Here is a 72,089-nt window from a genome sequence, read left to right as displayed (position 1 = left end):
TTGGAGAGAGAGAGAGAAAGAGAGAGAGAGAGAGAGAGAGAGAGAGAGAGAGAGAGAGAGAGAGAGAGAGAGAGAGAGAGAGAGAGAGAGAGAGAGAGAGAGAGAGAGAGAGAGAGAGAGCATGATAACAAAATCAAATAATTACGTTATCCTTGCCCAAGATACACAACTCATTTCTCCAGCTGTTTCGTTTCTCGTGACGTTCTCTTCCCAAGAGTTACTCCCAAAACCTCATGAAATATGTCTTGAGCGACTTTGCCCCAGGGAAGAGGAGGTTAAATAATTCCCGGTATTAATAACAAATCCTAAAGGTTCATATGATATCCTCACAACGCTATCTAAGGCCACCTCAACACACCTTAAATTGTTCTATAAAATGAAGAAAACATTGTTTTTTTCTTGCTACATCAACACACACTTCTATAATATATATATATATATATATATATATATATATATATATATATATATATATATATACATATTTTTTTAAATAATTTAAAATGACAATCCAAGTACAAGGAAAGAGAACCCAGGTGAACTTTTGATGTTTAAAAATATTTTTTTGCTTAGGGAAAACAAAAAAAAATCGTTTCATCTAAACAAGTAAAACAAAATGCAAGAGAATTTTAAATACGATAGAAATGTCATGCTTAAGTTCACGAAAATAAACGACTTTCATGTTCTACGAAAACCTCAGAGAAAATTGCAGTGTATTTTCGATCATCATTTTTTTAAGTTTATGACAAACTCTGATCTATCTAAAGTTCATAAATATAGAACTGAAAAATGTGCGTCGTACAAAGCTGACGAGGAGAGTAAAAAGTGAGGCCTGCAGAGTCCTGCAAGGAAGACCTTGACGAACTGCATGAGAGGCCAGGTAACGAAAATGGGACGTGGAGAAAGGAGACAAAGTAAACTAAACCCAAAGGGTAAGGGTAACTGCAGAAATTTGAAAGAGAAAACTTGGGAATAGATTTAATACCAAAACATTAACACCGAAAGCGCACATAAACAGCATAACTCCAGCAGTATTCGAGAAGCTGGAGACATAAGAACAGCATTTAACAGTCTAAACAGGGACAAACTGAATCGCATGATCAGATCCACATCCCACCAGTTCAAAAATTATATGCATTACCGACGCGGAACCGCGCTTTATAAAATAAGAAGAGATAATTGAAAGTTAATAGGCTTGCAACTAGGCCTAATCTACGAAGCCACACTAAGAATAATCTAACCATCCTAAAACCTAGCAGAACCAGAGAGGTTATGATCAATACGTACAAAATATTAAGAGGAATAGACAGAGTGGACAGGGACAGCCTTATTCAATTGAGAGGAAATATGACAAAAGAACATGGATCGAAGTTGAAAACTCTAAAGTCAAGAGACATGAGGAAATACTCGTACGCTGAGCAGGTGGTAAACAAGAGGAAAGTATTCGGAGTTGAAGAAGCAATCTTCATTCGTAAACACTTACAGGTACTCACTGATAACTAAGCCCACAAGAACCCACTAATGTATACGATGGCTTTAAACATGCAGGCGCATGCAACAGACAAGGCTGCAGAGGGGGGGGGGTAGAAATAGCCTAAGCTACTCTATCCCTTTGAGATGTATCTTTTTTCTTGTCTTAACATACTTGAACTTGAACTCGTCACAGAATAAGAAACATCTAATTCTTTAGAAAATCTTATAAATTTTAAAACTGAATGTTTTACTAATTTACTTCTTCATTTACAACACATTTTTCCCCCTCTTCTGCCTTTCTGCATTATTCTCAGCTTCCACAAGTCTTCTTTTTCTATTCCTCTCCCTTTCCCCCCCCCCCCCACTCTTCATCCATCTTTACTCTCGTTCCTTTTTTCATTCCTACCTTCCCCGTTTGTCATTCTCTTCTTTCTTCTTACCTCACTCCCTTTCTCCATATATCCCTCTTCTTCCCTCCCTTTCTCTCCCTCCTTTCCTCCATCGCTTATTTCTCACTCCTAACTGTAAACCAGTAAGAAAGTAATACTGCAAGAGCGGAATGAATATCATATGTACTCCCTTGATCTCCAAATGACAACCTGGCAGAGCAAACTCAATTATGAATGGAAAAAATCCGATTTGAAAGAATATCTTACTAGTAAATTGCAGGTCAGATATTAAATGCGTTTCATCATTGACATCTAAGCTGTGATTCGTGCAAAGCTTCATGCATAGAGAAGCGCCGCCTATCTGGAGAATGTTGTTTTCAAGTTTGAAGCAAGCTGGTGGTGGCGTTCGTCTTGCGTACGCCAACTCCGGAGAGTGATGGCGCCTGTGTGGAGGAAGAAAACGGGCTCCGTAGGACCCATACTTAGCCAAAACAGGCACACAGCTGAGGGCAGGATTAAGGGATTGTTCCCTGAGGGGCTGGACGCCGGTGGCTAAGTATTGGCGGGTGACAGAGTGCCAAAGTAGCTCCGACAGTAATCTTTTAAAAACATCACTTGAAACAATTGCCACTCTCCGCGCTCTGTAACAAGTCCAGAGGCCGATCTTTTTATTTTTTAATGCCGCTGGTTGGTTTCGGCATTGGAAAAAAAGTGTCTAGATTTAAAAATTCTTGTGTCATATTTTTGACATTATGCATAGTCAACGCAGTCTGTTCAGAACCAATAGGCGCTGGGATTGATTCCCGCATAAGACACGCACGTTTGGGCACGTTTCCTTACTCCTGATGCCTTCTGTTGACCTAGTAATATATATGTATATATATAGGTACCGGAGAATTCTACAATTCTGAATATAAAACAACAACATCGTCATTCTTGCTCACATTTACAGCCCCGATCCTGTGCCAAGTAAGTTCACTACGGGCTCACCATAGCCCGTGCTACTTGAAACTTTTTGTTATGAGTAGCTGTAAATCTAAAGCAACAAACAGACAATTCTTGTGGATCGTATCCTAGGAAAGGTCAGTCGTTAGGCCTAGGAGGGACTTCGATTATCCGTGACATCTGGAAACCGTGAAAATAACTTTAGAGAAAAAAAGAGGCCTATAACTGATATAAGGACTAAATCATTCATGTACATATATACATATTTAATGAACTGTGCATAGGTATAGTTCTTTACTCGTATAAGCTCCTCCCAAGCTAACTCTACCTAGCATTATATCCCTTCCTCTCTTCTCGGTCACGACCAGGTCACACCTTCCTCTCTTCTCGGTCACGACCAGGTCACACCTTCCTCTCTTCTCGGTCACGACCAGGTCACACCTTCCTCTCTTCTAGGTTACGGCCAGGTCACACCTTCCTCTCTTCTAGGTCACGGCCAGGTCACACCTTCCTCTCTTCTCGGTCACGACCAGGTCACACCTTCCTCTCTTCTAGGTTACGGCCAGGTCACACCTTCCTCTCTTCTCGGTCACGACCAGGTCACACCTTCCTATCTTCTCGGTCACGACCAGGTCAATCGTTCTTTCCTCTCCTCTCGACCAAGTATAGTTAACGAGTTCCGAAGCGCTACAAGGTCGTCCATATTACGATTGAGAACGACCTCGTAAAATGTTAAGTAAATACGGACCATAAGCCGCCATGAATGATGTACGAAGTGCTGATCTCGCAAGTGGTCACGTAAGTGCTTCGTGAATCCTGACTTAGAGGCCCGATCCCTCGACTGGCAACTCCGTAAAAAATGCAACATTAGTACCAGGCCTCCGCTAGCCTAATGTATTCTGTTAGTACCAGGCTTCCACTTGCTCAATGTATCTTGCTAGAACCAGGCAGGCATTATACTCTGATGTACAAGGCCCCATCTGGAACAATAGCCTACTGATGCTAAGTTCCAGCTGGAACTACATCCTGTTGGTAGTTCCAGCTGTATTTGTACAGCTGAAATCAATTTTTTTAATAGAATCAACTTTTTTAATCAACAGATTAAAAACTTCAAGTTTAATTTAAATATAACTAACAACGTGGGTGCATATTAAGGCAAAAACTTGATTATATCTGGTCGGATTTTTTAAACTTAAAAAAAAAAAAAAAAAAAAAAAAACGGCCCGGCCGAGCTACCCCGCCAACCCTAGGTATAAAAGGTATATAAATGTTAGTATGAATTTCACATCCGCGTTAAATACACACAATACACAGCAACATCATACAAATATAAGATTGTGTAACATTTTTTTCCCCGGGAAGGAAGTGTTATTTTCTAACTGCTTATGTTTCCCAAGTATAAAAAAAATACTATTATTCCCTTCAAACTTTCCTTTTACCTTTGTTTAAGACAGCTTAGGAAAGAAGTCTTGAGGGTATGAAACAATATTCCATTCACCTGGGCACAAGGAGACTCGAACCATGGACCCCGCGCGTGTGTGTGTGTGTGTGTGGCCAAAACTTATTTCCACAGAAGTGTGAATGAACATTTTTTATGAAATAATGTGTCACATTGTTTCAACAAATTCAAAGCAAAGTTTGAAGGAAATAATATGAGTTTGTTTATACTTTAGAGGCGTAAGCAATCAGAAAATAACATTACCCAGGAACAAAAACTATGCCACACTATGTAATCCTGCCAGACATTTATGCATGCACAACAAAACATTCTATTGTAAGCACAGGGACTATAGTTAGGCAATATGTAAGACCATTTTCCGCAGAGTCGTCTTGGTGGTGGTGGTAGTAGTAGGAATATAGTAACAGTATACAGTAGTAGTAAATATTTTAAGGTGAGTAGTAGCAGTGTGACTTCCATAGGAGTGGGGTTATGTAACCAGAATAAAACCAGAATAAACTATGAAAATAATCTGTCTCAATGACCAGACCATCGAGAACAGTCACTCGCTCACTCCCACCCCAATATACCGACGTCCTTCCGTGGCTGGAGCCAGGTCAGTGTTCAATACCCGGAGTGAGAAAGTACACCTGAGCGACGTCACCGCCTCGCACGGCAAGTGACCTATGTATTCCCGCTTAAACCCATTACTGACATGGCCTCTAAAGAACCCCACGCTAATTATGACCTAAAACGAATTAAGATAAAGCCAAACATGAACATGCTTCATGAAATATCCAAAAGCAAGAACGCGGGCAGGTTTTGAGCAACAATGAGGAAGCCTCATAATACGGCGCGCCACTGAAACCGTCGATGGCGGTGTTTGCCTTGGGGTGATAATTTTCTCAAGGGCTCGTATTATGTTCGTTGATCTTTTTTTGGTACCTGTTACGCCACTGCGGCTCCTGTTTACTCTTCTGGATTTACAAGTGGCCATTACTTCCTAAGTGTCCCCTCGCAGGCGATGTGCATATTACTTGCCGCATTTCATTGGCGGTGTGCAAGATTTCGAGCGTGACTCACTCTTTTTAGGGTACAAGAGAGGTAAAACAAACGTTAGGGTTACTTCACGGGGTATTTTACCAATGTTCCGCAAGACTGCCTATTGTTACGCTCTCGGGGAGAAACTGACGAGGAAACACAGGTGTAAACTATGCAATAACCCTGAGTTTGATAACGCGTCGAGTTATTTATGTCCTGTTGATATGTAATGATGATAAAAGAACACAAAAAAGGGTATTCAAAAGCAACACTAACATTATTCTTCATTAATGCCTGCAACACAGCAAAAACACCTATTGCATGAATAGTATATTATTCATACTAGGCTACAAATCTTACGTAGCCTCTTATAACTTCACGCACGTACCCCAAGACACGAATACCGTTACAACTCCTCGGTTACCTGGACCTCAAGAATTAACTTTGGCTGATAAAAAATGTACAATATTTCACAAAGATATTAAGTCGAGGGCTCCCGAGTTCGACTCCCGGACGACAGGACAGATATAGTTGGACACGTTTCTTTTCACCTCGTGTCTCTGTTCACCTAGCAGTAAATAGGTACCCGGGAGTTTGACAACTGTTGTGGGGTTGCATCCTTCGGAGGGTCAGTAGCCTGGGGGTGGCAGTAACTGCGGGGTCAGTAGCAGGGAGGTCAGCAGCTGCGGGGTCAGTAGCAGGGAGGTCAGCAGCTGCGGGGTCAGTAGCAAGGGGGGGGGTCAGTAACAGGGGGAGGAGTCAGCAGCTGGGAGTTCAGGAGCTGGGGGAGTCAGTAGCGTGATCCCTCATCCAATATTGGCTTTACCGTGACTGGTTGAGTGTGGTGCACATCTATCACTACAGGGTCACACTGGTCCCCAGAACCAGTCTTTTTGACCTGAACGAAAAAATAAATTGCATTCCACTATTATGTACCTGTAACCCCAGTAGTTAGTTCAGTAGGCTCAAACCCGATTGTTTTAGAATTTGAACTGGTACGACCTCAGCTGTTCACTTAGCAGTAAATAGGTAACGCGGAGGTAGGTGTTACATCTTGGGGAAGTTCAGTCGTTTGCCTTAGCAAGACTTCTTAAAACCTAATAGGCTTCCTGTCTCAGAAGTGTCGTTACTAGAATAAACCCAGTAACGAAAATCATACAATCCAAAAAATACACCAATTAAACTGATATTGCACCATTATTATAGAAATGAATTTACAAAAAAAAAATGAGACATCCTCGATTTGTCTTTTTAAACGCAACTTCATAGTTGCTTATGATACAAATTCGGTTAAAATAATATAAAATAAAAAAATAAAATAAAATAAAATGTTTATTTAGGTAAGGTACATACATACAATAAATTTTTACAAAGATTGGTTGACTTCTAGGTAGAGCTAGTACATACAATGCCTAAAGCCACTATTACGCAAAGCGTTTCGGGCATTAATTTAACGCATTAGCATATTTTCATAATTGTTATGAATTCCAAATGAGCAGTAACATTGCAAATAAAAAATGTGTACTCACCTAGTTGTACTTGTGGGGGTTGAGCTTAGGCTCATTGGTCCCGCCTCTCAACATCAATCTACAGGTATATAGGTTTCTGAGGCTATTAGGCTCTTTCAAAGGGATTGTGTATATGTAGACCTACCCTTGCGCTTTATAGAACTTTAACATCTTATAAATTATTCAAACATTAAAACCATTAGTCACTAAGTTCTAGTTAAATCTAGAAATTAGATATTGCCCTTAAACGACACGAAACAAAAACCTTCATAAATTTGACAAAGTGGCTTTCAAGATATCATAGTTAGCCATATGCATTTTAATATTAAATCATAGAAAATAAGAGTTTCACGGGGACACCTGTATAAAATTTTCACTATTACTGTGTTTTTTTTATAACAATATTTATTTTGGGAAAAGTACATGCATACAAAATGGTATACAATAAGAATGTTGGATTTCTAGGTACAGTAAGTGCATGCTAAACCTAAAGCCACTAATACACACTATTCTTTTTCTTTTTAATTGGGACCAGGAAGTTAGGTTGGTGGAACCAAATATGGTTTGGACTGACGAGCTGGTAAATTGCTAATAAATGATCAACACACGGGATGACATATAACATCTAGGAAATAATAATTCAACAATTGGACATGGCTACGTCCTTGACTCCTGGGTTCGGTAACAGGGCGGGACTGGAGTGGTTGGGCACATAATCTTTCACCTAGTAGTAAATAAGCAACCCGTCATAAGGTTTCCCAACGTCATGAAACTGTCGTACTAAAGTGCCCTCTCCTAACCTACAAAAGGACCTACTGCAGAAAACGGGACAGTATATCATTTTCACGAGCCGCTACCATTTTTTTAGTACGACGAATTTTGGCCTTAGGTAAAGTATGTGTCAAAATGCGACGCTCTATTATGAAGACGGGTTGCCAAGAGTTAGGCAACTGTTGTGAGGTTACATCCTGAGCAGGGTCAGTAGTTCGACCTTGTGGGGAGACGTCGATACAAACCTTTACTGGTCACTCGAACTTTGGCAGACACAGTAACTTGATCGTAAGAAAATACAACTTGGGAATGAGTGATGTGTATAACAGTAAAGCAGGACTACAGCATGGAAAGCTGTATATTGTGTAACATTAAGAAATTGCTGTCACAAATATATTGCTTGTTGACTAACTCTCAGCTTTCTAACAGGAGTCCGCAGTCGTCTGTTCCTGTACCTACATGAGTTATAAAAAACAAAAACTGGGAATCTGAACTAAATAATACACATGGCATAAATTCCTTAACTAACATCTTCCTCGTCAAACCTTCAAGCCTCTACAACACACACCGTCCTCTTCTCCCACCAAGCAAGTAACTTCCAAAAGATTAAACAACCCCTGGCTCTCAAATGGCATACGTAAAGTAATTAACAAGAAACACGAATATGAAAAGACATAAATTGGCCTAGCTACAATAGAATTAGCTAAAAGATACTCATCAACGCTTACAGTATAATAAGAGCTAAACTATCATCAATTGTGTTAACCTTGCTAGAAATATCCCAGAGACCCATCCACATGTCACTACCTATCTATCTATAGTTAGGTAGTGACATGTTATCGACAGCTATCCTAACTCTACTCCTTTTACCAATCAGCCTGACAGGCATCATATCCACAATTCACTCACTTAAAACCAAAGCTGGGAACATTTGTGAAATACCAACTATGATATACAAAATGTCGTTCATTTCCTTGCATCAGCCATTGCTCTACTATTCAACAAATCATGAATGTTAAACTTTTCCCTGATATCTTTAATAAAGCAAGAGTAACACCAGTTCATAAAAGGTGGTGATACAGCTGACAAACAATTACAGATCAATATCAAACCTACTGATATTATAAAAAATATCTGAACATAAATATTTACAAATCCCTTTACTCCTAAATTGCCAAATTAAACATAATAAGTCCTAGCCAATTTGGCTTCTGATCCCAAAGGAGTACCAATGATTCTATTATTCAACCCATCCTCCTGTTTAGATAGTAATTTTTGTAACTATGTGCACCATAGTACAAACATTGACGTACTAACGAATTAATAGAATCTTGTATTATTCACTTTATAGTCCGAAAAAATAAAGCTAAAAAACTAACTTCAATATTTTTAGGCCTAGTATAGCACATATATGTACTATATTAGGCCTCATATAGCGTGTATTAGTCCTAGCAAGGCTAGGTAAATGAACAAATTGTGTAGTGTAAGACTAGGTTAGTTTGCCTTAGCAACAAATTTAAAATCTTTTCCGGTCTGTCTAAATTCAATATGTCAGATTTCTACCGTCTAATTGCGTTGAACGTCGTTGAACTATATATAAATTATCGTCATCATTCACTATAAATACTTACCAAAACAGGAGGATGAGCTGTATTGCTAGTTTACTTGATATAATCTACACAGCTCTTGACAAAAATGAGTTCCAAATTGGCCTCTTCATTAACCTGAGAAAAGCCCTTAATACTGTAAATTATAGCCAAAAATGTATCTAAAAACTGTTGGTATACTCTCAAACATTACGGGCTCACCATAGCCCGTGCTACTTGGAACTTTTTGTTCTAGGTAGCAAATCTTTAACAACAACAACTCTCAAACATCAGGTATTGTTCCCACTCTGCTCTTCTTACACTATCCTAGTCACTAATCTATCCCCATCTTACGTACAGTAACTGTGCATAGGGTTCAACCACTGCAAACTACCTCAAGCTCATCATCACCCAACAAAAATCTGCTATCAGAACTATAACAAATTCTGTCTTCAGACAACACACAGCCCCTCTGTTTAAACGCTTCAACATGCTAAACATACACTCCACACATTCTCTTGTGCTATCTACATTTACAAAATCATATTCCTAGATTCTAATTCATATAAATGAACTGATAACTTATACATCATGTAATTATAATAATTACGTCTTGTGGTATTATTATGGCATTTCTTTTGCAAATTAATGTATTAATATTTTTATAAACAACAAGTTAGAAATCTACAATCACTTATGTAAAATGTTTCTTTTATTTAAGAGTGCTTTAAAGCCTTGGTCGAAGGCAAACAATGACGTCGTCTGCAACGTTAATAAGCAATTTACTTTCTTTAGACAATTGGATGATAAATTTCCATTAAGTAAAATGCGTACTATAACAAGAAAAATATGATTAAAGTTAATTACTAGCGAACAGGCAAATACTGGCGGCTTACTAGCGCCATGGACCACTGTGTAGGTATTAATGTTAACTAACAATTCATCAATTTAGTTTTAAAAAAATATATATTTTTCTATAAAATTCTAGAAATGCAATTCTTTACCGAGTAATCCAATAACTTCAACAAAGGCTTCTAGACTGTAAACCTGCAGTTGTTGTTACTAATGTCATAATAAATGAATACAGTACATGTAAGGTGTTTACTGAAATTGCGAAAACCACTGCAACACTCTTCACTGCCGAGAATGACACCATTGGTTAATGCATTAAAATAAGGCTTATATTTCCATCCTATTCTCAGCCAGTGAACTATTATGCTACCAGTATAGTAGCTCTCCTCTTAAGGCTTATATTTCCATCCTATTCTCAGCCAGTGAACTATTATGCTGCCAGTATAGTAGCTCTCTCTCTTACATAATGGGCTCAGGGACTGAACCCCACAATTCATTTAGCTAAGCAAGCTCATCAAGATTGTAACTTGCTTAGCATAAATGAATTGTGGGGTTCAGTCCCTGAGCCCATTATGTGCCTCTGTAACCCTTTCCACTACCGCTCACAAGATGGGTATGGGGTGCATAATAAATGAACTAAACTAACTCTTAAGACTATCAACACACTTATCCACTCCAATGAGCCTAGTATGCGTCAACGTCAACGCCAGCATTAGGCTATATAAACTCAAATATATCAACAAATGAGCAAGCAGTATCCTCTCCCGCGATAACAGCTTGACGATTAAATGCAACCTCAGAATACTGAAAAGAATTACTGGACAAAAAATTGTACCACTTACGGGCTATTCATGCCCGTGCCACCTCTTGGGTGGCTTAATCTTTATCAATCAATCAATCAACAAATTAGGCAACTGCTCAGTTACCTGTGTCAAGGGGGCACCATTAATCAATCAACAAATTAGGCAACTGCTCAGTTACCTGTGTCAAGGGGGCATCATCAATCAATCAACAAATTAGGCAACTGCTCAGTTACCTGTGTCAAGGGGGCACCATTAATCAATCAACAAATTAGGCAACTGCTCAGTTACCTGTGTCAAGGGGGCACCATCAATCAATCAACAAATTAGGCAACTGCTCAGTTACTTGTGTCAAGGGGGCACCATCAATCAATCAATCAACAAATTAGGCAACTGCTCAGTTACCTGTGTCAAGAGGGCACCATCAATCAATCAACAAATTAGGCAACTGCTCAGTTACCTGTGTCAAGGGGGCATCATCAATCAATCAACAAATTAGGCAACTGCTCAGTTACCTGTGTCAAGGGGGCACTCCTCATGGCGGCCGCCGCGTCGACCCCGCCCGCCGGGCGCGCCGCTCCACCCTCCTCTTCCTCCTTCCTCTCTTCCTCTTCAGCCTCGCAAACTAAACAGTCCGCTTCCTGAACCATTAGTAAATGGTTTCAGCTTATTCAAGACCGCAACACATTAAAAAGATACTTTGATTTTTGTCTAGACGCGAGGACGCGTCCGACATTTCGCGCTCGTACCTAAAAAATGGCGCCACTTGGCCGTCTGGCGACCTAAGTTAACACTGCCGGATTATTTCAAAATTCCAACGCTTGATCATTAGTTTAAATTTGATCATTTAATTCGATTTTTAAGCTTCAAATAAAATGTTAAGCATTTTCCAAGTTAAAACTTGACCTGGAAAAATGTTATTGTGATTTCCTTGTATTTGAGGCTATATTGTTAAGAGACGACTTTGTCCTATAAAGTTAACGTATTCAAGGGTTAGTAAATAAAATATTACAATAACAGAACAGTGACAGAACCAGTTCGGACGTTATCATACAACTGATAACAATCGAACAGTTCGTCTGTTCGAATAACACCTCTGTAATGCTTCACCTATGTACAGCAAACGCAAATAAATGCCAACAGAACCTAAACACCTAACCTAACCTAATTTAGACTCAACTATACACCAAATTATAATACAGTACATAATAATGTTAATTTAATATGAGCAAATACCGACTTTGAATACACAGTACAGTACGTTAAAATTTATGAATGCGTGTTTGAAATCGCCGCAGCCTGGGCGCGGCTGCCGGATGAGATTAGCCTAAAGACAGGTTGCTGCAATATACCTCCTCGTTCGAACATTCCTTCCACGCGACCTCTATTCGAATCGCACTTCTTCTATAGCCTGCTTTACCTTACACAGACAATCCACATAAACAAATACCAAATGCCCGTTAACTACAGTCGCCAAACCCCTGTTTATGAATACAAAACGGTTTACACACGACTCATAACTAATGATGTTCAAATATTTACCGACGAGTGCTTTGTAGATGACCTCTGTTCGAACCGCAACTCTGTAAATGCTTCACCCAAATATACTTCAAAAACAAATAATCGCCAACAGAACCTAAACATTTAACTTAACCTAACCTACACCTAACGATACATAGAAATTTAATATATAATAACATTAACATATATATGAGAAACAAACCAGTTATTAATGCACAGCATGTAAAAATTAATGAATGCGTCTGGTGCGGGTGACGGCCGCCGCTCCAACTAGCCTGATCTGAGTACGGGTTGAACACACAGTTGTGTACCTAGCTTATTAATATTACAAAATACATATAACTGAACATGGAAATTACAGATATTGAACGAATTTCCAGTGCTAAATTTATACAACTATGCCACCTTGCCCTGTAAAAAAAAAATCCTTATTTTATATTCTAACGAAACGGCTATAATTTATAATGATTAATTTGCAGCCACCACAAATTATTAAGCGACCCCACTGCATGTGTGGGGTAGTAATGCTCCCTATTCATAAATCTATAAATTTATGTTGGATCTATAAATCCAACATTATGTTTGTAACTCATCTATGTATGTACTTTTACCTGAATAAACATTTTAATTTGAATTATTACGCAGGCATAGAGAGAACAACGCTTGATCCTGGAAGATAACACTGGAGATAAGATAAAATATAAACGAGTAAAGACTTGAACTTAGACCGAGCCATAATTTATCATCTTAAATATTCCTAATCAGTAAATTTTAATCACTTCAAGGTCCTGTTTTAGCTGGTTACAGTGCAAATTTACGGTGAACATTCTTGCAATAAGTAACCGACCTACTCCACCTCCAATGTGCAAAAATAATAATTTAACATTACATGTTCTTACACTTGCTTATTTACTAATAAGCTACTTAGGATGATGACTGGTCGATTCGCACATAACCATTTCGAATAACGTCGGTTCGGTACACAAAAAGCCAGTTCGTTCGCTATATTTTTTTTAATGTACGAACCCTTTCGTATATATATATATAATATATATATATATATATATATATATATATATATATATATATATATATATATATATATATATATATATATATATATATATATATATATATATGCGTTGGCTTGTGTTCGCTGCTGTTCTCGTCTTCCAAGACAATAAAATGATAAAAAACGACGCAATGGAAATTGATAATAAGTTAAAAATATGAATAAATAGGTGGAACATGATCATATAATTAGCGCATGTCTTCAAATAACATTTAAATTAGGGTCTTTTAATTTTTGCTTATACAATTTAATGAATAAAAAGTTTTCCTGCCTTAACATATTTTATTATGATAATCACTTCAACATGTCTACATTAAAATCAGCGTGTAATATAATGAAGGCTGACTTGTACTTAGCGTACAGTTTGTACTACTTTATTTGTTAGTTTAGTTCATTTATTATGCACCTCATACCCATCCTGTGGAAAGTGGAAAGGGTTACAGAGGCACATAATGGGCTCAGGAACTGAACCCCAAAATTCATTTAGCTAAGCAAGTTACAGTTTTGATAAGCTAGTTACAAAATTCAGTACACATCTTCACATCAACAATGGACTCAAAACCGACCACAAGTACAGTTTCTAAATTAAGCTACTGACATATGTGGAGAGCTAGTGTCACAATTGATATGTTTATCCCGCCCACCGCCCCCCCCCCTCCTCCCTTCCAATGGGTAGCGGTGGATAGGTTTCAATCACTCATTTACTACCTACAGTTAGCAAACCGGAGATATTTTGCTAAAATTTCTGGTAACACATCATTTTGAATTAAATATTTACACATCTCTTGAACATTCAATTATTGAGCATTGAACGTTAATTCTTGAACATTGAATATTAATTCTTGGACATTGAATATTAATTCTTGGACATTGAATATTAATTCTTGGACATTGAACGTAATTCTTGAACATTAATTCTTGAACATTGAACATTAATTCTTGAACATTGAACATTAATTCTTGAACATTGAACATTAATTCTTGAACATTGAACATTAATTCTTGAACATTGAACATTAATTCTTGAACATTGAACATTGATTCTTAAACACTAATTCTTGAACATTGAACATTAATTCTTGAACATTGAACGTAAATTCTTGAACATTGAACATTAATTCCTGAACATAGAACATTAATTCTTGAGCATTGAACATTAATTCTTGAACATTGAATATTAATTCTTGGACATTGAACATTAATTCTTGAACACTGAACGTAAATTCTTGAACATTAAACAATATTGAACATAAAACATTAATTCTTGAACATTGAACATTCATTATTGAACATTGAACATTAATTCTTAATCTTGAACATTTAATTTGTTATAGAATTGTATCTGAATTCATGTATCTTTTCGCACTCCATCATATCTTGACGGAGGGTGTGCTAATAATTTTGTTGATACAGTTCGCAAGTTGCAGTGTTCGCAAGTTCTGTATGTGTGGAGCTAAGCCAGTTATTAATCAGTCTCACACTTGTGGTCTGTGTACATATGTTGACTTTGTATATTCTACAGGCTGCTGCAGTGCGACCTGTTGACGTCTGAACAGACCTATTAGCTCAGCAGTTCTGCTTTAGGCAGAACAGTCCTGCTTTGGAGCACTGTCTTCCGTCCTGCAACACCTCAAGCAGGATGTTAATTTGTCCTTTTCTGGGTGTCTAAGAATAATTATAAATGGTAAATAGGCCACGTCCTTTATTTAGTGCAGCAAGTTAATTTGGTTAGCATATGCAATTCCAGCAAAAGTGAAAATGAATATTCATTTTCCAATTCTTTATTTTTACTGTATGAATGCATGTATGTATTATACAGTACAGTGCGTTTAAACAAATAATTTCTGAACAAATACCACAAATAACAATCATCACATTATAGTGACACTCTCAATACCTGCTGAGCAGCCTCGTGCCCACTTCTCCCAGCACCTGCTGAGCAGCCTCGTCCTTACCAGAGAGAGAGAGAGAGAGAGAGAGAGAGAGAGAGAGAGAGAGAGAGAGAGAGAGAGAGAGAGAGAGAGAGAGAGAGCACCTGCTGAGCAGCCTCGTCCTTACCAGAGAGAGAGAGAGAGAGAGAGAGAGAGAGAGAGAGAGAGAGAGAGAGAGAGAGAGAGAGAGAGAGAGAGAGAGAGAGAGAGAGAGAGAGAGAGAGAGAGAGAGAGAGAGAGAGAGAGAGAGAGAGCGAGAGAGAGAGAGCGAACGAGAGAGAGAGCGAGCGAGAGAGAGAGAGCGAGCGAGAGAGAGCGAGTGAGAGAGAGATATCACAAATACAAGTGCATCCAAATACCTTAACTCAAAAGACACGTGGAGGCAGGCCGTGTGGCTTCTGACTTTGCTTTTATTAGTTAATATTACTTGTTAGGCTTTTTCCTTTAATACATATTATATACAAGTATAACTATCCCATGGTAAAGGTAACAGGAGTTTACCCCAAAACTGGCCACAGTGCAGTGTTTTATGCGTTCGATCATGTTTGTGGGCCTTCAGATGTGTCGTGTTAATTCTGGCGGGCGTTGTTCTTATGAAGCACAGATTATGTCCACCACATCACTGAATTTCATTTTAATAACTATATGCCTGTTAATAAGTAGAAAATTTTAACTGTTATTAGCATTATATTGTGGTTTTAATATTGAACAATCATATAAACATACGAAGAGTACAAATTTTGTGTCCGAAATGGTAAACATATAGATGTGCAATCCGTCTTCACTAAAGTGATTATTATTCATTAGGATGTGGGTGCGAGGTGTGACTAAGCCCGAGCCAGAGTGAGGGTTGGGACGACTGGCAGCCAGCTGATGGATGTCAACACGGTGGTTGACCCGAGACGCTTCTCGAACACTATCATCCATCCTTTCACCCGCTGGACAGCGGCAAGCAACAACAGGAAAGATTTGTTCAAGTCTTACTCAATAACACACTAACTTAGGTATATTATTTGTTGTTTTGTTGATATATTCAAACTATATAGTTAGGCGCAGGTTAAGGAGCGTCTCATCGAGGCGTACACAAAATGGTTCGATAAAGCTCGTTTTCTATTCTCGGAAGCTTATATATCGTTAGGTTGGGATCTATGGTTACAAGTCGCATCCTACACAAGATAGTACACTAACGGGTTTGAAGACCAACCCAACCCGGCCACTCGAGTGTCAGTAGCCCTTAGGTAAATTCAGGTAAAACTAAATAACCTAACTAATCAATCTATAACCTAACTGAGCCTAACCTATAGCTTCAGCTTAGCCTAACAATCTGTAGTTTTAACGAATATAAAAACAAGCTTTGTTGAATTGTCTTGTGTATGATTTGGCTGTACCCCAGCTGTGTTAGGCTTATTTAAGTTAGGTTAAATTGGTAGAGTTGAGTGGGTGAGATTAGGTAGGTATTAAAATCCATTGTGAACAAACTTGGGCAAACGGTTGTTTATATTCATTGAATCTGGATCAGTGACTGCACAGACAGCCTCACTGGGGACCTCAGTAAGCCTAAACAGGCTTTCTGCTTTCAATAATGGTATACCATAGGCCTGTTAGTCCATAGCATGGTGCACTAGTCCACTGTTTCTCAGCAATTACCCGAATCCTGATGGACAGATATATATAATATATATATCTATATAATATATATATATATAAAATATATATATACAGTATAATATATATAATATATATAAAGCCAAAATTATATACAGTATTATATATTATTATACACAGTATTATATACACACTTCCCAAACCACTAGGCCACGATATGCTGAAAAAGTAATATAATCTGGGATTGAACTGAATCCTCAAAGGTTTCTGAGGCATCTACTGATCCCACATCGGGGTTTTACTCAACGTTTCTCTTGAAATGCATAAAGAAATCACATTAACATGATGTATCAGTGAGAAAATCCCCGGAGTAAAACTTTTCAGGTGTAATGGATCATTGCTCATGACAGATCACCATAGTACATAAACTTGGAAAGAGTTTCCAAAATCAAATTTATTTTATCTTTGATAGTGTTTGAGGAAAAATTATTTTAAATATTTATATATTTACTTAAAATGTGAAATAGTATTGTATGCTAAAGAGTTGGTTTCTCACGAATGAGATTGAGCATTAAATTATTTGGGTTAATAATTTTTTTTTTTTTTTATTTGTAAATTACTTTTTTGCTGACAAAATCATTAAATTTGATTTTGTCAATTGTAAACAAAATGTTATTAAAAAAGCAAAGGCTAGGCATATCGATTACTGTAGTGCTGGAAAACCTCTAGGATGACCCTAATTTCTACCATAATAGTCTATATTGTCAACCATTACTCTTCCTAGAATTATTCGCTCTTTCTAAAGATGTAATATAACTCAACTTAGATTACTAATTAATTGTGCTTTAATAAATATTTTCCCCAACAGCCAGAGGAAAGATGCCTGAAGTAGACCAGACTAAGGAGATGAAGGTAGAGAAGGTGGAAGAGGTGAATGTTGAACTTGAAGGCAAAACAGATATTCCAGATGATGGATGGCTTGATGTTCTAGGTAGTGGAGACCTCAAGAAAAAGGTAGGTCTATGTAAAAAAAAAAACAGATTTAAAAATGCTTTTTTCCTCCTTAACTTAAGATTATAGTATTGAATAACCTATATATTTAGAAGGATATTCGGTTTTAATCTTATCCTTGAAATGTTTAAGATCATAACAATACTTCTCCTTATAATGCAGAAAAAGTCAAAAGCCAATTAAGTGATTTCTTGTTTCATTTCTAACTGCTTATGTACTACTTATCTCTCACATTCCAGGCACTGCAGATATATCACAACTCTGCAGATTTATTAGCCTATGTACCCTTCTCCCTTATTCTTTCAATCGTCTTTAGGTTTTCTTCTGAATTAATCTATTCTATGTTTCAAATAAAACATTGAAGCTATTGTGTTTTTATTAACTGCTTTTAAATGTTCATGAATATGAATATGCATATAGTATTGTGTATGTATATATGTGTGTGTATGTATACATATATATATATAATACTGTTAGTATATAAGAAAATCTTTGGAGAAAGGTTCGTTTAATCAACCCAGCTTCCTGGGGTCACCCCAGACACATGCCGTACCCCAGGACTATGATATGCTAAAAGTAACAACACACCATGGAGTCCACCTAATTCACTGTGGTGGGGTTTTCCACCAAACACATCTACAAAAATCTTTGATAGTGTTACTTAAGCATTTTATGGTTCATAGGTAAGGCATGCATCTGGGGTGACCCAGGACGTTGGTTTGATTCCACTGCCCTGCTCCAAAGATTTTCTCAAAGATATATCACGTTATTGTGATCTCATTATGTACATTATGTACACTTTGTGTTCATGAATGCTACCATATATGAAGCCATTTTTCCTCGTACCAAATTTCCTCAGTACTACACCAAATTTGCATAGTATTGTGTTATGAAAATATTGTGATGGACTTTCCTGGATAAGCAGTCATGGAGGATCATAAATAAAATAGTCTGTTGGTGTTTTCAGGTAATCAAAGCTGGAATTGTGGAATCACGGCCATTTAAGGGACATACCGTTGTGATGAATGCGTACGGGAAGCTAGAGAATGGTATGGAGGTAGACAAACGCGAGCAGCTGACATTTACAATTGGAGATAGTGAGGTTAGCCTAAATATTATATTTAAAATACATTCTAATTATTAACACTGGCATATAGGCATTTTGAGATTGGCCATAAGACTTGATGCTAATATTATAGCATAAATTGGTACAAAATATTGTATTTTTGTAAAAATTTCCAATTGATTTTACATTAAATTCTCATTTCATATTTATATTGTAGGTGATTGTGGGTTTGGATATGATTGCACCACTAATGGATAAAGGTGAAATTGCACTTGTGTACATAGCATCCAGGTAAGGAGGAATTCCTTAGATCTATATATTAATATAGCAATAGGCATTGCATTTAATTGAAAATGTTATTAAATCCATCTTGCATTATGTCATGGTATTATTGCATTTTATACTTTTACATGACAACCTATTTATTGTCAGCTTTAACTTTCACTTACATCTGTTAGTTTCCCATTTTCGGTATTGTACTAATGTTCTTTCCTTATTTTACTAGCTTCATAGCTACAGTCTAGTTGTGAATTATTAGACTTGCATAGAAGTACTCTAGACACATACTAGTTCATCTTAGCATGTTTTGATTATTCAAGATGCCTGAGACTGAATAGTATTTACACACATTAAGAGATGATTCATATTTGAGTGTTTTTCATCATGAAAACCATTTTTTTTTTTAAGGCATTTGCTTATTACAGATCATTTGATGAGATTGTAATAGTAAAGAAAATATACCCAATTTGCAGAGAAAACTATAAATTCAGGAAGTGTAATGACAACCTTTACCGATCTTCAAGGAGTGGAGAGGCATCAGGACAAGATAAAACTATTTTTGTTCAAATCAGCTCTTAACTGTTAAAGCTTTTTTTTTATGAAGTCATAGTCATTGGATTTCATTAGGGAAAAGCTTGAAATTTGTCATGCTTACCATACTGTTGAAATAAAGGAATTATTTATTCCCAGAAAAGTATTGATAATGTGAGCTTACAATATTAACAATAATATGGAAACAGTGGTCAAACCAGTAAGTTCACAACTGGGAAATCCTGGGTTCAACTTCTGCTAAAGACAAGATGTTTCAGCACTTTTCTTTGCACCTGATGCCTTTGTTCACCTAGTAGTACATATGTGGCTGGGAACTAGCCAATTGTGTGTTGCATCCTGATGGTCAGTCATTGGCCTTTTGGGACCTCAGAGAAAACCTAATAGGTTTTGTGATTTACACACTTACAAATGCATGCCCTTCAAGATGGCCTGAAGAAAATAACCATATTGAGCAACACTCGGCAAAAAGAATTTAATGTGAATAAATGCCATGTTATAGATATGTGGAATAAAAGAAAATAGACCACACACAACTTAAAAATTATGTGAAAAAGATTTAGAGAACTCTGATAAAGAGGTCTATGGGTGTTTTTGGATAGAAAACTGTCACCTGAGAACTATATAAAGAACATTGTGAGAGGAGCCAATGCTATGGTCTCCAATAGACGGCAGAATATTAAAAAAAAAATTGTGATCTATCTTTGTGAGACCAAAATTGGAATGTGCAATGGTTGTGTAGTGTCCGTATCTCAAGAAGCACATCAACAAATGGGAAAAGGTGCAAAGATATGCAACAAAATGCTTCCAGAATTAAAGATGAGCTACGAAAATAGGCTAGAGGTGTTAAATGTGCCAAAGCAAGAAGATAAAAGAAAGGGGTGATATGATCACTATGTACAAAATAGTAATGAGAGTCGACAAAATTTATAAAGAAAAATTCTTGAAACCTGGAACTTCAAGAACAAGAAGAGGTCATAGATTTAAGCTAAGGGAACAGTTGCTAAAAAAAACACTAGAAAGTTCACTTTTGCTGAGTGGTAGACGATTGGAACAGGTTAAGTGAGGTGGTGGAGTTCAAAACCATCAATTGTTTCAAAGAATTATATGATGCTTTAAATATAAATGATTCAATAAGTGAGAACAGCGTAGATAAATGATAAAATGATAAGCAGTTTCAGAGTGTCAGATGACAAAGATTATTTGAAAGACAGGACAGCCTAGTGAGCCTGACTTTGAACCTAGTGACTCTGAGCCTTTTGGAATAAAGTTGTAGCTTTTAGGCTCCATGAGCAAGCCAATACCACTAGAAACTTTAGAATATTTATGAAAATAATAATAAAAACCTTGCAAGCACAGTTCTATATTTACCACAAATATGATACTAACATTCATGAATACATATATATATACACACGCACACAACTGTACATGAGTGAGTAAACACACATAATATTTATGTTAAAATTTGATTAGGTTTGGATATGGCAGCAAGGGTCTTCCTCCAAACATCCCACCAGACAGCAATATAATTTATCAGGTTGAACTCTTGGACTATGCACCAGAACAGGAGCCTTGCTCATTATCTATCACTGAGCGCATGGTCATTGGGTAAGTTGAAAATAATCCATTCAATTGTAATTAAATTTGTGATGTTAAAGTATTTACATGATTTTGTACATTGTAATGATATACTGTGGAAGTAGTGAAGAATTTTTTACTCTTTTATGCTATCAAGTTTTACACAGCAATTAAAATTAATTATATTTTTAATGAAATGGTTAAATTTATAAGTTTGTTAATCATTAATTTTATGGTTACCTCCTAGACCACAAGAGATTGCCTTATTATTCTGAAATAAATTTAAAATGTTCTAATTTATTATTTTAATTACTGTAATTTTATACAATTAGTATGCTCCTATAATTTTAAAGTAAACATATTTCATTTATGGTATTAGACTATGCAGGAGAGCATATTTGAGACTATGTAGCAAAGATATAATATTGTATACAATATTAAAATACAAAGAGGTAAATATATTGTATATAAACAATTATGATGTATTTTGTATGACATTCACTAAGTTGAAACTAAATCATTTTACAAGTTGCTTTTGTTAATATTATAGCAGGAAAAGTTCAGTTTGTCGAATGTTTTCAGGAACCGTAAACGTGAACGGGGAAATTGGTGGTTCAACAGGGAGGAGTATTCCATGGCCATACAGTGTTACAGTGCAGCTATAGACTTCCTTGATGATGCTGAGGAGGAGTATGGGGTAAGGATACCATCTTTGCCCACAGTCCCTTTGGTCACACACAAGATTTTCTTGTGCTTCTTTATCCATGATGCTATATACTGTAGTGTGTATATTTAATAGAGTGGTATTTTTATTTTTTTAATATTGTTATATTAAACAGTTATTTATACTACTATTCATTTTTTTCTAGCTGATATCTACCTGCCTCATGAAAGTGGGAAATGATTTAATGAAAATGAATAGATGGACATTTTATTTTATAAATATTGGTTGAGAATATATTTGTCAAACTTTTTATAAACTAATTCCTGACACAGGATGACATCAGACCAGAGGTGAGGGAAATATTGGCAGAAAGACTGAAGGCCCTAAATAATATGGGAGCAGCACAAATTAAAATTGAAGCATATGATATGGCAGTGAAATCTTTGGATACAGTTTTAAAGTGCCAACCTAGCAATGTAAAGGCACTCTTCAGGAAAGGAAAGGTAAGCCCAAGTTTCTTAAATGACAAAATATAATTTAAAAATCTGTTGTTATTGCTGTTGATAGCTTTATTTTCTTATACTATTTCTGTAACAATTTCAGTGATTTTCAATGTTTTGTGGTAGGTACTAGGCATTCAGGGGAAAATGAAAGAATCGGTCACCTTACTGAAGTTGGCCCTTGAGCTTGAACCAGAGTCACGTCTCATTCACCAAGAATTGGCAAAGATGCGGGAGAAAGCACGAATTGAGGCCGAATCTGAGAAGTCATTGTACAGACGTATGTTAGGCTTGAAAAAGGACATAACACAGTCTGATAGACGGTATCCAGTTATTAAAAGTGTAAGTATTTTAGAATTTGTTACCATGTCTTGTATTATGGCAAAAGCTTTTCTTAGACTGTTGACTACACCTTGCATGCCAACACAGTAATAAGTAAAACAGTACTGTGTAGTAAAAATATACAGGATTCCATACTCTCATGCTCCTGGCATGCAGAAAACACTAGTTCACAGCAAGAGTGAATGCAGGTTCCTATGGGTATTCGAGTGACTACGGATTAGCTACAAAAATATAACATGTAAAAACAAATGTTTAGCATAGTATTGTCTCAATGTTTACACTCAGTTTACTATTAAATTGTATTTTCTTTACAGTTTCCATGGAAGACTTGGTTGATAGCCTTTGTGATTCTCCTGATAGCATTGGTAGCTTACCAGAATCTAACACCACTATATGAACTCATTTAATTAATGTTACAAATAAGTAAGAGGACATCTATAATTTCTTCTAGTTCAACATTGATCAATTTCATCAACTTGAAAGTTCAAAAAGGAAAATGACACTATTTAATATTAAAAGGTTTTAACTTATTTTAATGAAATGAAATTTCTAAAATACGTTTTGTTTAATGTCTTGCATAAATATGAAAAGTGTTTTAGTTTTTATAGCTTACAATAAGGAAGAATTGATTTTAAATATAACTTGGGCAACTGTATATGTTAAGTAATTCCTAAACATTTTTACTTCTTATATTTTAGTTCAAATTTGTTCTTTTTTTTTTATACATTTTGAGTTATAAGGGAACAAAAGTCTTATAAAAAGTTTGTATGATTGAATTGAGCACAAGTTATATCTATGATATGAGGTAGATTGGTGATTTGATTACAGTTATATCCAGAGAATTTCTCAAGCTATCTTTTGGCAGACAGTATAAGGAGAGAAATATTAATTAATTTGTTAGGAATAATTCTTAGGGTTAAGAATAATTTTATCCCTCATACTTACTATTTTAAGTGCCCTTCATGTATATAGTACCATAGATGATATCCAAGGTGTCACTTCAAAGCCATAATCAAGATGCACATTCCAGTATATACTTGTTAAAATTTTGACTGCTTTCACATGACAGTTGGTCGAGCACATATTTTGATTCCAGTAAGTGTCCAGAGGCACATGAACATAAGCAGGGTTAGTATCTTGCATAGCCAATTTTGATATTGCTGTATATTGAGATAATGGAAATTTGTCCATTGTGGCTCAATTACATTCAAGAAAATTATAATTTTGGGGTGCCAACAACTTTGGTATAATGTTCATTTTCTATATTAAAGTCCAATACTGCAGTTGCAAGATACATTGTTATATAGCAACTGGCATAATGTTAGAAATGCTGCAGATTTGTTTCAACAACAATCACAATATCAAGGCGAATAGGTTAATTAGGCAACTGCTGTTCCTTATAAAGTGAGAGAAGTAGCACAAACTTAATCATAAAACCTTTTTTTCATAGTGAAGAGGGGTTATATCGTGCCATTTTCATTGCATACAGCATAACATTTTAATGTGAGTAAATTGTAAATGTTATAAAACTGGTTGTAGTGATATAGTGCTGTTAAGAAAAAGAGACAGCTAGTATCTATTTTCTTTATAATGGTAAGGTGTTCTTGTGCTAGTGTTGGTGCAATGGTTAATGTAGTTACATCAGAAATATTGTTTATGGAATACCTGCATAAATTTTACAGCAATAACTGCATTAACTTTAGGAAAGAATTATATGCACTGTTTTAAAATTCTTTTATGTAGTGTTTATACATTCCTAAGAAAACATTTATTGATCAGCTTGTTTTCTTCAACATTTCCCTTCCTATAAATAGTCTTGGTAGCTGCTTATCCTTATATTTATTTATTGAAAAACCCAACTCCAAATGATGCACCTCACTATACAAACTTCATTCCTTGTGAAATTACTATTCTTAAATACAGTTTTTGTTTACATTTTTATTACGAACCTTTAAATATTATCTCTACATTAGGATCTTGTATGAACAGCAATGGCAAAACGTGAAAATTTATTTTATATTGATAAGTCTAATAACAGTAAAAGTTAACAGTACCAAGTAATCATAATAAAACATATTTAAACACGTTAATGTTGACACCACCACCATGTAACTTGTGCAAAATACCCTAATGACAATATCAAGACTTAACCATAAATTTGGCAAAGATGCAGAGAACATGAAGTTTGTTATTGTTCTTTATAACTGTCAAAGTAAAGGGACTTGCCCATCTTTAAAAATAATTGTTCACTGTATTTAGTTAATACAGTTGCATTATTGTCCAGCCAAACAAGTTTTATTATTTAATAAGATACTGCTTTCAATAAATTTTTTGCAAGAGAACCAGTAAGGAAATTAATCTTTGATGAATAAAAATCTGATGAATAAAATTATATATTTCATAGTCAGCATTTTTAAGGAAAAAAAAAAGTACTAACTACAATGTAACAAAATTCAGCTGGAAGACTTAAATGCCCATTACTTCATTAATATTTAATTTTGAATTAAAATATCTCATATTAAACTTGCATATCATAGTCCTAAAGTAGTTCCTTAAACAAAATACTTACCATAGTTAAAACTGGAAATATGTGAAAATAGTATCAAATTTACTAATGGATTACAGAATATAAAGGCATAACATTTCCGTACAAAGTCAGCCATGTGCTCATCAAACACAACTAATCCAGATTTGCCAATTTCTAATTTTTGAGACTGAATAAAGTTGTTTAGCAAGCAGTCCAAATAAAATGTGCAGTGAGGCTTCACAACATTTGTTTTGACTTGTAATTACCCAAGTGTAACTAGGTGTTAATTACACTCAAAACGACAGCTATAATCATGGTGTCCTGTCTTCCCAGTAATAATTTAAATAATAATTCTAATTATTATAGGAAGACAGGACACCATGATTATAGCTGTCGTCCTGAGTGTAATTAACTGACAGTACAGTACTGTCATATGATGCCTTGAAACCACTGATGGTTTTGGTGTCCTATCTTTTCACTTGCTTGTGGTACAGTACTGGAGTATTCTTCAATAATTTTCCTGGATAAACTGTACAGTACTAGTATTGGCAAAATCAATGAACATCTGTGCACCATGTCAGCTACAAATGCTGGTAAAGTAATTTGTTGGTGATGGTTTCTACAAGCAGGAAACCTATGAGAAAGCAATTAAATACTGACTTTTGAGAAGAAAACACAATGAGTAAAGAAGCTAGTGTGTGTGGCATCCCAAAATGTGTTATGTGCACTGAGACCCAAGTGACCAAGATTATGCTTGACTATTTTTTCTTGAAGTGAAAGTGATAAATCAATATATAATAGAAAGGCAACAGGCAAAGCTAAAATACAGTATGGAAGTGTTACAGGCAGAATCTTGAGATGAAAAAGCTTGTGGAAAGCTGTCTGCTCATGAAAAAGCCAGAGATTTTCACATTACTGAAAATTTCTGAGCATTGTATACTAGTGGATGGCTCAGGAGCTTCAACAATATTCTTAATTTTTTTAAGTGGATCAGAGCTTTTCATACTGGTGAGTAAAAGAAAGATAATTGTAAACAAAATTTCCTTAGTTTTCCAGAATGGCGAACCACTGTTCCGGACACAACAGATAATTCAGTCCAGGCTTCGGTCCAGAAAACATGTGACTATTATAGTCATGTAATTTACATTTATATATTATTAAAAAATCATGCATTTTTACTGTCACTGACAATTTATTATACACAAGTGTCAATACAGTACAGTATATACTGTATGTATGTATATATGTACATTAAATTACAGTGAAAAGAAATTGAATTGCAGGAAATATGTTTTCAAGATCTTACTTGCCTTTCTTGTCCCATCCTGCATAAACTTCCAGATTTTGGATGAATATCTGTAAAATAAAATATCCTCAAACTGGTTTGGTAGGCACAGTTATGTAGATGAAGATGAAGATGAGCCAAACCAAGATGAGCTCATTGCCGAGAAGAGTGAGGCAGCACTACGGGAAGCTGAGAGTGCTGCTGATGACGTCTCTCTTCGTGATGTCAATGGGCTACTCTGAGCATGTGAGGTCTAACAAGGAAAAGAGTATAATAAGTATTATCAGTGGTGTAGGAGACAATCACTTTCTCTAATTTCATATTGCTAAATTTTGCTTAATAAAAATGAGCTTTCATGAGCTTATGAAATTGTGCAAATAATTTGAGTGAGCTTCTTAGTTTATTGGGATGTACAGTATAACAATGTAAGGTAAATAAATTTCAACAAGCAATGAAGCTTTATATGACTAACTTGTTAATTGAGAATGAACATGCAAATAATGAATGGTTATCACAATATTCTGATAGTTCAGTACTATATTAATAATTATCGAACAATGTAAAACAAAAAACTGGTCATCAACAAGATAATTTTTTTAAATAATCAATTATCAATGGTACAAAATGAACTGCATAAGGAAAAAATTGTTTTAATATCCTTCAACAACAACAAAAAAAACTTCTTAAAGAAAATATCCACTACTACAAGCAACATTTTTCCTCTGTAAACATGACATTGATAAAACACCTGCAATATAAATATGTTAGTAAAAGATTCCTTTAATGGTAATTATTTTAAACATTATGACTGATCTAATCAATGTTAACCTTACCAAAAATGTAACTACAAACAAAAGATGCAATGAGAAGACTGGTGGAAAAGCCAACACAAATATTAAACAAACATGAGATAATGCTGATTAATGGAAAACAAATTACAAGCAGGTGGTGAGAGCCTTTTAAGTCTATTGGTGGAACTAATGAAAGAAGTACAAATTAAAAGAACTAATTGGTTTTGCTGGTGTGGGTAGAGTGCAAGACAGAAGAGCCAAAGACAAATTGTATTTGTGTTGAACTATACTGTATACAAGAATTTATGAGCAGCACCTGTGTACCTGGTCTTAAGAAGTGCTGCCGTGGATGACTTGTGAAATGTGGTGGTGCTTGTCTATATGTGATACTATATACTGTAGTGTAACTCATATAATGAATACACTAGGTCCTACCTAACTCTGGTCTGTATCATCACACTCTGATGCATGTTTACATTTACAACTACTTATTACCTGCTATTCAGATCAACTACCTATTGTGATGCAGAACTGGGCTGGCTCAATGGGGCACCACATACCATATATCTATCCTTAAAGTATCACAAAAGGCATTAATTTATTATGTAGTTCATTCCCACAAAGCTCCTTGTATCATGGCAAACTGTATGTGTGCGTGTATGTGTGAAAGACAATTAATTAAAAGCCATTTCAGCATTCTTAATTTCATGCCACAAGCAAAATGATAATATACTCAAGTTTACTTCTCTTTGGAGACAACATACATGTGCTGGAACACTGATATAAATGAGTGCCCTTATTTACAGATACTGACAAAGAAAGATACAGAAAAGTCAATAAACCTGTTTCACTTTAAAGATATATTATAGATATCTCAAGTAAAAATAAGACTCAGAGTCAATATGAAAAGCACCTTTCTGAGTGTCCTGCTTGGTTGCTTCCTAATGCAAACATTTACCTCAGACAAGAAGACACTGTAGCAATCTTTTCAATATGTCTGCAGAGTCATTAAAAAGGCTTGGGAGGAATCTCGAAAAAGCTCAAGTCCAGCCCAGAATGACCAAATCACCCAGATCATTCACACTCAAAAGCCCTAATTAATCTTCCTTTTTTATCACAAGTGACCTCAAAGTAAGGGTTCACTAATTGCAATTACACCTGCCATGTTAACCAGTCACCCATCACCAGGTGACAGCACTGCAACTACAAGTACGTTTATTGAGACAATAAAATACATCTCAAAGGAATAGCGTAGCATAGGCTATTTCTACCCTCCCATACTGCACCTTACTTAACAGTGACTATGGCAAAGTGAGGTCTAACTACTTTATTTAACCCTCCTGACATTTGAATGTTTTGTCATATCTGGCCTCAAGTTGTGGATGGTGGTAGCCTCCATAACCACTTTCAGAGCATTTCATTAATGAAAGTTTACAAACCCAAACATCCTGTCAGACACCCTGGCATATCATGAAATTCACCCAAGACATGTGATGATCATTTTTGAGCTCTCACACAAGTTACATTCCTAAGGCTAGCATCAGTATCATACAGCAATGAATGCAAGAAAATAATAAAAATAAAAATACATGTAAATGCAATTATCTGTGATGTAGAATGGTAGAATATTTGAGTATTTATAAATGAACCTCTTGCAGTCATTCTGGGTTGGACAGCTTTTCTCCCTAGCCTCTTTAATGACCCTGCAAGGATGTCTGAGAAGATACCCATGACTTCGGAGGTGGTGTTCTTTAAGATTGAACATGAACCCAATCTATGATATAGTGGATACCTTATCTTAGGCACAACTAAGCATTATAGCTCAGTAAAAACGTGTAAGGCATGCTAGATTTCCTATGCAGTACAGCATATAAACAAAACTTTCATACTGTATAAATATAGAAATAAAATTTAGTCTTACTTTCAAAGAGCCTTGTTTTGATGGAGTTGCATCACCAATGTTCTCAGCCAGTGATAAAGATGGGCTAGAGATGGAGGTCGGAATAGAAGGTCTTGAGGAAGGAATAGGAAGTGGTACATTGGAAAATCTCGGAATTTCTACAGGCAAGACAATTGGAAGGGCATTGTTGCTTGATCCACCGGATGTTGATGATGCTGGAAGGCGACCTGGTGTAATCTGGCGATCCCGTGACAACACTGCTCCCAGAACCACCTGCACACCACAGTTGTGTTTGTTTGTAACTGAATACTTGAATACCATAACTATATATTTGTTTGTAACTATAACCACTTGAATACCATAAGCTCATTTCCTCTACATGTAAGCCTATGTTATGTAATTTTTGTTTACAAATGTTATTCATCACTTACATGCAGAGGTTTAATTAGGAAATTGCTGACAGCAAACGATGAGCCATCTAACCTTTATTTTATCACTTAACAAATCTATTAAAAGTGGTTACCTAAAAAGTCCCAACAAAAAATTACTTTTACAAAACCCCCTCTTTTTATTCCACTATTTAACTATAAAAAAGTATAGTAAAGAAAATGCTGATAAGTATTTGTAAATTGATGTTGAACAAATTAAAAATAAACACTGCTATTTATACTATTTAGAAGTAATGAAAACATCATTTTGGATAATATCCAGACTAAATACAAATTAAATTTTAACATAAAAAGAATGTTTCCATTTTCAAGATTTTATTTGTGCTGAAAGTTTATACAGGATGTATAAAAAAATGTAAAATGCTGTATCACATCCTCATAAGGATTTGTTAATACTGTACATGAAACTTCTCAAATTTTTTGCTTCTTTTTCCTTGTGGTTACTTACACATCATTAAACAATGAGTTTTCTAGATTATTCTTGCCTTAACACAAATAAATTGCAGTACAGGTATATCCAAAATGAATTTAATGTAATATTTACTTTTATATGATCTACAAAAACTAATTTTATCATTTGATCTAATTTATATACCCAATAACCTGATCTGCATCTTGATTGACTAAACAGTAATGAATGTCATCTGATTGTCGCTTTAAAGGTGACAATTTTCAAGCAGGCAAGTTGGAATGTGTTAATACTCAAATTGTATGATGGTTGGGACATAACCAATCACAGGCGAGTAGGCCTCTGATGTCATTCCACACAGAGTCGGCACTTGAGATTTCGTAGCTCAGAAAATTTATTTTGAATCCCACCGCTGCCACCAGTATTCGTTACCTTCTTTGGATGTATGGCCGTTGCTGGATTGTAGAGAATACACAGTGGATCACTTCAGTGGATCAGTAGTTTATTGAGTAAGGTAACCAGGTATATATATGTGGCCTGCCGAGGTCCTACCTAACTCTGGTCTCATGAGATACTGCAGCCTGCTTGGAGGGCGGCAAGTGCCGGCTCTGTGTGGAATGACGTCAGAGGCCTACTTGCCTGTGATTGGTTATGTCCCAACCGTCATACAATTTGAGTATTAACAAACGTACAGCATCTATACTAAAATGAGAACAACCTTTAGACCTTAACTTTGCAACAAATAACAGCCTAATATACACTTTAATAAGCACTGCACAATAAGTCTGAATCTAATGCAAACTGAAATTGAGCATTAAACAAATTTATACAAGTCTAATATTAATTTAAATATGCTCTTGAAAACTTAATCAAAGTCTAATACAAAGTAAAATAAGCATCACACAACTAACCTGTGATCTATGTGCAGACAGCTTCACTCTGGTGGAAACATGAGGTGCAAACACATCAAGATCAAATGGATCAACTTTCTTCTCAAGTTCCTGAACCATGGCAGTCAGATGAGCTCCCACTTCCTGTTGGTGAATATTAACATTTGCTATCCTTATTTATAAGAAAAAAAAGGACACCCAAACATTTACTTGAATTTACTTGACAACCTTTGTCCATAGTGAACTTGCAATACCCAATTTATACTATTTATACTTGCAACATATACTTGCAACATAATTCCTTACCTTATTATCACGTGGCAGAAGAATAATCTGAACAAATCTCAAATCAAAGATGAGCTGTAGTGCCAAAGTTTGATTTATCTGTTCCTGGTCAAGGAGTGAGCTTTCATAAGCAGAGGTTACAGCTTCACAAGCACTTGAGGCTAATTCACTCTGAGCATTTCTGAAAAAATGTACAAAATTTTACCTCAAATTTAAAATTTCATGCATTTCACTTTAAAATTCATATAAAGTTTGAGAAATAAAAATTATTATACAAACAAAACACAAATACAGTATATCGTATCAGTGATGTAAGACCTAATGAAAAGTATTCTTATCTTCAGATAGTTTAGAAATAAGACAAAATCCTCTATTTCTTCAGAGTTAATAAAAAGGTAAAGAAGTGTTCATAACTTGGACATTAATAGCAGTACACTTGATCAAAACAGTTTATAAAAATGTGTCTGACTCAATATACTGTATACTGCTTTTGCACATACTGTACATATATATACACTACAGTATAAATTTGTCTTATCCTGTTTTCCAAGTTTCATGGGGTAGGCAAGGCTCATTTTTGTGTCATGTAAACAAACAAAACTTGTTACATGATAATGTAACCTGGAAGTCAGTCAGAAAAACTGCCATGTACATAAATATATGAGCTATACAGTTACAGATGGGTAGGACAAAAGCAATACCCTCCAGCTAGGGGTGGTAATGAACACTGGCACTGCTTTTGCAGTTAATAAGGTGCACATCATGCTTCGATTAGCCTAGCTAAGCACCACTGGTAGTAAATGGATGGATGCTGACATTGATACAGCCTTTTTCATGGCTAGAGTGACCTAAACATCCACTAAGGGCCCTCCTTATATTCCCTATAGGGTATATCCATGCCTCAAAAATTACCTGGTAATTGTATGAGCTCCCACAGAGTTGACCTGACGAACAAAGACGGGCAAGAGCCTGCGTGAGGGCTGGGGTTGGATGGGCAGGCACATGGATGGAAGATTTCACAACATTGCCACCTTCACCTTCCTCTTCAATTTGTACCATCTCCCATGACTTTTACAAAAATAAATTCTGTATTAGCTATTTTATCATAATATTTCCTATAATTATTTTATCACAATATTTTGCACAGAACAAATTACTGTAATCATATTAACTTTCTTATATGACATTGTGTAAAACTATTCAAACTGACTCCAGTTCAGCTCATGAAAATAGAATGTACCGGAAAAGCTTTGATGGAAGCGGCTACTCCTCCTGATGAAAGTTCTGATGTGAGGTACATCTTTAACTCCGTGTAAAGAGTAGATGTTAGTGATTTAAGGAAACGGCCAAACAGACGGCCACCGGTCTCTTGAAGTTCTAAACGAACCTTCATCCAAGATTCGGACTCTATTTTTGATCCCAATGAAACACGCTACAAACAGAAAATTTCTACATTAATAACACATTCTTGATCATCAATATTTATGTTGCAAAAAGAATATACCATGCCCCCAAACTCAACTATCATCTCTAACCTTGTATAATTATGGATGCATAATGACAACAAATATAGAAATGATAGTGAATCTAAACAAGGCAAGAGCAAAAATGTGATTAACAAATACATATAAAACTGAGTAATGGAAAACAGAGGGGGAAGAGACCTTAGATAAAAGAATGTGGAAAAATGTTCAGAGCATTAAATGCAAGTGGTTGGTGCATACACTATGCAAGTGTTTCAATATTAGGCAAAATTTAACTGGTGAATATTTAGTATCAATATTTAACAAGCCTATAATAACAACATTATTATTATTTCTTTGAATAATAACATTATTATTATAGAATTATTATATTATAATTATTATTATAAGTTATTATTATAACGGCCTGTTCCCTATACCCACACTGCTTGTTGAAAGTTTATTATACTAACGAGTTACTCTTCCCAAGCCTACCCTTGCAACATCTGGATTCACCAGATTAGATGCCGAGGCACAAATCTGCATCTGGGTACAAATATTGGGAAGCGCTTGACAGATGCGGCCCACTACTGCAGTAATGGTTAGGGGCACAGCTGGAGCCAGACCAGACACATCATCATCCCAGCCTTCAGTGACTTGGGGTGTTTGAACAGAGACATCACGATGCGCTAGGTCTTCCAGTTCCTTTACAAGCCTGTAACAAAATATATCGGTACGTAAAGAGTTGGGAAATAGGAGGGAGTTAGAAACTATCATCTTTAGAATCTTTCCAACTTGGACCTAAGGAAGAATGCAGAATTCATCTTGTTTTCAGCAAACATTTTCTTCTGGCACAGTACACTATAGTAACTGCCTTCATAAAACTTATTAGTCACTGACTGTAACAAGAATCACATAACTAATTGCTAAGAGTAAAAAAGTTCTTCATTCATACTTACAGAACAAATGTTTCACAACTGGCATCCTGCAGGAAACTGAGCAATGAGCTGTAATCTTCCATGGCACTGTGTTTTTCCCTTTCTCTTGAGCTATTTTTGTCGTTAACACTAAGATAGTCTCCTTTCTCTGATTCTGTTGGCCAAAAGAATTCCAATCAACCTTTTAAAAATACAGTACCTCAAAGTACTGTGCAAAAGCCCTATTGGAATATGTTAATCAATATAACTGCTCAAGCTATTACTGAATTATAGAAGCATAATAAAAATTTCAATTTTCACACAGCTTTAAATACCTTACCATAATTGAAATGTCCAACATCCTGAAGCAAAGCTGTCAACCTCGAGTTGAGTTCTCGACACACAGTTTGTAATCGACTTGTGTAGCCTCGTGTTTTGTAGTACAAGCCTATTAGTAAAACATACAGTCATTATATATTTCTCTTAACTAATTTAACATGTTCTACACAAACTAAAATTATAAAACAAAAACACCAGCAGTATCAGGGTTCTATTGTTAAAAACTTTATTCTTACATATGTAAATCTGAACACCATTCTTGGGTGTATACAAACATGTGTGTCTGATACCTTGCTCAGTGGTACACACAGTAGGTTCACAACCAAAAGGGCCCGGGTTCGATTCCCACTGTACGACAGACATTTGAGCCCATTTTCTTTCAATTAACTTATATTTGCCTAGCAGTAAATAGGTACCTGAGAATTAGGAATCTGTTGCTGTTTGCATGTGGGCGAGAACAGTCATTGGCCTAGAGGAGACATCGATAAGTCTAGTAGGATTACTGTCCACGACAATGAGAAATCAAACACTGCAATCATATTTAGGACTTTCAAACTTTAGAAATATAACTTGAAATTTTGCATTTAAGAATTTAAAATGTTGTTGTGGCTTTAATCCAAGAAAAGTGTTTGCCATTTGCTTGAGACAAAAACAAATTTGTGAAAATTTGTACAAAAATATCAGACAGTATACACAAATAGAAGGATAGAAAAGAAAACATTAAGTCATGAAATATAATAAATTAAAGACTGTTGGTGGAACACAATTTGGTTGGCTTGCTGGGCTAAATGTATACATGGAAGTACTGTAGTGTGGATATAAAATAATTGTATTATCCATATCTATTGTACAGTACACATTACACACAGCAACCACTGATAACACCCACTAATCCAGATCATATGGGGCCCACCCCTCGAGTTAGCAGAACATCCGGATTAGTTAGGAATTCTTACTGGGACAGTCCAAAAATGAAAGTATTTACAAATTTTTGTTTGTACCACAACCAACATAATTTGTATTTCCACACACAATAAACATAAATTTACATAGTTAGAGCAGATTGGCATGGTCAGTTTTGACTGCCAGCTAATAAAACTTCTGGTGTACATAGATCTCCTGATGTCATTCAGTAATCTGGCAATCTGGCCAAAACTCTCAGTAACCCGGATTTCTGTTCAAGTTTGGTGAAGTTTTGCAGCCTACACTCGGACTCGATTTTGTCCCGATTACCCAATGATCTGGGCTAACGGGGTCCAAATTAGCGAGCTCTTACAAAACTCAGGAAATGTTAGCTGAAATTAGGTATGAAAAGGATTTCTTTGACAACCTATACAGTATTTGGAAGAATTATTTATTTAAACTTAAAAAATTAATTTTAATAGTGTTGTGTAGTACTATTGTCAACTTTTTTAATGCCATATTTATTTTTCTCACATACCCAAATTTTTTTTAAACATTTCCTATCTTGCTTCAAAGACTTGCTCCTATATGTGAAGTGTGGCACCTAAATTGTGGAGGGTAAATTTTGCTTCTTCCCTCTAAGTTGAGCCACAAAGAATGGAGGTAAACCTTGTCACTTACCTCCTGACTGAGATACAGAGCGTGCAGCAGCTGAGGTCCATCCCACTTGCTCGGGCAAATCCCCAGCTGACTCGCTCCACACAAAGTTACTAATGTCACCTTCTTCTAGGCATATTCTGAAATGTTATCAAACGGTATAAAAAATGGTTTTCCAATTGGGTCTCAGCACAGAGTTTATACTTTCAATGTGTGCAAAAAAGGGATAAATGCAACCTGAGCTCATTTAATGGACTACAATTTAGACAGTCAATCACTGGGTCAAAATATAGGTACTTTAGTAACATTAAAAACACAGTAAAACTAATACTTAAGACTAATGAGCAATGGCCTCGAGAGGTTGGGTGGGTTGCTCGAGTTTAAACACGTAAACATACTGTACTTCAATATTTGATGTTAGTCAAATCTCTGTGCTGATGCCTCCCTACTACATACCTGACAACAAATATTTATCAGAACAGCTTGAGTATTAACCCTCAGAGTGTAGTTATCATTACAGGTTAATTCACAGGTACTGTGATGTGGTTATCATACCTGGATTTAAACTATTATTGTCTGGGTTTTATACCAATGATGCTAATATGGATATAATAGCTCTATATGGATGTGGTGGAGTTTATCTTGGCATAAATTCATTCATTCGTTCATTCATTGATACATATACAGTATATATATTTATTCACTTAAACATATACGCATACATTCATTGATACATACATAATGAATGAAAGAAATGTACGTGTCAAGGAATAAATGAATGTATGTGTATGTATGTATGTATATCAATAAGAACATAAGAACTAAGGAAAGTGAAGAAGGCCTATTGTCCCATACATGACAGCTCCTATTTATGTAGACCCAAACTCATCATATATGGGCCTATTCGCTCATATGAGGAGACAGCTGTATAAATAGGAGCTGCCTCATATGGGTCAACAAGCCTTCTGCAGTCAGCTTAGTTCTTATATCAATATTAATACTGTACTGTACTGTACATACATACATATATAAATATTTATCCATAATGCATGCATGCATATACTGTATACATACATACATAGCTGTTCCTATCCAAATATACAGTACATACATTCACTCATTCATACATTTATTTTAGGCCTAACTAAATTATCCTTATACTGTACATAGTTAGTAATGTACTCAATCCATGTTCTTGTAAATTACATGCGTTATCCCGTCCCCAGTTAGCTAACTATTCTAGAGCACTCCCAGAGTTCCTAAGGCAACCTCACTCGTTCAACACCTTGTAACCTAGGTATTTGACTACCTAGGTGCTAAGACTACAAGGCGCCGTAACTGGATCAGCTACCCGAAACTCTAGAGAGAACTCTAGAATACAGAATCATTGCCACAAACGTATAAGAGAAAACGAGAGGAAAGAAATGAATAGTGAAGTAATTAGTGAGGGTTTGGGGTGAGAGGTAGGGAGGTGGGAGGAGCGAGGAGGGTCATTAGTTGAAAGTGAAAGTTCAGAGAGGGGTGGAGGGAGAGGAGTAGATAGGTAGAAGGAGAAGAGTAGATAGTAGAAGTAGAAGAGTAGATAGTAGAAGACGAAATGCTGCCACCATCCATTCATGATCATTACATACAAGACAAGGAATGGAACTTGCCTGTATCAAAATATTCTCAAAAGATGTTATTACCATGAGTTCATTATTAGTATGTTCCCTCTGTACCATGTATCAACTCCAAACATGTACTCGTTCATATCATGAACCCAGTAACCACAGAGGCTTTCTCAAATCCTCAACTCAAAGCTCTAGGGAACAAAGTTAAACACAATTTAAATAATAAATTCATAATTATATTTCACATGAAGTATCATAATTTAGCAATTCAATTAAAATGTTCCAGTTTAATATGCAAAGTGAGTCATCATCCAAGAATTCGAGAACCCTACAACTTGACTGCCCCTGATCATCACACAACATATGTAAACACGACCAAGTCACCTTAATGTTCACTCACCGAGGACTGAGTCTAAGTTGAATAGAGAGGGGGGGGGGGGGGTTTGTAGTTGACGGAGACTCCCGCCCTGCCGGCCGACAGCCTCCCGTCTGCTCTGCTCTCCTGACTGCCGTTCTGTCTGTTCTGTCTGCTAATCCTTTATGCTCGATAGTTCTCCGAGTATTTATTGGGGAACCTAGTAGCTAACTCCGCCCACAAATAGATAGCCTCCGGCACTACCAAGCCACTCCTTAAACGTCGGCATGTTTGAAGGCTACCCGGCTCCAATTATACGCTTAGCGGAAGCAAGGTGAAATTATCATGATCTGACCTCAGGTCACTTGGGGTCATTAACGGTTAGAGGTGTGAGATCTCAGGCAGACAACTGGCGCCTCTCCGATCCTTGTCTGTGACTCATGTACTCTATGTATGTATTAACCTAAACCAAACACTTTTACAGTGTTACATGCCCATGAATCTACTTTTAACACAAATACTATAGTGAATGAACAAAAAAGTGAAGTAGTAGTCATAGAAACATCCAAGGTCAACACTGAAGTCCTCTGCCACATGCTGCTGTGTCAGCAAGACAGCTGACAGCCAGCTGACCTACCCAGTAAATATGTATTTACATTATTTCAATGTTTCCTTACATTTTACATCAAATAAATAAATCTATAAGGAAATTTTTATTATTTTATTTTTTAAAATTTTTGCACGTGGGTGGACATGGGTGAATATCCATAGCCGCACTTTAGATATTAAATACAGTACAGTTATAATTCTATTTATAACAGTACATACTGTACTGGATAGACAAGAACTTTCAGACATTATCAACTATAAAAACCTTAATTTACTTGAATAAATACAAAATACACGATATACCCACTTGGGATCAGATGCAATATCTTTTATCAGCCTAGACACCTTCTGAACAATTCGCCTCCTTGGATGCTGTCAGCTGGGATGCGACAACTTGTCGGGCCCTTTCTGCCACCTGGCCTTGAACAACCTGAGTCCCATGGGTCAAACTGTGCCCCATATAGAACATCAGTGATCTGAAATTGTTTATTTTATATTGAGCACTGAATACATAATACAAAAAGTATATTTCATAAATACTGTACATACTTTAATGCAAAATATGAAAAAAATCAACTGGTACAGGTATCGCTTAAGATAACATCTTAGTCAACAAGTTAAAATTTGGCATCACACATTCAATATCGAGATGGCATTCCAGGAAAATGTAGTCAGATTTGGTCCAAATGAAAGTTAGCATGAATGAAATCCTGAAAGATATCAGTATAACTACATAATATCAAGACAGTTCTTTCTCACCTTGTCCCATTGTTCTCTCTCTAATCTGGCTTGACAGATCTCCCACACACTGGACCTGATCAGTGCCAGTGCCTTGATACTTGTGGTAAATGCTGAAAATAATGTAATAATAATAATAATAATAATACCTAATTCATCAGGTAATTTTTACATTAATTAATAATTAATCTGAATAGATTTTTGTAAGTATGCTAAGAATACATGTACTGTACTGTATTGAGAACAAAAATATATAAATAGAAGGTAAGCAGAGAGCTGATGTAAATTAAAGTAACAATCAATTGATGTTCATTAAATGTTAACTTTTGCACAACCAACAAATAGTTTGTATACAAGTTTAAAAGTACAGCAACAAGATTCATATCAGCAAGGCTAAAATTACAAGTCATGTGGGATTGAGTATATATGATATGTACTGTTCTGAGCAACACAGTACCATTTAACTGTCACTTAACACTTTCGCTCACCCCGCGCGCCACCCCTCGACAGGGCGATATGGGCCCCAGAGTGTCACGGAAGCGCGCGTTAATTCCGAAAAGTGTATACTCTCTTCAACTTTGTCACCTCAATTCTCCTTCTACGAGATTAAATTTGGTATCATTGTGTTCGCAATAAAATTCTCTACAGCACTAAATGCATATAAACTCCAAAAGCCCGGCTAATTACCCGCAGCAAACAGAGAAAGTGCGAACGAGTTACCCGGGAGCGCGCAAACGGGATAAAATGTTTTCACTATTTTCACTCTGGTCACCTCAATTTTTGTCCTAGGTCTTTCATTTTGGTCTCAATGGGTTCGTAATAAAATTCTCTAGAGGAACATTAGCATATAAAAAAAAAAACCTGGTCACGCTCCAACCGCCGACGAGTTGAAGACGGGCCACGTGTTAGCCGTGAGTGAGTGCTCAGAGGCCTTCCTGCTACACTCCCAATTCCTACCCTTTTCAAGCCTTTCTTTCGCAATTTTCTTCCTGGAAGGGCCTTGTTCATGATTACTATCCATCGTGGAGTAAGCGTAGATAGTTTCTAAAGCCGCAGTAAGAAATATAGCCACGGAAAATAGCCGAAATGTTCACACGTTTGAGATGCGAGGGGAAGCGACATTGGTCACAACAGTGGAGCAAAGACAATGGGCCCACGGCGTGTGCCAAGCAGCCTGAGGGCGACGAGGCTCAACAAAGAAAATGGGAAGACATCGGCGCACATTTTAAAACCAGTCCCCAAAAAATCGGATAAAAACCTGATTTTTGGCGAATTTTTAAAGTGGATGACGCAATGCTGCGTCATCCCCGGCATTACCGCCAGTAAACGGATGACGCAATGCTGCGTCATCCCCGAGCGAAAGTGTTAAGGTAAGACACTGTTGGGTGGCACATGATTTTATTTTCAACATTTTTATTGACCATTTTTCACTTGTTATAAATTGATGTCAGCTTATCCAAATAATGTGTATAAACCAATCTATTATGCATATATTTAAACTTACAAAGCAATGTTGCTAAAGTTTTTGAGGCTTCATATAGCACCTTGTTCAACCAGCTGGTGACCTGCCGTTTAACAAACTCGTTCCCAAGAGGTTTTGTGTTGCCGTGGATTGTGGGTCTGAAAGCAGAAGTCATAATGCTTACCCTGTTTACACACACTCCAAGAGCAGCTAATATTGAAATTATTCAAAAAATAAAATAATAGTCACGTTTAATGCAATTAAAATACCTTTCATTTAGTAGCTACAAGTAAATTATTTATTCCAGGTGTGGACAAGTGAATGTATATACTGTACAGTACTTTATATATATACACACACAAATTAATAAATATTATTATAAGGATAATAAACCAATAATCATTACCTAAAGTGTCTGGTGGATTGTGGAAGGTATGACAAAGTGAGTGAGGATTCTTGCAAGAGGGAGATGGGGGAGCCTCCATCACCCTCCCCCTGGACTACTTCCTTCAACCGCTTCTCAAGCAGACTCTTCCCATCTTCTCCTTCTGTTGCATACACATACACACACATACAATTCACTGTAAATGATAATCTAACACACATAGTAAGCAATGTAAACTGAATGAACATAGGAAAACGAAGACAAGATAATGATAAAAATTTCTAAGGAGAACTGACAAAACACAAATGAACATTGCTCAAAGTATGGAACAGCAGAACTGACACAATGAGTCATGGAGATTTCAGAAACAAGCTCTTCAGCATTAGTTATAAACAAGTGAACTGGATTGAAAGAGGAAATGATTGAAGTTAACTCCAGAAAAGTTTCAACTGTAAATATGACCAAAACAAGTGAACAGTCATAGTATTAAATTACTATTGAGAGGTGACACTCAGGAGCTGATGCTTGACCCTGTAAGCACATCAAGTATAAACACTTCACTCTTCTCTGTATCTTGGTAGTAACATTAAGAAAACAGTGTGTAACAGTGCAATTTTATGAAATTCAATATTATATATAGTTACTCAAAATTATTTTGAGTGATACACATTCAATACATCTACAGTATAAGCAAATAACTCAACCCACATATACATATATACTGTAGAGGGAAAGGGAAAGTGAAGGACATTTTGGCCATCCTAGACACTGATCAAGTCGAAACTCGACTTGATAAGGGTCCAGGACTCGCTGAACTGCTGTCACTTCCTTTGTATTTCATATGTATCTGGATCATTTGTTTCCAGCTGCATTAACATAGCTTATTCTCAGCATCTATAGGGAATCTGTACTTACCCTCAATATATCTATACCTCTTCTGTACGTACCCACAAATACAGCATGAACAATATTCAGGGAAGCTATAAATAAGGTGGTAAATTGAGTAATTTGGGATTTAGCAGTGGCTGATGGTCTGGGTGCTAGTGCCGCCATAAGTGCAGCGTGCCGTAGGTGGAGGACCCGGGAGAGCGCCTCAGCAGAGCTACAGCTTTCAACGAGCATGACTGACACCACTGCATCTAATACAGCCTGTAAAGTAAGTTATATTTGAAGAATAATGTATACTATCATTTCAATTTATTGCAACTTTAATTACTGACCAGACATCTCACTAAAGGATATATGTGTGGTCAAATAAAAGTATTTTACCAGTCACATAAATCCCCATATAAATGATCTTTCTGGGGAAAACCCCTCATGACACTCTGAAGCTACTATGCTGATATAGTAACTTCAGGGAGGCTCCAGGGCTCACCCAGAAATTGACGCTTCATTACATTCAATGCTGGTTTTTTATTAGGCTTAATGTACTAAAGTATATACTGTAAATATATAGACATATACATAAATAAATAAATTCACTTCAGACTTCAATAAAATGTGAAGAACGAGTTAATAAAGTATACATCATTATGGTTGTCATATACTATACAGTGAAACCTCGACTCAGCGAATATCCAGTTGGAACAAACACTTTCCATGTCATATTTACTCACTTGATTTGACAAACAAGAGTTCACTGAAGTGGGGCATGTGTGGATTTGCTTAGGATGTCGGGACCGAGTTTACAGATGGAGGCAACACTTCAAGAAATGATAAGGGGCCTTGGAAAAGCCACTGAGCATATTTAAAACCAAATTCTATGGTTCATATTAATTTTGAGATTCCCCAGTTTTTGATCACAAATATGGATCTTTCTTTTTTCCTTTGAAAATGTGGTTTCAAGACTTGGGCATGGGAAATATGCCAGATGTAGTTATATCTCTTTACAGACAGGTTCTCTTGGTAGTTCTCCTTCATATAACAGGTTGAAATTAAAATTTTGCTCAGTGAAACAGCCAGTGAAACAACATTAGAATGTGGGGAAATATTAGGCTATGAATGGTAACTCTCTTAACGTAGCTCCGATCATGTTTTAGATGATTTTTTAGATGGACTCCACATTACAAGAAAAAGTTGGAGCCTTGGCAAAGCTATTGAGAATATTCTCGTATGGGTCAATAGGCTTTCTGCAGTTACCTTTGTTCTTATGTTCTTATGTATGCTCTTATGTTCTTATTCAAAACCAAAGTCTATGGTTTCTTTTCATTATGAGTTGGGAAGGTTTTTGTTCACTCAGGTATGGTCCTGCTACCTTTTGAAAATGTTTTGAGGCTGGGGATGTGATAAATAAGCTAGATATGGTAAAAAAAAATTTGCAGACATGTTCATTTGGTAGTTGTATATTATAGGTTGAAATTTAAATTTTGCTACGTGAAATCAGCCAATACTGTTGGAATTGCATCCTGGAGGCATCTCCAGTTGCAACGAATCCCTCACTGTATTGAATTGAGTTTGTTTCCATAAAGTTTGTTGAATCGAGGTTGTACTGTAACTGTCCTTTGTCAGAAATTTTACAACTTACTTGAACATTATCAGCCTCAGAGCTAATAAGATTTGAACAGCCACGAACAATTGTGCTCCGGAATTGTGTAATGCTAGCCCACTGACGTTCAATAACTGGAAACCAGGTAAAGACCTAAAAAAAAAAATGGGGCATGTTAAACATTTCTTAATGTGACTGCCTACAATTAACTAATAGAACAACATTTTCTCCAGTTCAAAACCACAATTATGTCCTTAATTTCCTTTATCTATCTTAAAAAAATGAATAATGAAAACAAATGCAAGATTTTTATCATATGAATATGCTTCTGACTGTATTACAATTACTGTATTACAATAAGTCTTCTTTGCGTAATATCATAGGTCATGAAGCTACTTCCAGTTAACTGAAGTATAACAAGAAAAGATAGCAATAAACTTGGTATTCTATTGGTTTATGCAGTCACTCAAACTCCTCTTCTCTCATATATAATATGAATCAACCAGAAAAGCATGTCACAATCGACTTGAGAATGGTCCAGGACGGACCGAAACGTCGTCGTCCCTTCACCTTCTAGTGTGTGGTCTGGTTCCCCAACTAGTATACTATATACCAAAGGTCTCTTACTGATCATCAAATACCCTATTAGTACTTGTAAGCAGACATATCTAGCACTGAAACTACTCATCAAGGTACCACATTAGCACTTGGAAAAGGCTGATATACATGTAAGTACTGCACTGTACACCTAAGAACCCACATTGATACCTCAAAATCTTATCTGCACTGGAAACATGAATTTTGAACTAAAGTCATATATACACTCATATCCTCATTGTTTCTCAAATACCTTATCAGCAGTGGGAGACAACTGCAATGCTGTGTGAGTGTTGTGAGCCAAAAGCAGTAGCTGGGTTGCAGGCAAATATTGCGAGTGTTCTGTGAGATCCCACAATACCTCTGGAACTCTCACCAGCAACTTCACCTGTACTGCTACAGAATAATGTGAGCCAGATGTTGAATACCTGAAAGATTCGTTACCAATAACTAAATTTGTATGTCATAATAAATTCTAACAATCCTCTAGTGCTATATATTCTTCCTATTAGATGAAGGATTTAAGGTGATTATTAATGAATATTTGCAAGATAACCAAGCTGAATTGAAAATTTCTGCATTATGTCCATGTCACCAGAATGACCTGGCAAGGATGCTAAAAAAATTCCCTGCTTGTAATCTCTTTGATCCCTTTTTGTAACTCATCTTCTATGTACAGTATGTACTTTTACCTGAATAAACATTTAATTTTATTTTATTTATATTTGCTGTGTCAGAGAAGAATACTGGTCTGTCCCTGACTGTTTAAGCTTCTTTCCAATGTGGCTAGTAAGAATGCTGGGATATCCCAGAATAAAATTAAATTAAAATTGAATTAAAATGTAAAAATGTAATTATGAAATTTTAACACAGGTCCTCATTACTGGGATAAGAACACATACCTGTCCAGTCCATTATTTTGTTGGCTCTGTGTCTTAAATCCAATAAGACCCCGTTGCTGAAGGCTCTCGCAGAGACCTTCCATAGTCTTGATATTATCACAGATAGCTTCAGCACTATCACGCATTTCAGCAATGGTGTCTGCTGCTTCTATTAAATCCCTGTATCTCTCTCTAAAATAAGAGAAGTATGTTTATCACAATTTTAAGAGTAATTACTAAATTGTACTTACAGAACAGCTTCAAGCATTTCAAATATGAATTAAGCTATAGCTAAAAACATTTATAGCACTTAAAAAAAAAAATAGGTCATAGATCAATAATGGGACAGATGCACACTCACTTACCCCACCATAACTCGCAAATCTTCCTTTTTGCACTCAATATTACCACGCGTATTTCTTAAAATATCTTGCACCTGCAGCCACAGAATGTCGCTCAAACAATAAGGTTACCTCGTCCTCGGTAGCCATGATGGATATATATAGTCTGAAACAAATAATACATATTACATAAAATAATAATATAAACTAATTTAAAAGACAGCCTTAAAGATAAACCAAAATTATATTAAATTTACATATCAGAGACCTTTTAACAATAATTCAGCATTAAATGCAATTAAACACCTATTCTGTGGAGGGGCCCCAGAAACTCCTCAAGCGTAGCTCTGGTACCACCAAGAGTTACCCCCAACACACCAGGTCTCCAAGACCCATTCGTCTCCTACCAGAGCCAGAGTCAGAATCTGACTTACTCTACGAGGCAAGGAGATCATGGAGTCAGACAAACACAACAATGAGAGGAAACCCAAGAGAAATTATTGGTGCAACAAGCAATTGCTTGAAGGAAAATAGGCACAACGTAGGTGTGCCCCACTCATTCCGAGCCACCCATGCTAAACCCCACAACCTCACTGAGAAATGAAGTAAACAGGAAACTATATTTAGAAAAAAGGTAAATACTTGCTACATAATTACTACATAATCATATACAGTCTTCATTATTATAAATACATATATATGTACAAAGCCAACAATTAATAAACCTGGCACTTGTTCATGTCACATCCATGCTAAACCAATTTAAGAAACATTTCAGGATGTTTGGATTTTTTTTTTTTATACTAGGCCTAATTATTAACACACAAAGATTAAGTACCCTCTTGTAATGAAAGAGATGATACCTCAGGAGAAACAGTCTCTTTCAGAGAGGTATATTGTTCTTTCTTGGAATAAATACACAAATTTTCGTGTGTATGACATCGACAGTTTTGCTTTACGATGCATAACAAATACTAATGATTCACATTCCAAACAACTGCATAGCATTTCAGAATGGAATTGTTGCATTGTAATCAAAAAGTAAAATACTGATAATTGATGGTAAAAACCAAAGGAGTATAAAAAAAATCTGAATTCAACATTGTTGCCCTACCGGTGCCTGTGTAAGTCAGATGACGCAGCCACCAGCGACTCTCCTGTCCCTCTTGTATTTAACACGAGGCGAGTGTGACAGGGAAACTGTTAACTTCCTGACGCAGCACGAGCGTCTAGCTATGATAACTGATGCTTCTTGTCTTCATTGTCATCTTTCAGTTACAATAAGATACGTAAAGTAGTCTTGAGTTTCCTTGGAGCGACAGGTGCAGACCCAGACCAAGTCACCATCATCCTCTCACACCGTGTTAACACAGCCTCACATTCAAATCGCCAACAATTACCGTTCCTGTAACTATATCTTATACATATCATACGTAAACAATTATCTAAGCTACCCTAAACTATAATACTCTTCTTGAAAAAAAGCTGGGAACAGGTGAGCATCGCTTCCATGTATGTGGGTGACTTGGATGGTCGTCGCGGTGGCAGGTGACGACGCCTCACAACAACACACCCGCCATGCGGAATCACAATACTATAATAATAATTATTATAATAATAATTCATTGTCGGGGGACAGGAAGCCAGATGACATTCATGCACGTTAGGTTTATATCGAGGTGCCCTTCACAAAGTAGAATTACTGATCCCGCCCAGCATGCAACCCCACAATAAACTGACAAGATTGTTTGATAAAGATTAAGCCAAACAAGAGGTGGCACGGGAATGAATAACCCGTAACAGCTGACAAACTGTTACCTACTTAGTACACCTGAGTACCTACTTATTGCTAAGTGAACAGAAGCATTAGGTGAAAGAAAATGTGCCCAACGTGTTCTGTCCCGTCCGGGATTCAGAGTTTGGTTATGCCTACTAAACTTTAGGTCGTCAGACATCATCTTTATTTCAAAATTCCTTTACATGTTGTTTTCCTACTATGAGGAGATCTGTCTGAATCTTGTTCTCTGTATTTCTTTTAAGTTATGAATTTATTACTGTTAAACATTATGTTGTTTTCCGTTACCCAATCGAAGACTTTATTAATATTGACTTGTAGTTTTCACTGTCTTCTACAGAAGTTGAAAATTAAATTTAAATATGTTTATTAGGTATAAATACAAAAAAAGGATGATGTAGCTCAGGCTATAATAATAATAATAATAATTTATTTGCAAAAAGGTACAATGGGTTGATGAGATCACACAAGATTGGTATTTTTACATTTATACAAAGCTACTGTAGAGAAACTATATGGAGAAAGTATAGAAATAACAGGACACTTGAGAGCAGAGAAGGTTACCAGAGAGCCAGGAATGAATACGTCAGGGTGGGAAGAGAGGCAGAAGGGCAATATGAAGACGACATAGCAAGCAAGGCTAAGACCCAACCCAAATTGCTGCACAGCCACATCAGGAGAAAGAAAACAGTGAAGGAACAGGTAATGAAACTGAGGATAGGGACAGACAGATTCACTACAAATGACAAAGATGTGTGTAAGGAACTCAATATGAAATTCCAGGAAGTCTTCACATTAGAGCAAGGAGAAGTTCCAGAGATAAGAGAGGGAATAATTAACCAGCCACCACTAGAGGAATTTGAGATTACTAGTGGAGATGTAAGGAAGGTTTTGCTAGAGTTGGATGTGACAAAGGCTATAGGCCCGGATGGATTATCACCATGGATACTAAAGGAAGGAGCAGAAGCACTGTGCCCGCCACTCTCCATGGTGTATAACAAATCACTGGTAACAGGTGAACTGCCAGAAATTTGGAAGGCGGCAAACGTGGTCCCGATATACAAGAAGGGGGATAGACAGAAGGCACTGAACTACAGGCCAGTGTCCCTAACTTGCATACCATGCAAGCTAATGGAGAAAATTGCGAGAAAAAAGCTAGTGGAACATCTGGAGCGAAGGAACTTTGTGTCACAACATCAACATGGTTTCAGGGATGGCAAGTCATGCCTCACAGGATTAATTGAATTCTACGATCAGGCAAGAAAGAGAGGGGTGGGCAGACACCACCAGAGACTAGTGCGAAAGCTGGAGGTGCAGGCAGGAGTGAAAGGGATGGTACTCCATTTGATAAGGGAGTACCTAACTAACAGAAGGCACATAAAAGTATTTGTGTGTACGTCTGATACCATACTACTTGTGTAAAGGAGGAAATGTAGATGTTTATCTCTCAATGTTTGGTAATATGTTTATTGTCTGTGATGTGTGTATATGTATGTATTAACACGATGTACTGAACGGGGTGAGAATAGCTTGAGCTACCTCATCCTTTTGTGTGTATTTTACATCAATAAACTTATTTCAATTTCAATTTCAACAGAAGGCAGCCAGTCACTGTGCGGGGTGAGGTATCAAATTGGCAAAACGTCACCAGTGGGGTACCGCAGGGTTCAGTCCTTGGATCCATACTGTTTCTTATATATGTAAATAATCTTCCAGATAGCATAGAATCATTCCTCTCATTGTTTGCTGATGATGCAAAAATTATGAGGAGGATTAAGACGGAGGAAGACAGTATGAGACTACAAGATGACCTAGACAGACTGCATGAATGGTCCAACAAATGGCTATTAAAGTTCAACCCGAGTAAATGTAAGGTAATGAAACTAGGCAGTGGAAACAGGAGGCCAGACACAGGATACAGAATGGGAGATGAAGTCCTCGGCGTATGCGAGGCTGGCTAACATCAGAACAGCCTTCAGGAACCTGTGTAAGGAATCATTTGGAACCTTGTATACCACATATGTAAGACCAATCCTGGAGTATGCGGCCCCAGCATGGCGCCGTACCTTGTCAAGCACAAGACGAAGCTTGAAAAAATTCAGAGATATACCACTAGGCTAGTCCCAGAACTAAGAGGCATGAGTTACGAAGAAAGGCTGCGAGAAATGCACCTCACCACACTAGAAGACAGAAGAGTAAGGGGAGACATGATCACTACCTACAAAAATTCTCAGAGGAATTGACAGGTTAGATAAAGATAAACTGTTTAACACGTGTGGTACGCGAACAAGGGGACACAGGTGGAAACTGAGTACCCAAATGAGCCACAGGGACGTTAGAAAGAACTTTTTCAGTGTCAGAGTAGTTAACAGATGGAATGCATTAGGCAGTGATGTGGTGGAGGCTGACTCCATACACAGTTTCAAATGTAGATATGATAGAGCCCAGTAGGCTCAGGAACCTGTAGATCAGTTGACTGACAGTTGAGAGGCGGTACCAAAGAGCCAGAGCTCAACCCCCGCAAGCACAATTAGGTGAGTACTAACATGCATGGCGTCCTTAATCTAACATATCAGGTAAGATGAAAAGGTACATTGTAGCAAGGTTTAATATCAACAAATAACTACAATATAAGTTGACAGAGGTGATTACAATGGTAAGGATATATATTAATACTGTAATGGGGAAGTGAGTAGCACAAGATACAGTGTGAATTTGAAGCACAAGGTCGGAAACTATGAGCATGAATTATGTTCTTTTTTGGTTTTACTTTTAATTCATTGTGTCTGAATAGGACATAAGTTGGACAATTTTATAATTCATCAAGGAGTGAGTTCTAAAGACTGGGCCCTTTTACTTGCATGGAGTGTCTGCATAGATTTAGTTTGACTCTGAGGATATCAAAGAAATATTTATTTCTGGTGTGGTGCTAATGCGTTCTATTACACCTATCAAGGAAAAGTTTCAGATGAAGATTAACATTTAGGAACAATGTTTTGTACATGTAGATAGCACACGATAATGTGCGGAGTGAGTGTATGTTTAGCATGTTGAGGGACTTAAACAGAGGGGCTGCGTGTTATCTGAAGACAGAGTTTGTTATAGTTCTGATATCAGATTTTTGCTGAATGATGATAAGCTATTCATACCCCGTTCAGTACCGACTATGTGATACGGGATATCGTTACCTATTTTGCAAGTAACGATCAATCTCACAGCCCTGAGGACTTAGTTTAGTTCATTTATTATGCACCGAGGCTTATATACACTACCCATCCTGTGGGCGGTAGTGGAAAGGGTTACAAAGGCACATAATAGGCTTGGGGACTGAACCCCACAATTTATTTATTTATTTATATACAAGAATGTACAATGGGTTTGTGAGGATACATAGCATGATGTTTACATTCTTGTAAAGCCACTAGTTTCGGGCAGGTCCTTAATCTAATAGATAATTATAAGTAGGAAAATTCTAGTGAAGTATATAAAATACAACAGGTACATTGCAAGAAAAAAAATTAGCTAAGCAAGTTACAATCTTGATGAGCTAGTTACAAAATGCAATACACGTCGTCATTTCATCAATGGGCTCGAGACCAACCAGTTCCGTACCTGTACCGAGACAAGTACAGTTTCTAAATTAAGAACTTACATATGTAGAGAACATGTAACAATTCATATGTTTATCATGCACGCTGATAGCACACAATACTATCAACTGCCTCAAATTTAAGAGGAAAGTCTACAGAGTGTATAATAAATTTACTGAAGCCTCGACGTCATCAGTGTTGACAAGTTTTTCGATAATACAGTCTTCGTTGACAAGCTTAGGTACACACAGCATTGTATACATGGTGTTAGCCTATTCTGTATGAAGGATTACACAATGTAGAGCAAAAGCTAGCTATGAGTTTATATAATGTCCTTATCTCACAAGATAGTCATATATGGAATCAGGAGAGAACATGAAATTCGCGTCTTCCCTATTAGCCTGCATTATCAAAATCTATGTTGAGCAGAAGAATATTTTCACAGTGAACAATATTAAATAATTTCTCGAAGACTAATATACAAAAAACCTATGACAATAGCAGTCTTTTTAGTACGATAACAATAGAGGAAACTCTAATAACCTAAACACAATGAAACAAAACTAAAATATAAAAAACTTGCAGTGAAATTGAAATAAGTTTATTGAGGTAAAATACACACAAAGGGATGAGGTAGCTCAAGCTATTCTCACCCCGTTCAGTACATCGTGTTAATACATACATAGACACACATCACAAGCAATAAACGTATTACCGAACATTCTGAGAGATAAACATATACATTTCCTAATACTTGCAGTGGTTCCGCTTTGTCGCTCGATAGTGGTACGTGGCAACAATGATAGAGACTACCTCCGGAGGCTCCATCTTGCCCTGCGGCAGTCTGGCTTAGCATACTGTCGTGAGAATACCAATTGTGTACAAGTAAGTGGCGGAGTAAATGTTGCATTATGTGATTGCATTGTGTGAGAACCCGAAACGCTTTGCGTAATAGTGGGTTTAGGCATTGCATGTACTAGCCCTATCTATAAATCCATCACTCTTTGTAAAATCTCTTGTATGTATGTACCTTACCTAAATAAACATTTGATTTGATTTGATTTGATTCGTGCCCTGAAATAGCTTCCTTCCATATATTTTTCAGTTAGGATAAACTGATGCAGAAATAGTGATAAAATGCAGTAACATAATTCCTATGGGCGTGGTCGCCCATCTAGCTTGTCTTGCAAGAATTATCTATTGAGTGTGAGTCATCTAATATCCCGAATATTAGTTCCGTTATTTATAATATTTATAATAACGGAATTTTTAATATAAATTATTATAATAATTGTTCCGTTATAAAATAACGGGACAATTCACTCTACCCTCCATGAGAGTAAGAACAAGACTAGAACGTGACGACGTCAACGGTGACGACACTGCTCACGCCCACAACACCACGGTGACTACACTGCTCACGCCCACAACACCCGATTAATCTTGTATGTGATTGACTGATGAAGATTATACTACCCAAGAGGTGGCACGGGCATGTTGTTGTTGTTGTTTTAGATTCAGCTACTCTGAACAAAAAGTTCCAAGTAGCACCGGCTATGGTGAGCCCATGGAGAACTTACCTGGCACAGGAGCGGGGCTGAAACTGCGGGAGGTATTCACGGGAATGAATAGCCGTATGTGCTCTTCCCCCCTTTTATCGCCTTATTCTTTACCCTTTACACTTTACTCTTCACCAATATATTTGTATGTACTTGACACCCCTAATGGTATAAATCCAATACGCCCAGTATAGCCCCCCCCCCCCTCCTGCCCCACAAAATATAGCCCCGCTCCTGTGCCAGGTACGGCCACTACGGCCTCACCATAACCTGTGCTACTCAAAACTTTTGTTCCGAGTAGCTGAATTTAAAACAGCAACAACAACGTACAGTATAGCCCTGGTTTGACAACCGGAAACTCATCTTTGTGCTCCCTGGCAAGTCTTGGAGCGCAGGATAAGTATTGCGTAGTCCTCGACTATTCAATATAGTACTTGAATACTCTGGTGGTCAGATACTGGGCTTGTCAGTAGTTTCATTGCTCCTGGCAGTCTAAGGTTCAAACTTTTCATGGCGAGGAGTCTTACTGATACATTCGGCTTGTGGTTTATGCAAGTTTGTGGTTACAATTGAGATTCGAGTTCTTCTCTATAGTGAATTGATTTGATGAAAACGATTTCTGATTTCTGACCACCTAGTGCTATCGGGTATTGGGCGATAAGCACAGGCACAGATATTTCATCGAATTACCTCACATGTTGGGGTCACGTGAGTAACACAAATGCGAACAAACTTGAATGGTCCCCAATCCAATATACAACTGAAAACGACTGTCTAGGGTCGAATCCTTCAAAGGTGAGGAGTTTTCGGTTGCATATGGACTTGGGGGCCATTCAAGTTTGTTTGCATTTGTATTACTCACGTGGCCTCAACATATGAGGTGATTCGAGCTGGGTAATTGGACTTTTGAAGGAACTGCTGTCACAAAGAGATGGATTACTGTCAGGCATTTTGAGTACTCTTCAAGTAAAATCAGTGTTGCATGAACTGTATGTTGGGAGTGATTTTGATCCGGGATACCCCTAGAATCTGTTGATTGAGAGTGCTGAGGGTGTGAATTTTTTTGTATAAATTCATTGAATTAGTTTGTATTAGTCCTTTAAATTGTATTCTCATCGTCAGATATTTCATGTTATGTTGTTATTATGACTTTCTCTTCGGTAAATAGTTCACTGTAAACTTCTGTAAACTAACCAACTATAAATGTACAAAAACATACAATTATGAATAAAGTTATTAAATTATTGTTATTGCAGCAGTATTTATGTTGTGGACGAGTAGTAATAATTAACAAATTCGATCTGGAATTTTGTTATACTGTAATTATAATTGATGTAAATTGAAGTAAAATAAGATTAACATGTATTTGTATTTAAAAAAATAAACTTTATGTAAATTATATATAAGATCTTTATTTTTTTCAGACAGCTCCATACAAAATGAATACAGTAGTGGAGGCTGACTGTTCACCTCAAAATATACATCCTAGAATCTCCAAACTGGAAACAAAACAACGAGTTATAGATGAGAGTAACAAGATCCAAATCCTGACCATTGGAGAGGAGATAGACAGACCCATCAAATCACTTGTGCTCATTGGGGAGACCGGATCAGGGAAGACGACCTTTCTCAATGCTATTATCAATCATCTCTTCGGAATCGAGTTTGATAGCGATATACGCTATCAGATTGAAGATGCAACAGGGAACAAAATGAAGGATGTGACAGAGAGTCAAACAGAATATGTAACCGGATATTTAGTTTATCACGATCCTAGGGTGATGAAACACGAGTGTAACTTTCTGATCATTGACACCCCAGGGCTAGCAGACACTAGAGGCGCTCAACAACAGGCACAAGTAGTCCAGCAAATTAAGCACTTTTTGGAAGAGGAGAAGTTTGGTGTAAATGAACTTCACGTAATTGGATTTGTAATGAAAGCCAGCGTCAACAGGAAACTGGGATATATGAATACGATGAATGATGAATTTCATGATTTGTTTGGAAAAGATACTACTGGCATAACAAATATTTTGCTAACACATGATGTAACTGAAAAATCTCGGGTTCTTAAAATTTTAGAATCAATGGGGCTCAAGGCAAAAAATGATTACAGTTTTGAGAATGGATCACTGTATGCTCCCAACAAACAATCGGAATGTGAAAGCTTGAGTAAGAAAGACCGTAGACAATTTTTGGTGAGAAAATGTGTTTGGGAAAATACAGCTGAAGAATTTGAATGCTTCTGTCAAGACCTCATACAAACCCAACCAGTGAGCCTCACAATGACTAGGGATTCAATTAGAGAAAAAATGTATCTAGAGAGAGCTCTCTTTAATTTAAAAAATAACATAGACGCCTGTGTAAACATGCTTATTGAACAACAGAGTCAAAAAGAGTTACTTAAAAACTACGAAGAAAATCTAGAGAAAAACAAAAACTGGACTGCTAAGAAAAAAGTTATCAAAAAAGAGAAGGAAGAATTGAAGAGTACATCTGGTCATTGCCACAACTGCGATAAGTGTTTGAGAACATGTGTAAATCCATGCGACGGAGGTTGGTTTTGCGGATGTCCAAAAGAGAAGGACCAATGTAAGATCTGCAAATGTAGTAATGAAGATCATACCCAAGAAAAATATACATTTGTTGAAAAATTTTCTGAAATAACAGTGACCGATGAAGATATGAAGGAAAAATATGGAAATGCATCAAATAAAGTAAAAGATATAAAAGAGGCATTGAAAGATTTAGAACAAAAAAATGATGATGTTTGTCTTAGCATGGCTGAAAGCATCAAGAAAATCATATTGCACACTAGAAAGATCAGCAAAATATCAAGAAACACAAAGGAACTGTCGGCCAAGCAGTTTGTGGACAACATGGTATCTGAAGTTGAAAAGAGTCAGAAGTATGAGTTTTCAAGCCAAGTAACAAAGCAATATATTTGTACCGTTTTTAATAAACTTCCGAAAATGGTAGAAGAAATTGATCTAGATCTTCATGCTGAATATGAAGAACTAGACAGGAATATTCAAAAGGCAAATGCTGCTACAAAAATAAAACAAGTTTTTAAATAAAAGACTTGCGACTATTCCACATAAAAGTATACTTTGCTTTACATGTGACTAAAGGAAAAGCCTTTATTCCACTTATGATTATGTATAAATTTTTGATCCACATGTGATTTAAGGAAAAAGTCTTCGATTTCATACAGTATTTTGAGAGGCAGTATTTCACCCACTGCACCATCGAATCTTTAAATTATGTAAACTTATTTCACTATATAGTAACAAACACGATTAAAGTTGCTCCGGCGTTCCCAAGAACGGTAAAACGCAAAACCTTGCGGCTCAATACACATTGCAGGCCGGTGGAAAACAATTGTGCCTTGCAGTATATAAACACTCAGTATACTACAGTAAACCTTGCAGTATACTGTTAGATGTTTACAGTGAGCTCGTGTAGTCCTTTGGGTGAGGCGAGCGCAGGACACCATTCCACGCAAAAAAAAAAAAAAAAAAACAGCAGGAAGACTATCGACAACCAGTGACCCCCAGCCGCAAAATTGCGGCCGAAGGGCAGAATCAGTGATAGGAAAACTCAAAAAGTCTTCGAGTGCCCTAATACCATAACAGGAGCCTGACGCCTGCGAGACACCGGGAGCACACCTTTGCCTGCAAACACAAGTCAGAAGACTTCTGCTCCATTAATATAAAAACAAATAAGTTGTAGAGAGCATAGATCACGTGAATAATTTTTACATTTATTTTATGTATTTGAATAACGGAATGATGATCATTGGCGTTTGTTGAAACATTAACTTTGGATTAGGGAAGTTGATTTTAATAGGTTTTACTGTACCTTATATTCTAATATTACTCTTTATATTTTACTTTGCTCTTTATATTACTCTACTTTATATTCTAATATATATTTCCATTTTTTAGTTTTCAATGTTCAGATTTAGATGACAGGATCAATTATAATAAGTATGTAGTTATCTTTTTACTGCTTAATTACAGCTGTTTGAACTATATTTAAATAATGGTATAAGTAAAGCTTGCAGTGTTTTGGGTATATATGAATGTATGGGCCAATAGGCCTTCTGCAGTTACCTTTGTTCTTATGTTCTTATATATATATACAGTACTATATAGGAACGCAATGAATTTTTAATACTTTTAATATTTTGTTTTTATTCACAAAATATATAGTACAGTGCTGTATACTATAGCGTTTTAAGATTATAATTAATATTGCAATGCTGTATTTGTATGCAGGAGGTAAAGTTTTGATTATTACTTGTATTTGTATGTACACAGTTTAGTTAAAGTAAAAAACTAACACAGAAGTAATATGTAAAATTTCTCATAACATCACAAATATTTTGTTAGTTAAAAACTGCTAAGTGATTACACATCCCCAAAACTAGTCTTCAAATCTTCAAATTCTTTACGTGTACTTGCTTGCACTTGAAGAATTTGTTAGTTATATGATGACGATACAAATTAGCTATTGAGATATATAATATTACATGCAAAAAAAATATTATATTGCTATACGAGGCAGTTGTTTACAATAATATGGTAATATATTGTTAAGTAACATATTTAGAATGAGGGATTAAGCCTAACCAAGAAAGTAAAATTGTTATATTTAGATAATATTCATGTATCAAATATTGAAATTTAAGTTTTTCTAGATATGCTAAGGTATGGAGCCGTTCACGGATCCCCAGATCTAGTACAGTATTTTCATTACTGCATTGCAAGAGTCTACGTATTATTTTATTTAAGGAACACATCAGAGATTTACTGACGAAAATATATTATCATATGCTATTACTTATTTACTTGTGTTAATTTGGTGGTGGTAGGATTAAATATCAGCAAGAATTATAAATTGAAGAAAATTAAATTGTTTTTGTTCATCCTTCTCATGTATTAATGTCGAGAGAATCTTTAAGATGACCAATTTTGTTTTTGTTTTATATTAACAAGCTTTGGTATACACAGCAATGTGCTGCTACCCTATTCTATATGAAAGATTACACAGTGTAGATCAACAAAGCAATATATAGCTAATAATAAAAACAAAGCACAATATTGACAAATAAACTATTAGTAATAACAAATGTGAAAGAGTATACAAAGCCGAGGTAATAAAAATGTGAAAAAATACTTTATAAATGGAGATGTGGAGCAAGAAAAAACTCGGTTTATCATATTGTTGCTAAAGGTGAAATAACTACTTTTGTTAGACCAGTATTGGAATATGCAGCACCGGCCTGAAACTCATAACTGTGAAGCATAAAACAAAAAACTGAAAAAGTGCAGAGGTTTACAACTATAGATTAGTGCCAGAGCTATGCTGTGAGGATAGATTTAAGGAACTGGACCTCACAAAAACAGACGACAGAAGAAACAGGGAAGATATGATCACAAATATACAAAATACTGATGGGAATAGACAAGGTGGACAAGGACAGCCTCTTTAAGTTAAGAGAAAGCAGAACAAGAGGAAAGTGGAAACAAATGAGTTGAATATAAGGAAATACTGAACAAATATACCCTGTACAAATGGAATGCATTAGGACGTAATGTGGTGGAGGCAAACTCCATAGTTTCAAATTAGATATGATTGAGTCCAACACGTACAGGAGCCTACGCATCAGTTGATTGCCGGTTGTGAGGCGGAGCCAAAGAACCGAAGCTCAACCTCCGAAAGCCCAATTAGGTGTGTACTGTGTACAGTTCTACATCGCACAGATGTCTCCGCCCCGACCTGTATCGTATCCAAAATTCCCGCCTCACATTTCCCATTCTTAGCGGCCGTGGCCTGAAGGATGAACCGCGTTACGTCGTCCTGTGTCTGACGTTCCGCTCCCTGCAGGCCACACATAGACGTCTGTAACCAGTGCGGGTCGGGCCTGTAGGGCATCCTACTTGTTCGTCTGGATTCTTTAACTACAAGCTCGATATTTTTTTCTACCACAGACGTCGCCATACATTAACAATGCTAACCAGCATATTTACATTTTCTTCTATCCTACATGGACAGGGTTAGAGATTTGTCAAACATACAGTGTATGGATTTATTGAATAATCAACCACAGAAGGTGATTGTAGTGCTTTTAAAATGCTAGGCTAAGCTACATACGTAGTTAGTTTAGTTTAGTTCATTTATTATGCACCCCATACCCATCCTGTGGGCGGTAGTGGAAAGGGTTACAGAGGCACATAATGGGCTCAGGGACTGAACCCCACAATTCATTTAGCTAAGCAAGTTACAATCTTGATGAGCTAGTTACAAAATTCAATATAAGTCATCACATCAACAATGGGTTCGAGATCGACCTCAAGTACAGGTTCTAAATTAAGCAACTGACATATGTGGAGAGCTAGTGTCAAAATTTATATGTTTGTCCTGCACACCGCCCCCCATCCAGTGGGCAGCGGTGGATAGGTTACAATCACTTAGTTACTACCTACAGTTAGCAAACTGGGGATATTTGGCTAAAATTTCTGGTAGCAGATCATTTTGAATGAAATATTGACACATCGCTGGAACATTGGTTATAGAATTGTCTCTAAATTCACGTATCTTTTCGCACTCCATCACATAGTGACGGAGGGTGTGCGAATAATTTTGTTGACACAGTTTACATTTGGTCAGGTCTACATCAGCAGATAATGAGAATTCCCAGAGATACTTGTAACCGAGTCTAAGCCGAGCAGTAGTAACATCTAGAAGTCTGCTGATTTTATTGGATGATCCATAGATGTGTGGCTCCTCTTGCATGATAGTATGATGATAGATGGAATTACTGGTGTCAATTTCACTTTGCCTCAGATCTACAAGATCTTGTTGAAGTTCTCGGTGTACAGCTGCTCTCAGATTGCTACATACGTAAATACATAAATACACAGATTTACGTATGCTACATAAAGTGTCAATCGTACACACGGGCGGGTGCTGCAGCTGCCCCTAACCCATCATCATCAACAACAACAACCTACTCCGCCAGGTTTGTGAGGGATCATGAACACCGACGTGTTGCAAACTGCACGTACCATCAAGAAGAGACGCTGACGCGCCACTGTAACTCATCTCCCATCAACACCACTCGTGCATTCATCGGCAGCAGAATACCTTCACGCCAACTGCACCTACCATAAAGAAGAATAGCCTTCCATTTGGTTTTCATTCCGGGGACTGGTTCGTCAGGGCTCTTAAATCTACTAAAACAACAGGTGCTACTACCTTATATATCAACTCTGATATATTCTCCTATGTACGATTTTACAAGTACATGTAATTTGTTTTAATCTGTATATATTGGAAGGTTATGCAGGTTAAGTCGAGTTTGGTTAGGTTATATAGGGTTGTTTGACGACGTTTCGGTCCACCCTGGACCATTCTCAAGTCGAAACGTCGTCGTCCCTTTACTTTCTAGTGTGTTGTTTGTTCAACAAACAACTGTTTAATTATGTTTCATGCACTACTTATGAACAGTAGTATATTCTTTTGGTAAAGCTATTGATTTAAAAGTTTTATTAATTAATTTCAGGATGGCTGCAAAGGTGGAAGTTCCTTTTACAAAGCAGATGCGAGATGTTACCAGAGAAATCCACAACATTAGTGATACCCTAATAAATGCTAAGCTTGGAATAGGTATGAATATTTCTACACTGTATGGCATTTGCAGCCCCAAGAGAACTTTAGCAACAAGTTTGCCATAATTAGATTTTGTAAATAATGTTTGGTTATAAATTCAATAAACTTGTACATGTTCAGTATTTTCTCCCTTTTCACAGCTATGTCAAATGACCGTGTGTGGGCCGAGGGTCTTTTAATATTTTATGAGGTTTTCCAGTACCTTGAAGGGGCTCTTGAACGTCATTCACACAGTCTGATTGGAGAGCTGGATATTCCTGGTATTAGACGTACTGAAGCATTTGAAAAGGTTAGAGATACATTCGTTCAACTAGTTTAGTTAACAAATGTTTTTAAAGTAGTGTGTTAGAAAAAAAATCTTAATGTTAATTTACAAATCATGGCCATATCGGTAGAATTATGGCCACACATCTTTCAGGGTCAGTATTTGATTGCAATGGATCATTCTTACACAGGTGCAGTGTAAGAATGTCATTCTGCCTGAGTTATTGATCCTGTTCAATAAACTACAGCAGATCTTTGCTTAGGAAACAACCAAGTGAATCATACAGAAAAGAGATTTTCATTTTTAATCAAAGCCTTATAATTTTTAAGCAATTTTTTTATTTGCAGGATTTGTCATATTATTTGGGTGCTGACTGGAAGAAAGATTATACCCCACGAGAGAGTGTTTGTCAATACCTGAAACATCTAGAAAAGCTAGAAAACGAGAACCCTTACCTCTTGATGGCCTACATTTATCATTTGTACATGGGACTCCTTTCTGGTGGGCAGATATTACGGCGTAAGAAAGTTCTTCTACAAAAGCTCAGGTTCTCTCGCAAGGTAAAGCAATTTCATTAGCTTTATGAAGAAATTGATGTTGAGTTGGTATTAATCTTTACATTTGTTTTCACAATATTAAAAGGTAGTATGAAACATTTTGTCAATTTATCAAAAGAAATTTATAGTATATACATTTTAATGATGAACTTATACTGAATCAAATGCTGAGTGTATTGGTGCCTTTGTGAGACTATCTAATTTAACACTTTGTCCATATTAATCAAATTGAGCATTCAAACAAATAAGGTGATTGAGTGCTATTACAATGCTAACTTCAAGCATCTTCTGTGGCTCAATAACTCGCTACACCATTATATCTGACAGACCATTATCCATGTCCATGGAGGACAATAAAATGTATATACAGTATATATATACAATGCTGGGTAGCATTATTATATATATATATATATATATATATATATATTATAATATATATATTATAATATATATATATATATATAGGGGGGTACCACCACTGGTGCATTTATAGGGACCCACAGCCTCAGAGAAGGGAACACAGAGCACTCAGGGAAAAACTTGACATTTAACTCTGAATACGAAAGAGTGTTCACTTCTCCTACCACCCCCTTTTTTTTTTTTTTTTTTTTTTTATTTATTATGATGTACACTTTATTATGCAAGGTTATACAGTTACATATCTGATTTTATACAAAATTGTCCATATTACGGCGTAATATGCGTAATATATATATATATATATATATATATATATATATATATATATATATATATATATATATATATATATATATATATATATATATATGTCGTACCTAGTAGCCAGAACGCACTTCTCAGCCTACTATTCAAGGCCCGATTTGCCTACTAAGCCAAGTTTTCATGAATTAATATATTTTCTCAAATTTTTTTCTTATGAAATGATAAAGCTATCCATTTCATTATGTATGAGGTCAATTTTTTTTTATTGGAGTTAAAATTAACATAGATATATGACCGAACCTAACCAACCCTACCTAACCTAACCTAACCTATCTTTATAGGTTAGGTTAGGTTAGGTAGTCGAAAAAGTTAGGTTAGGTTAGGTTAGGTAGGTTAGGTAGTCGAGAAAACATTAATTCATGAAAACTTGGCTTATTAGGCAAATCGGGCCTTGCATAGTAGGCCGAGAAGTGCGTTCTGGCTACTAGGTACGACATATATATATATATATATATATATATATATATATGGCCACACCTCTGGTAGAAAATAAAGTAAAATATAATACCTAAATCATGAACAATCAGGTAGGAGAAAGGTTTTGCACCATCCCCAGGGAATTCTGAGTCATCCTTGCAAGGTCATAGGCTCCACTGGAAACCACTGAATCCAACCCAGAATGTCCAACAACAGAGTAGATTCATTCATAAGAAATTCTTGGCCTTTATAAGTCCTCTCTAAGGATTACAAGTGATCACTATAGAAGGGCCTACAATAAAATGTAAGATGAGAACATCTTACATTTTCTAATGTAATCTTTTTTAAGTTTGGTGTACTCCAGATACATCCTGATAATTCTGTTACAATATCACATACATCTTGGGTGATTTCTATCTTAAATTAGCATTACCATGATTTCATAACACTTTAATTTTGCAGGATACATTGGAGGGAATGGCAGTAACAGAAATCACTGATGGATCAGTGTCCAAGATTAAAAAGCAAATGACAGAAGCCATGAACCACATTGCAGGAGAAATAGATGAAGATATACGACAGAAACTTTTGGAAGAGAGCAAGGTGGTGTTTATTCTCAATAATAAAATTGTTCACTCCATAGAGGGAGCTGGAGCCATTGTTACTGTAAAACTTATCAAACTAGGAGTCTTTGGAGCCTTAACAGTACTACTTTTTACTTATCTTAGAAAATTGTTGACTGGTTAGAATTCAGTTATAGTTTAAACTCTAGGGATGTGCCATTATGGTTCCAAGGCATAAAAAAGTGTGTGAACAAGTTATGTAGGAAACACCAAGAAACTTAAATAAACTTTAATGAAGCTAAATAGCTTTAAAAATATGTAACATTATGAAATGTTGAAGTATATTAGCTGCCATTTGTGCTAGTTTCAATCAGAATAACAGATTCCTTGTAGTGGCAACAAGCCTGTTTAAGAGACATTTGTTGCTTCCCAATATGTCATGTTCCACTAGCACAGTGCTGGGTGGCAAAAATAGTGTAACTAGTACAATACTGTATTAGCTAAATAGTCTTTTAGGGTTGGTGTCCTTTTTTTGCTGGATGGTGCTAAAAATGTACCAAATTTGGTACACTGAAACCGAAACCGAGTTTTGTATTTACAGTATGGGCATAAATGTAAATACTGACGATTTTTACTTCCATACAGTGTATTATGTAAATATAATGTTAATAGCATTTGTAAAGAGTCATGCATTGTTCTCCATAAGAACAGTAGTTTACTGCTAGTATTTTTTGTTTCTCAAAATACTCTCTGCTAATAAAATGTGCTCAGTTTATGATGTTTGGATTCTATTATCACTATGCTTCATATGCTTCCAAATAATCTTTACCATCTTGGATATTGGTGTCAGTCACATTATTCTTTATACATATGTAGCAATTGCATCCAATTGCTGTAGCAGCAACTGTACTTTCATGTGCAAGAATTACAGGTGCTACAAACAATGTCCACACAATTCCCAAAATCAAGCAGTTTCCCATCAACTAATCAATGTGAATTGTTGGTCCAAACCGAGTTGGGTGGATATGGATATAAAACAATTTGAGTGCACCACCTAGATCATTCTCACAACAGCTCGGTCAGAAGCAACACCCCTTCTGATCTGCCTTAACCTAGCCGTCCCACCAGATACTTTGTTACAGCCACTAGCCATGACCAGACTACCAGCAACTGCGTTCTACAGCATTTTGACTAAAACTGATCCAGAATGAAATTATGATGTTATAGTGAAGTGCCACACATTGTTTATACGATCTGCTAATTTGCTCAGGTCTTAGTTCCTACTTGGCTTTCTATAACCTCACCATATGGCTCCCCTTGTCATGACCTGGTCATACCAACCACCACTGTAAATTGATATACATATTGTGTGTTTACTTTTCTTCTGGTAGGGTACCTAAAAGAGTTTAGACAATTTTCATCTATGGTCAAATCATCCACAGTTCACATACTATTTCTCATAAATTTATAAAATATTTTACCGTACTTTCTCTCCTTCTCATTTTCTTCGTAATGAGTAAAGTGGTTTCATATTCTTGTACAAGCTGATATTTAATACACAAAATTACTTTTATTTATATACAAGAGGGTATCTTCTTGTATATAAATAAAAGAGAGTACAGACACTTGAAGTTTTCAATTCTTGTAAAGCCACTAGCACGCATAGCATTACATTTGTAGTCAACTTTTATTAGCCCAAATCAGTGTTCATATAAGTGAGTCATGCATTTTTATTTTTGTATAAGTAACATTTATTTTTTATCTGTATTTAATAAAATACAATATAAATCATATATACATAAATTTTACAAGGCAATACTACATTACATATACAGTAGTATAATTCTCAGTAAACAAGTGTTTCATATTATCACAGAGCATGAACTTTAAACCCCTAAATGTTATACTTATTTTTCTTTAAATGATTTACAATTTTAGAGATTATATTGACATTAATTTACAGGGGGGGAAATTATTACATTTACATATATTTTATATAATTCTCAGTAAACAAATTTTAATTTAACTTAATCATTTCATTTTTATTAGCATAATATTTGTATATGTATACAGTACAGTACTGTATATCTTTGACACTGTTCCCTCTATAAATCTATATGGAATCTAATTCATAAATTTGTGATACCTTCAAATACACAAGATAAAAACACCTGAAGACCAAAATATCATAGAAGTGACGAATTCTCCCCCCTTCCTTCCATTAAATTAAGAAACAAAGGCATGTGAAAGGGAAATAAAGACAAAGAAACTTGACATTGAGTGTACTATACCATATACTGTACAGTATTTTGAGGCAAATAGTATATATAAAATTATGGATGCCTAAAAGAAATTGTTTTCTCTTTTTCTTAAATTGTGTAATTTAACCTGTAGAGTATTCCATTTGCCTTTTTCAGTGCTTTACCTTAAAAGCAGGATTTTGATCCAGCATTGGACTGCAATGTCAAGCACAATTTACACCCAAGCCCTGATAACCCCCAATAAAATCTACATGCAATATTTTGTAAAAACATGATTGATACAGTTTTGGACCTCGCCTTCTGGACTACATTAGTCTCCCCCTCAATGAGATTAACAACACTCCACTCAATGGACTTACGTTCATTGCTATCAATTGTACTCCACAGACACTGCCCCACTGCCATTGACTGTATAAGCTGCACATTGGGCCCTGCCCTCATGCAGTACTCTCTAACGAATCAGATGAAACCCAACATGTGCAGTCATCGGGAGGACAAACCCTTCATGCAAACTGCACCTACTATCAACAAGAAGAAAGAAACCCAACATAACAAATTTAATATCAGTCGCCAATATATACTTAATTTGTTAGGCAAGGCATCCTAACTATGGTTCCTTAACTGAGGCAAAAAGAATTGAATAATATACATGACAAGGACAAGAGAGCAGTACTTACGATCTCGGTGACTTCACCTGGCCTGAGGTACTTCCCCATGTGTCCAGTGGTCCATGCACCACACACACTCAACCCTCATGCTCTCTTCACTCAGTCTATGATTCAATTATTTTTTAACAACTGTTGTGGTCCGTGTGAGTTCTGCAATGTGTTTTGATGTAGACTGGTAATCACAAACGGATTAACAAGGCCGCAAAATATCTGACAAGATTACCTTGTGCGCACTGGACCTGACCTGGCTGTTATTACCACCGAAAAGAGATGGGAGTTCTCATTGTCTACTGCTAGACTGGTTGTCGCTACATGCAGAAATGTTCCACTGTTATACTGTTCTCATGTTACAGTTCCACACATTGAATTGCACACATTAATTTTCCATAATATATACTTATCAGTGCTATGATGTGATAGGGTGGAAAGTTGAGGAGTAAGGCCAGGTGGCTTTACACTGGGTCATGACGTACCTCTTCTGGACATAGAGAGGAAAAAATAAGCTCACTGTGTAGGCCATTCATGTGTTTCCCATGCATGGAGATTGACAGACTTACCATTTTGAGTATCACAGATTAACCATATTCAGGTAGAAATGTATAAATAACCAAAATAACTCTTTCTCTACAGATTGTGGATACGTAGGGTACATGCTAATTGGGTGCTGCCCTACTTAGATATAGGTTCATAGGTTATTGCCCAATTTTTCAGTTACTGTCTATCGTTTACTGGACAAGAAGTTAACTTGTTCAGTCTCTTATCTCTAAAATTTATCTGTTTTTAAAATACAAATACAATACAACAACAACAAATACAAATATTTATTCAGGTAAAGTACATACATACAAGGTAAGATACAAAAGTTGATGGATTTATAGATAGAGCTAGTACATACAATGCCTAAAGCCACTATTACGCAAAGCGTTTCGGGCAGGAAAAACATTAAGACTAAAACTTAATGCTAATTGAGATTAAAGTATAAATTGTGTTGAGAAAAAATATGAAAAAAATTGGAAAAGGGGGGGGGGGAAACATGGTAGAAAAGCAAAAATACAATTTGGTCAACAAACAGCATTGTTTAAAATAGTAGACATGGGTTGACATTTTGGGGGTGAGGTAGGTTACATTGAGTTAATTAGGTAGTACTTAGTTTTTATCTTAAACTGGTTGGGAGAGGTACAGTCTTTAGCAAAATTGGGAAGGTCATTCCACATTTGAGGTCCCTTGATTTGTAAAGCATTTCTAGTTTGACTAAGTCGTACTCTTGGAATATCAGATAGGTATTTGTTTCTGGTGTGGTGCTCATGGGATCTGTTACAACCTTCAAGGAAGCTTTTAAGGTCAGGATTGACATTACAGTTCAGCGTTTTATATATTATAAAATACACATGAGAGGATGTGCAGGTACTTAGTATCTAACATATTCAGAGATTTGAGTAAGAGTACCGAGTGATGTCTGGGGCCAGAGTGAGATATTGTCCTAGTAGCAGCTTTGTGTTGAATAATTAGAGGACGTAAATGATTTTGGGTTATCTTCTTAAGAGGTTATCTTAAGATGATTTCGGGGCTTTAGTGTCCCCGCGGCCCGGTCCTCGACCAGGCCTCCACCCCCAGGAAGCAGCCCGTGACAGCTGACTAACACCCAGGTACCTATTTTACTGCTAGGTAACAGGGGCATAGGGTGAAAGAGACTTTGCCCATTGTTTCTCGCCGGCGCCTGGGATCGAACCCAGGACCACAGGATCACAAGTCCAGTGTGCTATCCGCTCGGCCGACCGGTAGTAGAACCCCAAGCACAAATACCATAGTTGAGATAAGGATAGATGAGAGAGTAATAGAGTGTCACCAGGGCAGGGCGAGGTACATAATATCTGATCTCAGAAAGAATGCCAACAGTTCCTGAAACTTTCTTTGATATATTTAGAATGTGTCCCTGGAAATTCAGCTTACTTGAAATTCAGCTTAAGAAAAGTACCTCTACGTTAGCTCATTATGCTGTTCTCAGGTAGGCAGATTTTACTGCATAACTCATACTGTCATGCAATGTCATACTGCATGACGCAGTTATGCAATATGACACTGCATTATTAAGGTTATAGTAAATCAGTATAGTAAATCTAAGTATAGTAAATCAGTATAGTAAATCTAAGCTACTCTATCCCTTTGAGATGTATTTTTTTATTGTCTCAATAAACATACTTGAAATGGACTTTAATGTTTTTTCGGCAGCTTTATTTCCTTAGTTTCGGAACTATTTTCTTTACCGTGTATGTTGTAATAAACTATTCCTATATTTACGGTTGTTTCTTCCTGTGAAGATTATTGAACAATGGTGATTATAAGGGCGCGGAAGTTCAGCCTGGCCATCAGGGCCGCCAGCAGCCCTTGGGCCCGCCCCGGCAGCACCCAGTCTTTAATATGGCACCTTTGTGGGACCTTGGTATAAGCCTCACATGTATATATAAACTGGCTGCCTGTCCCCCTACACAATGATTTATTATTAACTATTATTTTATCATTTAATTTAAATATTAAATAAAATAATTGATTTAATTATTATAGTAAGTACTTAATAATTTAATAATAAGTAGTAAGTACATAAAAATGATTAAAAAGTACAGTTTAGTCATAGGAGATTCCTAGATTGGAATTCACTACCAAATTTCAATATATCCAAGTATTTTTAGTGTGAAATGCTGTTATTATATGCATAAATTGTTGTTTTAATAATATTACGCTTAACCACTTGGGCTGGACGGTAGAGCGACGGTCTCGTTTCCTACAGGTCCGCGTTCAATCCCCGACCGCCCAAGAAGTTGGGCACCATTCCTTTCCCCCGTTCCATCCTGATCCCTTCCGAGTGCTATATAGTCGTAATAGCTTGGCGCTTTCACGTGATAGTTCCTCCACCCCCCTGAATAATATTACGAGAGCAGTATTTACGGGCTATTCATGCCCGTGCCACCTCTTGGGTGGCTTAATCTTCATCAATCGAGAGCAGTACGTCCTAACCAGACATTATATGATGATATCCTGAACAGTTGATAAATAAAAGTAATTGCGGAACTCCAGTTATCTAATAATTATCATAAATGGTATAAAACCTTATCATAAGCTACGGGATTTGTAGATCAGTGTTTAAAGGGAATTCGGAAGTAATAATAACACAGCTGATGCCATCTGTCGGCAGAAGAGAACACTATCAACTGGCTGGTCAACAGTGGCCATAAGATACAGCTTACGCCATCTGTTGACATCAAATTACACTTATAACAAATCATCCCACAAAATACAACTAACGCCATCTGTTTTTTTCCAACGTACTATAAATAGCCAAACAGCAACCCATAAGGAGGGTTGTTGTGCTCGGGTAGGAGGTTCCAAGCTCCGCCCCACAAGATGGTATGGGGTGCATAATCAATGATATATCATTGGTAGAAACTCTTTGTTGACATTCACACAACAGCCAATCACAGGAAGGGATCAGCTAAAGGCTCCATCCACTTAATAAATCATCTTTATTCAGCACACCATCCATGCTTATGACATTCTGTTTCAACTTTAATCTACCTAAAAAGTGAAATGTTAAGTATTTTTAAAAGTATTAATATAGTGATAATTAAATACTGCAGGATGTAACGGGTGTTACCGAAACATGGGCTGGCTACCTAACTTGTGACGTCATCAGTGGGGGTTGCCTCACACAGATAATATCGGCGATACAATGCCTCCGCCCTCTTATTGGTCTACATTATTCAGTTAGATGGAAATTTCTGTCTTGTATAAAACAGAAATTGTTGTTCTTTTGTACAACAACAAGGTTATTGAGCAAAAGGACGTATTTCTTATTTTGCATTTTATTCATATAAGCGTTGACATTCCCCGCAACAGCCAATCACAGGATGGTATTTGTTGGAAACTCTGCCTTCAACAAGTCGATTCCTAATGATTCCAACAATAAATTCGTTTAATAAACGAGTATTTAGGGTCAAGCTACAGATGAACATTATAGGATAACGGTGTTTTAGCTTGCAGCTTCGTTAGACAGAATCCCTGGTCTTAATTTAAAAAATAAAGAACTAGAAAGCGTATTTTATTGCTAACTTTTCGAGAAATAAATCCCAGTCTCATATTTGCGAACATTTATGCATTGATTTTTTGGCTTAAGTTCTTATCATAATCCCTTTTGTAATCTCAACACCATCTGGCTCCTGTCTTGTAACTATCTTCGTTACTTAGCCTCAAAACCTTACATTTGTCATACATATCCTCAACAGTAGATAAACAAAAGTAATTGCAAAATTCTAGTTACCTAATACCAGCATGGTATAAAACCTTATTATAAGCTACCAGACGTATAGATCAGTGCTTAAAGTAATAATAATACATTATTATTAATGTAATAATATTATTAAAATAATAATAATACAGCTGATGCCATCGGTCGGCAGATAAGAACACTATCTACTGGCAGGTCAACAGTGGCCATAAGATACAGCTTACGCCATCTGTTGACATCAAATTACACTTATAACAAATTACCCTACAAAATACAACTAACGCCATCTGTTGCTTTTCCAACGCACTATAAATAGCCAAACAGCAACCCATAAGGCGGGTTGTTGTGCTCGGGTAGGAGGTTCCAAGCTCCGCCCACAAGATGGTATGGGGCGCATAATAAATGGCATATCATTGGTAGATATTCTTTGTTGACATTCACTCAACAGCCAATCACAGGAAGGAATCAGCTATAGGTGCCATCCACTTAGTAAATCATCTTAGTTCAGCCCACCAGTCCTGCTTATGGAATTCTGCTTTAACTTTAATTTACCCAAAAAAGTGAAGTATTAATTATTTAAAGTGTTAATAAAGTGATAATTAAATATTGCAGGATATAACAGATGTTATATAAAAATGGGCTGTCTACCTAACTTGTGACGTTATTATTGGGGGTTGCCTTGACACAAATAATGATACACTGCTCTGCCCTCTTATTCGAGTAAATTATTCAGTTAGATAGAGATTTCTGTCAGGTGCAAAACAGAAATTGTTGTTCCTTTTCACACCAACCTTGTTGTTGTGCACAAGGACCTTTTTCTTAGTTTAAATTTTATTCATAAAAGAGTCTTGGTATTCCCTGCAACAGCCAATCACAGGAAGGTATTTCTGGAAGCTCGGCCTCCTTATGGACTCAGCACAACGATCTAGCTCATGGCTCTCTGTTTCATCTCTTGTATATACAAACTATAACTTTTTTCGATTACTGTTATAATCGAAAAAATACTATTATATATAAGTATAACTATCGCACAGTAAATGTAATAGGAGTCTACTCAAAAACTGGCCACAGTCAAGTGATTGATTGATTGCTAAAGATTAAGCCACCTAAAAGGTGACACGGGCATGAATAGCCCGTAAATACAGTTAAGTGTTTTGTTCGTTCGACCATGTTTGTGGGCCTTCAGATGTAAGGTGTAAGACACTGGCGGGCGTCGTTCTTATGAAGCCTGGAATATGTCCATCACTCAACTTCATTTGATAACTATATGCCTGTTAAGTAGAAGATTTTAATTTGTTAATAGCATTATATTGTGGTTTTAAACAATGATATATATATATATATATATATATATATATATATATATATATATATATATATATATATATATATATATATATATATATATATATATATATATATATATATATATATATATATATATATATATGTATACGAAACGTACTAGTTTTGTGTCCGAAATGGTAAAAATATGTCTTGGCTAGTATCCCCTGTAACTATGGTAAAGTTAATACGTCTTATAATAATTATAGTAAATTAATTAGTTTGCATTTTACGAATGATTTAATATTATTAAATCACGAAACTTATGATTATTTGCGTGGATTATTTTGTTAATTTTTTGTTTTTGTTTACTTTTGCTCCACAAAATAATGTAATTTGAAACAAAGCCTAATAATTAAGATAATGTTAAGTAAAACTAAATCTTACAAGTTTACCTACAGTGTTCAGAAGTGAAAACAAAAAATATATAAAAAAATAATAGGGGTGGTAGGAGAGGAACCATGAGTGTAGTAACCCCATGAGTGAGAAACCATCTGTTTTCAGTCCCACATTGTGGCTTTGTTGAGCTTGAAACCGTTGCTACTTGTTTGTTACACCTGACCATTAGAAGAAATGGTGTGGTTCAATATCCTTCTAATTGTTCAGTATTTTAATAGTTTTGATGAGATCAGTCCTGTCATGTTTCTGCAGTGTTGTTAGCCCTGTGGCCCTCAACCGTTCCTGGTATGAGAGTCGACTTAGTTCTGAGATGATTTGTGTGACTTCACACACACAATCACACACACACGCTCTCATCCTGTCACTACACTTAGAAAGTTAATGGTCACGACGTTAGACATATCAAAGTCTATAACGTCGGACTGGTGACCCTTCCCTGGATGCAACCCCACAACAGTTGACTAACTCCCGGGTGCCTATGTACTGCTAGGGAAACAGATGCATTAGGTGATAGGGAACGAATTATCATTTACGGCTTCGTCGGGAAGATGGTTTCCATGAATTTACTCGAGGGTGGCCCTCGGGCAAATTCAGGTCTCAAAATTCAAAAATTTAAAAATCTCTCTAGTGGTCTCGACGAGAGCAGGAAGGTTGTCTGGCTTATCGAAGGGGGCTTTCGAAAAGCCTGACACCAATTTTTTGGGGGATTTTATCGAGCAATGTTTTGGCATTTACGACTTCAGCGGGTATGCGTTTCCACAACTTT

General features: G+C 36.4%; 4 protein-coding genes across 6 annotated transcripts; 3 read left to right on the top strand and 1 right to left on the bottom strand.

Moving 5' to 3' along the window:
- The first annotated feature begins 16,173 nt into the window (after positions 1-16,173).
- zda (peptidyl-prolyl cis-trans isomerase zonda) lies at positions 16,174-24,699 on the top strand. Of its 3 annotated transcripts, none has more exons than XM_045748725.2 (9): positions 16,174-16,331; positions 17,801-17,946; positions 18,911-19,045; positions 19,227-19,300; positions 21,314-21,448; positions 22,001-22,115; positions 22,415-22,585; positions 22,709-22,924; positions 23,239-24,699. In XM_045748725.2, exons 2-9 carry the CDS (start codon positions 17,812-17,814, stop codon positions 23,329-23,331), a joined length of 1,074 nt encoding a protein of 357 aa, XP_045604681.1. In that variant the 5' UTR covers positions 16,174-16,331; positions 17,801-17,811; the 3' UTR covers positions 23,332-24,699. The 3 variants fall into 3 exon arrangements, with proteins under 3 accessions (XP_045604681.1, XP_045604682.1, XP_045604683.1); XM_045748726.2 differs by lacking the exon at positions 16,174-16,331 and adding an exon at positions 16,439-16,565 and having other exon boundaries at positions 23,239-23,549; XM_045748727.2 differs by lacking the exon at positions 16,174-16,331 and adding an exon at positions 16,555-16,575 and having other exon boundaries at positions 23,239-23,549.
- A 1,922-nt stretch (positions 24,700-26,621) lies between these two features.
- On the bottom strand, positions 26,622-45,352 carry Cog1 (conserved oligomeric Golgi complex subunit 1). The gene is given in 23 exon segments (XM_045748722.2): positions 26,622-26,989; positions 29,449-29,700; positions 31,197-31,319; positions 31,482-31,641; positions 32,373-32,404; positions 32,406-32,528; positions 32,701-32,892; positions 33,419-33,638; positions 33,883-34,015; positions 34,181-34,288; positions 35,764-35,879; positions 38,621-38,670; positions 38,672-38,743; positions 38,745-38,789; positions 39,073-39,164; positions 40,556-40,671; positions 40,920-41,061; positions 41,846-42,047; positions 43,423-43,536; positions 44,234-44,408; positions 44,883-45,053; positions 45,227-45,300; positions 45,302-45,352. Coding segments are annotated over 23 exon segments (2,904 nt in total). The 3' UTR covers positions 26,622-26,848.
- Positions 45,353-51,342: 5,990 nt separating this feature from the next.
- Positions 51,343-57,063, top strand: LOC123762294 (uncharacterized). Its single transcript, XM_045748723.2, has 2 exons — positions 51,343-51,472; positions 53,571-57,063. The coding sequence occupies exon 2, from the start codon at positions 53,586-53,588 to the stop codon at positions 55,221-55,223; it is 1,638 nt and encodes a 545-aa protein (XP_045604679.2). The 5' UTR covers positions 51,343-51,472; positions 53,571-53,585; the 3' UTR covers positions 55,224-57,063.
- A 2,068-nt stretch (positions 57,064-59,131) lies between these two features.
- Positions 59,132-63,145, top strand: Ho (Heme oxygenase). The gene is made up of 5 exons (XM_045748728.2): positions 59,132-59,399; positions 59,717-59,820; positions 59,964-60,112; positions 60,436-60,648; positions 62,272-63,145. Exons 2-5 carry the CDS (start codon positions 59,718-59,720, stop codon positions 62,554-62,556), a joined length of 750 nt encoding a protein of 249 aa, XP_045604684.1. The 5' UTR covers positions 59,132-59,399; position 59,717; the 3' UTR covers positions 62,557-63,145.
- The last annotated feature ends 8,944 nt before the right edge of the window (positions 63,146-72,089 follow it).

This window comes from Procambarus clarkii, chromosome 2, assembly GCF_040958095.1.
Source record: "Procambarus clarkii isolate CNS0578487 chromosome 2, FALCON_Pclarkii_2.0, whole genome shotgun sequence".
Taxonomy (NCBI): Eukaryota; Metazoa; Arthropoda; class Malacostraca; order Decapoda; family Cambaridae; genus Procambarus; species Procambarus clarkii.
The sequence above is the reverse complement of the archived record's forward strand: the minus strand, read 5'-3'. Positions and strand labels throughout refer to the sequence as shown.

Excerpts from the sequence above, each read along its gene's own strand:
- zda (XM_045748725.2), top strand. The coding sequence starts at position 17,812 with ATGCCTGAAGTAGACCAGACTAAGGAGATGAAGGTAGAGAAGGTGGAA. Across the intron at positions 17,947-18,910 it reads GTGGAGACCTCAAGAAAAAG|GTAATCAAAGCTGGAATTGT; the intron begins GTAGGTCTATGT and ends TGGTGTTTTCAG. Across the intron at positions 21,449-22,000 it reads ACTGAGCGCATGGTCATTGG|GAACCGTAAACGTGAACGGG; the intron begins GTAAGTTGAAAA and ends GAATGTTTTCAG.
- LOC123762294 (XM_045748723.2), top strand. The coding sequence starts at position 53,586 with ATGAATACAGTAGTGGAGGCTGACTGTTCACCTCAAAATATACATCCT.
- Ho (XM_045748728.2), top strand. The coding sequence starts at position 59,718 with ATGGCTGCAAAGGTGGAAGTTCCTTTTACAAAGCAGATGCGAGATGTT. Across the intron at positions 59,821-59,963 it reads AAATGCTAAGCTTGGAATAG|CTATGTCAAATGACCGTGTG; the intron begins GTATGAATATTT and ends CCCTTTTCACAG. Across the intron at positions 60,113-60,435 it reads GTACTGAAGCATTTGAAAAG|GATTTGTCATATTATTTGGG; the intron begins GTTAGAGATACA and ends TTTTATTTGCAG.